This window comes from Mercenaria mercenaria, unplaced genomic scaffold (assembly GCF_021730395.1).
Source record: "Mercenaria mercenaria strain notata unplaced genomic scaffold, MADL_Memer_1 contig_808, whole genome shotgun sequence".
In the NCBI taxonomy this organism is placed as follows: domain Eukaryota; kingdom Metazoa; phylum Mollusca; class Bivalvia; order Venerida; family Veneridae; genus Mercenaria; species Mercenaria mercenaria.
The window spans coordinates 1-68,959 of NW_026463713.1; the positions used below are offsets into that span (position 1 = coordinate 1).

The window sequence follows — 68,959 nt, forward strand, 5'->3', positions numbered from 1 at the left end:
GATCACTTTTTACAACATGGCAACCAAAAGCGGCAGTGGAGCCAAGAGGGTTTAAGCTGATGAAGAGGATGCAGGTATCGGTCATAAATGACAAAAGCTAACTCCAAAGGATAAAGCAACGGAGTTTTATAGTATGGAGAAAATAAATGAAAGGAGAATAGAAAAGTTCAACACAACGGCATCATACTACAATGTTAAAATAAAAGATTTGGAAGTGAGAGATTTACCGAACATACTTAAAACACTAAAGGTAACATTCCAATCTATTGTGACAAGAATAACAGAAAACATTCCAGCCACAGATCTAGTTCGACTTACTATGGACAATCCGGAATTGGACTATCCAGTTGTTTTGCGGTTCATGCCGAGATCTTCTTTGACAGTGGAAAGGATTTTGTCTGAAGTAGAAAGAGTGTTACAGTCATATGAACAGTTTGTCGTGGACGAAACGTTTGGCATAGAACTGGTACATGTTGTTGATGTGAGAGGATCAGGATACAGAATGAAACCATTAGTCGACATTACACAAATGTTGGAAAACAAAAAAAACATTATTCAGATAAAAAATATAGATGACCTTTGTTGTGCAAGAGCTCTAGTCACAGCTATAGCTCGTGTTGACGACCATCCTCAGTGGAACAGCATACGCCAAGGTCGTCAGATACAGCGAGAGTTAGCCGTTGCCCTTCATCGAAAAACCGATGTACCACTGAGAAAGTGTGGTGTAGATGAAATAAAGAAATTCCAGTCATGCCTGCTGAACTACCAGATCCATGTAGTGTCGAAAGCTCATTTCAATGCCATCATCTATCAAGGTCCAGAAGGAGGTGTGCCGACATTTACAACCACAATGACCATTACGACGTTATAACCTCAATGACAGGATTTCTGAACAGAAGTTATTTTTGCAACAAATGCAAAAAAAGCTACCAAACCAAGGAACGCCATGCCTGTAACAACCCCTGTCATTTTTTGCCGTAAGCTTCACACGGATGAATCTGAAGACTGGCAATACCGCGAATTCTGCAATTGTACATTTCTTAACCTTACACTTAACCTTAACGTTTCGCCTTACACAAGAACAAGACAGAAAATGGAAAATCTACTTGTAAATTGTATTACAGATGTAAAGACTGTAATCAATTGATAAATCGTTCACATCACAAGAAGGCACATGTTTGTGGTGAATACTATTGTAGTACTTGCAAGGACTATGTCAACGGCAATCATTTATGCTTCATGCAACCAGTTGAAGAAGATAACACAAATGAAAATAAAACAAAACATGAAAAAAACAAAAACATTTTCTTTGACTTTGAATGTACTCAGGACAAACGTCTTGAATGTACCGCTGGTTATCTTCCTGGTGTGACAAGCGTGTGTGTGAATTGTAAAAAAATCGTGGTGTGGATCAATGGAGCATAGACCGAATGTATGTGTAGCACACAAGGTATGAAGTGGTTGCATGCAAAAGGAAGTCACAGCCTCTTCTACATCTTCAAGTTGTGGTCCCAATGAAAGGGTGTTCTCAGGTCCAGACACATTAGAGTCATTTTGTAAATGGTTATTTACGAATGAAAAAAAGGTGCGACGGTTCTTTGCCATAATTTCAAGGGTTATGATAGTTACCCGATCACGAAATTCTTGTATAACAACGCTATTCTGCTCGAGGTGATCACAACAGGATCGAAATACATGTCCATTGTAGTACCACTTTTCAAAATCAGATTCATCGACTCTCTAAATTTCATTCCCATGGCCCTTGTTGATATGCCAAAAAGCGTTTGGAGAAACAGAACTTGCAAAAAGTCATTTTCTTCATTTATACAACACATTAGAAAATCAATCGTCGGAACTCAACCATTTACCCAGCATGAAGTATTACAGCCCTGATAGTATGAAGTACCATGCACGCAAGACTTTTATTCAATGGTACAACGCAAACTTTTAAAAGCCTTTTGTGCTACAGACAGAACTGTTGCGTTACTGTCGATCTGATGTCGATGTGCTTCGGAAGTGTTGTCTTAAGTTTAGGACACTTTTGATGAACCTCACCAAAACCCAAGATAATGATGGGATAGATCCTTTTGAAAAATGTATCACAATAGGTTCGGCTTGCAACCTAGTGTTCAGGACGCTTTTCCTCGACCATGAAACTATCGGTATCATCCCGTCTCACGGTTACCGACCTGATGCCAAACAGTCTGTATTGGCTTATCAATGGTTGTCCTACCTTGCGTTTGAAAGATACATTTATATTCCGCATGGTCGGAATAAGGGGAAGAAACAGATAGGACCATACAAAGTTGACGGGTACTATGAGACAGAAGACGGTCGGAAAGTTGTTCTAGAGTTTCAGGGTGATTTCTGGCATGGATGTCCAAAATGCTTTTCTAAAAGCACGATCAATCCTGTGAATTGGTTATCCATGTCTGAATTATACATGAATACCCTTGAAAAACAGTTATATCTTGAATCAGAAGGTTATCACTACGAATGTATCTGGGAATGTGATTTCAAGAAGTTGGAATCAAATCCAACAATGAAAGAGTATATTGATTCTTTGGAAATAGCTCTACCCTTACAACCGAGAGATGCTTTCCATGGTGGACGCACTGAAGCATTCAAAATGTATGCAGAGTCCACAGAAGACAAGCATATTCGATACTTCGATGTCACATCCCTCTACCCCTACATTAATAAAACAGGAAAAGTTCCCCTTGGTCATCAACAGATTATCACTGAAAATATTGAGGATATAAACAATTATGAAGGTTTAATAAAATGTAAGATTCTACCACCAAACAAACTGTATATCCCCGTTTTACCAACAAAGTGCAACGGAAAACTTATGTTCAGTCTATGTCGTACTTGCAGTGAAACATATGACAATGACGTGTGCCAACAAAGTGAGAATGATAGAGCCATAACAAGCACTTGAGTCACAGATGAAGTGAAAATGGCTTTATCCCAGGGCTATAGATTACTTAAAGATTACGAAGTTTGGCATTTTGATGAAATGGCCCAATATGATCCCAGCACCAAAACGGGTGGGCTTTTACAGAATATGTGAATACGTTTCTAAAGGTGAAACAAGAAGCCAGTGGTTGGCCAGACTGGTGTAAAACAGGAACAGACAAGCAAATGTATATTCAAGAGTATTTTGAGATGGAAGGTATTTTGCTAGAGTACGATAAGATTGAAGAAAATCCTGGTCTAAGACTGTTAGCCAAAATAATGCTGAACTCGTTCTGGGGGAAATTTGGCCAATGTCCAAACTTGACACAAACAAGCTTTATTGACGACCCGGTTCAGTTCATAGATATGATGAACTCTGATAAGCAAGAAATTAAAAATGTACGTTTCATAAACGAAGAAGAAGTCCAATTAGACTCGGCATATAATAACGATTTTATAGAAGCTTCCTGTAGGACCAATGTAGTTGTGGCCGCTTACACAACTGCTCAAGCCCGATTAAAACTATACAGTTATTTGCAACCATTAGGTGACAGGGTTCTTTATTGTGATACCGATTCTGTTGTGTTCACCTCTGCCCAGGGTGAGTGGGATCCTCCTTTAGGTGACTTCCTTGGGGATTTGACGGATGAAGTCCCATACAATCAAATAACTAAATTTGTGACCGGAGGACCCAAGAACTACGCATTTTGTCTAGCGAGACCAAACAAAAAGGGCCAGTCTTCCATTTGTAAAGTCAGGGGGATTACATTAAATTTCAAAAATTCCCTAGATATCAATTTTGATACATTAAAATAAATGGTTACGGGACAGAAGCAAAACATCTGCCTTAAGGTGGTAGATGAAAATAAGATAACCAGGAATACAGATACATGTAACATTATTACAAAGACTGAAACCAAAGACTATAGAATTGTTTTCGACAAGAGGGTAATTTCTGAAAATTTCAACTCCTTTCCTTATGGTTATTGATAACGAAACATAAAAGCAAATATTGTAGGAAAAGATATATATTGTGTATGATGTGTTTGAGTGCATGTTTGCTGTATAATGTCTATTATTTTTACATTATGTTATTGACTGATTGTATTTACATGATTTACATACAAAGAAACAAAATCAGGAAACTGTAAAGATTGTTCTTTTTTCATAAATCATCTATATACCATTTTAACCGAAAGGTAGAGAACTAGCGCATAATAGAGGCATGCATGTTAAACGGATGTTTTGTTAACTTATGTCGATATCAATAAAAACCAATGTCAGCGCAAATAATGACAAAAGAACCATTGTCCAATTACAGTCTATACTGACTTATAAATACATATTTCTAAAACAAGAATAGTTGTGGGACATTCCCACCCCTTAATATAAACTCGCATTGCACAACAATAATAAGCGGGGGGATCTCGATACGCTTGAATGATTCCGATCTTTCCCTCAAAAATGTGGTCCAGAATCCCCCCCCCCCTCCACCCCACTGACTACTCTTTTAATTTAATGCGAGGGAGAGCAGCCGTGGTGAAAAATTAACTACCGCCTTTATGCGAAGAGTCTCGAAACTTAAAACAAATTAATTGCATTCCATTGAAAAAGAAAGAAAGAAACGGAACAGAAAAGCACAAAAACAAATTAAAGGAAATGACGAATGAAAAGGTACACAAAGGAAAACTCAAAAGAAGGGTAGTGAAACAAAGCAAAAACAATTATCCATTTATAAGAACATATCCCTCTTTGGCATTTTGCAAAATTGTTAAATTTCGAACAGACCATCTATTATAGTGGTTGACACGTGACAAATATCCGATCAAAAGAAGTTCAAAATGCAATACCGCTTTTGCGCCTTTGCGGTGCTTGTGCTCTACTTGCAATCAGAATTGAGTGTGCTATAAATAGCACAGGCACTATAGTATCTTCCATACCGGTATGGGTGATGTAAAGTTTTCTTTTGTTTTCAGGGTTCGATTTTGAAACTTAAAATATAATAAAAGTTCATTTTAGCAAATACTTTTAATACATAATATTTCTTAAGTTAATGACTTTTTGCGGGGGAGGGGGGTGGAATTGGTTTGCAAATTCTGAATGACTACCCCATCCTACCTTAATCTGATCTGATACCCTTTTCATTTTTTATGATCTATAAACTAACATCAGATTAATATCATCTTAAAATGGTGTACAGGAAAGCTCAGTTTATCAATTTAGGGATGTGTCAGTTAAAACAATGACGCCCTTGTACATATACAGTTTAAACGACGGTCGAAGCGAACAACACCTATCCCCACAAGTAAGCTTATATATCACATAAATAAACATAATTTAGCAAATGATATCTATATTAATTTTTCATTTTCAGCATGTAGAACACTTTTAAAGGCGCGAAATCCATATTATGGCTAAAATAATCTTATTTTAAAATTGAAGTTTTGTCATATTGTGAACATTGGTGTAATATGAGTTTTTATTTCTAAACTATCTTAAAAATGCCAAATCAAGAAGAAAGAAACATGACCGAGTCGAGAATCGTACCAAGGCCGCCGCGGCAATTAAAGCTTTCTCGCTGTATTAAAAGCACACACCGGATAAACATGCATTTAACGATCGTTGAATATGCATATTTTTAATTAAAGCCTTTTTATCTCAAGTAAAGGGTTAGAAACGGTTTTCAATTTTCTGTGTAAAATTTAGTAAAAACTACTAATCGCCATGTGTTTCCGTAACAATAGTGTGCCAGTAATTAATCTTCTGGTAACATTAATTTCCTGATACCTTAACATTTTCTTTTGTTGCCATACGATCATCTGGAGGCCGGTGCCTTTAAACACCTCTGTGCGATTACTGTCTATAAAATTATCTTAAAACGAAAATATATGGGAGGGATTTTGTCCACTTACTCAAAATTCAGCTTCTCTTTTATACATAGTTTTGATTTTCGACTTTTTTACTAAAAAGCTACTTTGTTTATGAACACTGTCACTTTAGCGACATGGTATAGAATATAGTGGGAAGAATGTTCAAGTCGTACATCACATGATCAGCATGATTAGGTATGTCAAAGAATGCAGATGCGTACACTAGACCGTGTGGTCGAAACTTTAATCAACAATTTTGGCATCTTGACATCGTCTTTATATTGCGTAATCAGCAATTAATCTATTCTTTTAAATATCAATGTATACATGAGCCACATCATGAGAAAATCCGCAAGTGGTTAGCGACCAGCATGGTTCCAGACCGCGCAGTCTTGTCAGGATCCATGCTGTTCGCTAACGGTTTCTGCAATATGCTTTGAAAGCGAACAACACGGATCCTGCCCAGACTGCGCGTATGCCTAGGCTGGTCTGGATCCATGCTGGTCGCAAAGTCACTATGTTGATTTTCTCATTGCGCGGCTCAAATAGTAATAATGCGACACCATTTTTCTTCTTTAGTGTACTACACTTCAAACTTGTTATATTTAAAATTCTAACACGACCAGCAAATAACCGACATACATGTAGAGCAAAATCTATTTCAGGTATTTCTTCAACAATCGACACGCGTGCAATGAGTTCAACCGATCAAGGTGCGTAGCACGGTCGTATAAAGTTGTTACAATTTTTTCTTACACTGCTGATACTTGTATGTCGTGTTAGAATCGAAAAAACAAGTTTGCAATTGTGATTTATCGTAGAATAACCCGACTCTTTCGTTCTTATGGGAAACCATATATCACTCAGGCATACGATAAACCACGATTGGGAACTTATTATTTTTTAAATATTTATCAACTAAAACAGACTTTTACAAAAATATACTGCATGGAAAGAGTATACACAGCCTTCATTTTCAGGGTGATGGTCAGGGGCGGATCCAATTTCCAGGGACATGACCCACGTAGGTGGTATATAGATGGGCTGCGGGTTTGTTATCTTTAAATAAGGGTATGTCAATTAGTAAAGTAAAGTGTTACGTTTCATGTTGCTCAATATTGAGATAGGATTGGGATGTTCCGACATTTTCTGTTTACATCATAACTTTACACACGGCATGTGGCTTCCAACACACATTTTTAAGTCGTTTATTTTTTTAAATGCTGACACCATGACTGGCGTTGACGAAAAACACACAGTTCATCTGCAGTCACGGTAATGGAGTTATAACGAATCTACATTGAAACTGTTCATTTTGTAAATTTTACATATGGCGAATGTGAATAACAAAATTTTAGATTTCGAAGCAATTTTTTTCCGATGAATTATTTTAAGAAATAGAGATAGGGGTTATTTGGAAAATGACTGGTCTTATTTTGTTGACATAAGCGTCTGAGAGAAAAGAGGAGTAATGAAATAAAACCTTGCTCTGGTAAATTATTCGTTGAAAATTTACAGGAATACGGTTGTATCTTCATTTTGAACTGTTTGCATAGAAATATAATATTACACCAAATTTACTTGCTGTTCGTTACTTTCAAATGATATGGATACTTAGGTCATATATTGCACAATCATATCTAAATGCACTTACCTATCTAAATGCACTTACCTTACAGAACTCCGTGGGAAAAAAAAATTCGCGTGCCAATTTTGTGTACTTGCAAATATCCTAATTAATGGTTATAATCGATAGGTGTGATAATCCAGTCAAACTCAATCACAATTGATCGATGCATGTGTTTCTTAAATTGATCTTAGCTTTTATCTGTTATACAACGCATAGTGAAGACTGTTGTGTGATTTTAAAATTGCATTTATTTTCTTTATATGTTTTACATGATTCATAAGAAAATGATGAAATAAAGTGCAATAATAAATATATATCAGATCATTTCAAATTATGTCCAGCCTTTTCCGATCAGCGTGTTTTATGCGCTGACTCACATTTTTTTTTTTGCATAATTTTTTTTTAAATAATGAAATATGAACAATAGATCAATAATATCGAATAATAAACATGTGACAGACTTATCCCGATAATATTAAGATCTTTCCAGTATCTCGTTATACCAGATGTAAATGATGAGTTAATTTTTCATCATTTCAGAGTAGAAGAAATTGCAGTTTTATTTTGGTGTTGTTTTTTTTTTTTATTATTTTGGTTATCGAACCACTTATCGGGAACGCCTATCTAACTTTTGATTGACTGAACGATTCTCGATTAACGTTTCCCCTTTAGATACCATTTGACTTATTGGGAACGCCCACCAAGCTTTTGATTGGCTGATCGACTCTTGATTAACGCTTATCGTTTAGATATAATTTGATTGGAAGATCAATGAGATAACCGTTAGTTAACGGAAAACGCGAAACGTTTCAGAATAGTTTCAAAAGCGTTTACCAAAGAGATCGCACGGCAATTTATCGCAAGCGCCACTGTAACGTATGCCGACGCGCCGTTAATTCGTCTGCTGCAGGAACGCGCCATAACGGACGCCTAGACTTTCTAACGTTCTCCGGGCCACAAAAAGTTTATATTGCTTAATTGCATGAAAATGTCCTTGATATAACGTTTGGGTTCATCATGTAAAATTAAATTTAATGGATACATCTCCACTATAGTTATTGAAGTCACATGTATTTTTTGTTACGCAACATCACTGCTCGTGTCAGGCCATCATTTCCAGTGATAATTCTAAGCTTCAATTGGTTTCTTAGAACGTTATCCTGAATTTGTACGACATCACCAACTTTGATCGTCTGTTTGATGTAACCTGTCTTCTGATTTTGTTCTCGCAAGCTGGTAATGTATTCGTGACGCCATCTATCCCGGAACTGGCGAATCAGATTCGCTTGTACCTTGGCGCACTTCGTGATTCCTGTTTACAAACCTAAATTAATGTCGGTTTCAACATTTTCCGCAATATCTTGGTATGGAAGGGAACTAATTCTCCGACAGTAAAGTAAAGATGGGCTGGCGTCAGGGGTTGTAGGTCGGTACAATCAGATGAGACATATGTGTGTGGGCTTTCATTCATAATGGTTTCAATTTCTGTAACCAACGTTTGTAGGTGACAAATGAACGGCCTAGAACTTTCTTTATGGTGGTTTTAGTAAGTCCAATAAGCCGTTCCCACCACCCACCGAACCATGGAGCTCGTTTATGGATGACTCTCTACTCAGTTCCTCCGTTGTTGAGTGTTTCACGAACAGTTCTGGGTTGCGTCTGCCCTCTTATATTGCGTGCCGCGCAGCGTTGAACGTCGTGGCGTTGCCTGAAATCATCATGCGTTAGGATTGTGATCCGGCTGGTAAATCGTCTGAATGCCGCCAAGAAGGATTCCTCTGATAGATCATTTACTAATTCAAGGTGGACAGCCCTAGTAGAAGCACACGTAAAAAGACAAACATACACTTTCGACTCACTCTCATCGTACTTTCTTACATACAATGCGCCAGTGAAATCAACTCCTGTGACATTGAATGGCGGAGTATATTCCGCTATATTCTTTGGTAGCGGTGGTGAGTCAGGTGCTGCTTACTGTTTCCATGTTACCTTGCGGCATGTAACTCACTTCCGGATTACGCAATGCATAGTCTGGCGGATCGATGGTATCCAGAATTTCTGAAGTAAGTGGGTGATAGTAGCACTAATTCAAGAATGCAGTTGACTCTCGTGTGCATCTTGAATGAGTAGCCGTGTGAAGGGGTGTTTAGCCGGAAGTAGATAGGGAAATTTGGTCAACATATCGAGTGGTGCATTATGGATTCTCCCACCACTTCGAACAAATCCTTTTTTTTGCTACACGTATAAGAAAGCCTTTTCTATATCTGTGCAAACCGCAAACTTGTTTAGTCAAAATCTGATCAAAATTCCTGTTTTGTCGTTAAACTAAGGTGACTGGAAACAATCGTTCAAACTTGGAGAATCACGTGACTCGTGGCAACTACAATCAAACACAATCCGGATAGGGATCGTTGAGGACTCTCTTTTAACAGGATGATGCGATATGAGTGTACTTGGCTGGTTGACTGGTTCTCGCTAGTCCTTTCAATGAAGCCTCTTTGCTCTTGGTCAGCAATTATTTCTCCATATTTCTGTAAAAGTTTTGGCGTTTCATGAAGACGTCTGATTGTTGTTTTGTGTACGTCTCAAAGTTATATTGTAATGATCCGGAAGAAGTTTTATGGTCCTCTCTCCATGGTAATTTAGCAATGTATACTCCATCTTTGAAGTCAATGTTTTTCTTCTGGTAAGTTTTAAGTATATCGGAAGTAGCATCTGTTTTTTCCTCTACATTTACACCCAGTTATTCAAGCTTCCAGAACCTCCCTTAGTTGTAAAGATCTCGCGGAGCGGTGATTACATTCATGATGTACTGTGTTGATGACTCACTACTACAAAAGTGGACCGAACAGGAGGTATCCTATCTTAGATTTCAAAGCTGTCGGTCCGCAACTTCTGACTTCGTTTTCTACGATGTCCCAGTACTTGTCGGCTCCAGTCAAAAGTGAAATGTCAAATGTAGCATCTTTTGTTACCGGGTGATCCAACTTCAAATGACGTAGATATGGAAGTGAGGACACAGAACGCTGCATATTCTAAAAAGGTGCAGCTATAGTAGGGACTACTGGGACGTTGAATGGTATCTTGCCACTGCATTCTGTGAACAGGTACGCTGTCGCTGTTTCAATATGCCTGACATTCTGTTAGGAAGAATATTACTCAATTTCCGGTACGCTGAAGTTTGAGTTTGTCTGCATGTTCTTCCGTAATGATTGAAATCTGCGCACCCGTCAAACAAGATATTTGCATCGGCGATGCGACTCTCAAAACTAATTTTTGTAATGGTGGTCTTCAGAAGGACATTAGTTTTGTTATGAGTGGTTAAATGTAAAGTAGCTGGCTGCTCTGGTGAACTGGTAATGGGCTGACCGGAAGTGGCAGGTTTGAAGGGGGCTATTTTTGGATCAAGGTTGTTATTTTCACTCGAACTCTGATTACAAAAAATATCAGATCATAAGAAATCAAGAAAAACCAAATGAAAGAACCAATATGTTCGTCTATCTAATTTAGCAAAATTCGCTTTTCTTTCATATACGTGCGAAAATGGCTTCTGTCGCTGTCAGATGTGTCACTTTGCATATTAGCGTGCCGAGATTGTACACCGCTATGGTGATGACATCGTACCCTGTAGTAAATACCGCTAGTTGCCTACCTTTAGAAAATTTATTGGTCCCCAATTGATGTAAATCCGTTACAAATCGCTTTAGTTTCGGTAGGAGCGAACCGCATGTAATTACAAATCATCAGAAAGCACTTAAATGATCGATTTAAGATGTATCTGAGTAAAGAAAAATGCCGAAAAGTGTTCGTGGCTCCTCTTTAATTTGGCAGCTGAATCCCAAGACGGTATTTGATTGTTTTTCCTACTTGTGTGGGTGCGTTTGAAAGCTTGTGAGTCTATAACGGTGCCCTACTGTTTTCTTATGTGTTGCTTGTTCGTTTTCTTATGTTATTCAGTTGATCGTCGTTGTGTTTGTCTTTGGTACATGAGTGTCTGCGCTATTGTGGTTTACGTTGTAGTGCGGCTGTTTTTGGGGGACATGGACGGTACTTGGTTGTTTTTTCCTGCTTGTGTGGGTGCGTTTGTGGGCTTGTGGGTCTGTGGCGGGGCCCTGCTGTTTTCTTGTGTGTTGCTTGTTCGTTTTTCTGCGTTGTTCGGTTGATCGTCGTTGAGTGTTTGTCTCTGGTGCATGGATGTCTGCGCTATAGTGGTTTGCGTTGTAGTGCGACCGTTTTTAAAGAACATGGCATTCCCTTGTATATTTCCCCTTCGGATTCCTCACCCGCCCCCGATCCCATTTCACCCCTTACCATTTCCTTCGCCTTTATCAATATTTAGCTTATATTAATATGTACTTGTTGGATGTTTGAAGCAACCCGTCTGAAATATTTTTCCATTACAATTTCTTTTTGTTCTGGTTCTACTATGTAAATGTGTGGCTCTGGGGCTGTGTTTTTGGTGCTCTGTGCTTCCGAGAAATCTACCCTTACCTATTATCTTTTGAATACAGTCAAATGTGATGAATATTATATTACTGTAAAACGGATCATCCTCTTGATAATAAATGCATTCCGTATGGAAAAAAATGTAGAATTTACTCAATATTAAGACAAAGTGCAAATTTAAGCAAAAAATATATTTTATTAGAAGTTCCCACCCCACAGTCTTAATTTTACACCTCGTTATATTGAAAATATCATTCATGCTATTACGTGAATCTACTCTCAAAATGCAAGCAATGCCACCTGTCTTTTTAAAGCATTTCACGGCGATCATCCGATAGGAAGTTGGCTACGTGTACTATGTGTGGAGAGAACCTTACTTACGGGAGGGCTACATCCATGTAAATATAAATAAAACCTATATAAATTATATGCAAATGAAGGAAAATAACATATTTTATATTCAAAAAAATTTACAAGCGATGAGAACGATTAGTCAATCTTAACTTGTCAGTGTCTGATTTACGTCCGGTGTAAACGAAATTAGAATTGATGCAGATCGCTGCTAAGGGTACGATACATTCATAAGATTTTGAGTATAGCTGAAAATAATGCTACACCTGCGTAAGGGTAGTAAATAAAGAACGAAAATATAGTATTGCATGAAGGGTATTAAAAAGCAGTTTTTAAATAAAATCATTGTTCTTTGTCCAACTGTTAAAAGTTAATAGCAAATTTGATTTTTTTTTCTGAAGAAATCATTTAATAAAAAGACATTTGTCTAGCTTTTAGAATTGACGTTTTTCAGTTTGGACACAGAAAGGCGAACTGATAGTGGAGAGCAATATTTAGAAAATATTGCTTCAACCTTATCAGCCTCGAAGAAATTTCCAACACGCAAAAAGTCTGATAGGAGGTAATACATTGTATTTTTAATCAAATTTTTTTGGTGTGAAATTCCAATTGGACATTTTTCTTAAACTTTTAGAATAACCAAAAAAAAATTCATGAAGTACTTACAATATAAAAAATCAGAAATTGCACTTAAAACTATAATAGCTTTTGGTTGGTCTCCCCCTTTTTTAATGATATTTCTATACATTTTTGTATATTCAAATATCTATATTGATAAGTCATATAAGAATAATAGGTCATTTATTTAAACTAAAACAAAAATATTCTAGTCACTGAGAAAAGTTGGTGAATGTTGCCAAATCTTAATTTTGCTAAGATATCCTGATATCCTGTTAGCAATTATGTGATAGTACAATTAAAATACCTTGGGATACTTTAGTATTATCGCTTCATCAGGCTCAGATTCCAGCAAATCCCACGGAATTCTATAGATATTATAACGCAAAAAACAAAATGCGTTATCACTGCATTAAATCATACCATATGATTAGTCGACTCTGTCATATATCGCATATCCATGTGGATGATGTTATTATTATTATCATTATTATACCAGATATATATAGCGCCCTTTTCATGACAAACACGTTCTAAGGCGCTTTACATATAGCAAACGCAGCCACACAGGGCGCGAAATTCACAGAGCGATCTGACCAGAGGGACAGAGTGAGACAAAGCCCCAAGAACAGATAGAGAGAAATCCTTTTTAGATACAGGCCTGTCCGGATTCGAACCCCGGCCCTCTTGATTGACAGTCAAGCGTGTTACCACTAGACCAACGGCCCACCTGTTGTTATCCCGCGTTTAAAATGTGCACAACATATCCCAAAATGTAGTTACATTCCTTTCAGAGAACCAAACCCCGGGGCTGAAAGAAGATATTTCGATACCAAACCTTTAGTATCTGTATGCATCAATTCACAATCTGACTGTGTAAGTTGAAACTTTTCGTTCCATTTCGACTGTGGAAATGATAATGTTTCTGTTTCTGTTTTATTCTTTTTGAAGCAAAATCGATTTGCTTGATCTAACACCGTTTTATAAAATGAGACTTCATCGTAAAAGTCGTCTCCAATTTGCTCCAGTTTTTTTTCAAACACAGCGGAAAAAAAACCATATATTTCAAAGTCTAGGAAACTGGTGTTTCTGAATTTTGCAGTTTCCATAGCGTTCAAAGCAACACGTTCGTGTTGATGTGTGTTTTTTTCCCTAAATATATTATGTCGATAAATTGCCAATTAAGAAATCTTTTCATCATGATCAGAGATTCATGAAATTTCTCCTTAATTAAAACAAGTGAAAACTGTTTATGCAAATAGTCTAGGTACTTTTTTATTTGAAATTTACTTTTTCGCTGAAAACCTTCAAATCCAAAGTCTCTGCCCATCGAGTTTCTCGTGAAAGAAAAAAAGCTAGGATCATACCTTTCTGAATAATTTACTAGATTATGTATGAAATTGTTTTGAGGTATCTTTTTCAAATAATTCAGACTGTAAACATCACGGTAAAAATAGGCGGCACTAATCATTCTTGCAACAGGTTCACGGACGATTCCGATTTTTGCCGAATCAGCCGGAAGTAGACCATATAACCATTGTTTCTTGTATACAGTATGACATGCAAGGACATCGTAATGCTCACCGGGTTTTAAAGGAACTATATCTGAAAACGATTTGATATAGTTTCCCCATTTTGGGAGAAGAATATTTAAGTTGTGTCTCAATCCAAAAATATAAAACAAATCTTGCAAAGTAGTTGATCCTGCTTTGTGTACTTTAAGAAAAGCTACATGAGTTTTTAATTTTTTGCAAATTCTAGTTACGTTGTCTGTAGTTTGAGTCAAATTTACTTTAGGAATGATTCTTTGAGATCTTTTATTATCAAGTAATGGTTGACTGTAATTCAAGCCAGGCAGGAGAGCTGTTATTTGATAGTCAGGTAGCGGGATGGGGCGTTGGTAGCTTCGAATACCGATAAAGATGCCGATCAAGGAAAAAGCACTGACGAAGAAATGAATCCTGAAATATAACAAAAAAAAAATCATTTATTCGTTAATGACTTTGCCATAATTCCACATACATTTTAGAGGAAGTATATCAGGCATATGTGTATAAATAAGTTGTAAAGCGACCATTTCGTGATTGATGCAAAACAAATGTATAACTATATATAGCCCCACGTTAATACTACAGGGCTAATTTACTTTTATTCATAATGTACACATGATGCATTTCATCGCTTTCCAACCAGTTGACTGAAGTCCTCCAAACAGTTAATATGCATTTAATATTTGAAAATAAATATAAGTTAAGCTTACCAAAAATGATATTTTTCGCAGATTTGAACCTTCTCCCTTCCTGAAATGTATTATGTTTACTATTTTATGACTTGATGGTTTCATACTATTATACTATGGCCCTTTTAAAAGGTATAAATAAACATCTGTTAGAAACGTATTACATTTCTAATTTGAATTTACGTCTTTACCGCCTTTTCTAACGTGCTTTTATGCGACGTCCAAATATTGACGTCGACGTCATCATTTTCTGTTGTTATTGTTTTGAACGTCGCTTCCGTTAGCGCAAACATATATTTCAATTCAGGAACTTGATGTAAAACTTGGTAAAGATCAAAAATCGGTAAGATTTATCGAATTGAAATTGAGTGTTTTGTTTTAAAAGATTGCTTATTAAATATTTGCACTTGAATACTATTTAGCGTATTCAAGAAATTTAATTAGAGATATTTGCGTAAGAAATGTAACTGTCGCTTTGAATATATTGTTGAATATATGTTTTTACCTGTGATTTAAATATACTTTTTATTATATGTATAATTGTTTGTAATTTCAGAGAATCGCTACGCTACGCTACGCTAGAGAATAAAATTGTAAAGTGAATCAGCGCATACTCGTTTTTTACTGTGGTATCCAAGTTCCCGAACAATTCTCGATTTTACGGTGTATGTTGTGTAAACGAAGAAGATGCTACCGGAAATGAATCCATGCCGACGCACAAGGGAGTTGACAGCGCAAAACGTGCGCGCACAGCCCAGTTGTCACAGAAGACGAAATTATACAATGAAATAGAACGACACATGATCTCGCACGACAATGAAGAAACTGTCAAAACTTTATACAGTAAAATATGTGAGCGATTTGAACAATTTAAAGCTGCTCATTTACGGTGTTTGGATGTGTGCTCAGACTCTGAAGTTATATCTAAATTAGAAATGAACTATGAAAGCTGTTATAAGAACTTTGTTGAATTCCGGGAAAGATTTTCACAGTGGATTTCTTCTGAGAAAACGCCTGATGATAATAATGACGCCTGTTCTTCAGTCAGCCATGTTGGTTCATCTTCAACAGTGTCCTCGCGCTCCAGATTAAGAAGCGCGAAAGCTAAACGTTTAATTGCGGAACATAAAATTAAAATGTTAAATAAAAAGCAAGAATTAGAGCGCGCACGCGTAGAACTACAAATGAAACAACAATTACTAGATCAACAGTCTGAACTTGAAGAAGCGCAATTAGAAGAATCAGTATGGCAACAAGCTATACAGGAAGAGAATGGAGTGAACTGAGAAGTCCAGTCTCAGACAACAGTACAACATTCTACTTCCGGTGAAACAACTTCCGTTACTGGAAATGTGACAGGTACAGACAGTGATTGTATTCTTCTGCCTAAAACCCATACGACAGCAAGTACGCCTTCTACCGGAAGGAATATAAACTATAATGATATGTGTAGCAGTGCACGTGATCACGGGCATAATCAAGATGAGGCTAAGAGTGCGCATTCTATAAACAAAATGAACTCCGAGGTTAGTGTTTCTACAATAGACATAGCGTTCCAGAAACTTGCATCTACACTTCAGGAAGGGTCCAATCTTCCGAAACCGGAATTACTGACATTTAGCGGCAAGCCAACTGAATACTGTAAGTTCATCAAAAACTTTGAAACTAATATCGAAAGTAAAGTTACCGATGATAGACTTAGGCTGAGCTATTTAATACAGTACTGTTACGGTGAAGCAAAGTGTTGTATTGAAGATTGTGTTTTGTTGGAACCCAGTGAAGGATACAGGCGCGCACGTGACATCTTGTTCTCACGTTATGGAAGGCCGCACGTGATCGCTAGAACATATATTGAAAAGTTGGTATACGGTCCACAGATAGCAGCATCTGATACAGACGGACTATCAAAATTAGCATTAGAAATGCAAAGGTGTGAAATAACTTTATCGCAACTAGGATATAATTCGGATGTAGATAATTCTGAAAACTTGAGGCGAATTGTGAAACGGTTGCCTATGCATCTGAGAGTAAAATGGGTTGATACAGCACACGTAATTAACGAATCTGGAAGAGAAGTACATTTTACCGACTTAGTGAAATTTGTTGATGAGAAATCACGTGTTGCCAGTTCAATGTATGGAATCGATCTCATTAAAGAAAATCGAACAGCGAAGTCAACTTCCTGTAAACCGCACGGTACAAAGCCTGTAAAAGATGTAACTACATTGACCACACACAGTAATACTGATCAAAGAAGAAATGAAAGAAAGTGCCGTTGTTGCCATGGTAACTGCCTGGATGTATCTGTATGTAGCAAATTTAAATCGATGAGTCTAAATGAGAGAAAAGAACTGGTGCGAAAATTCAAGTTGTGTTACAACTGTTTGAAAGGCAACCATTCATCTAGCAACTGCAGAAAACCAAAGTCATGTACGGTACCCGGTTGCGAACTGAAACATAATATGTTGTTACATAGTTGGAGCAGACCCAATCATGAATCTTCGGCGTCACAAGCTGTGACTTGTGCATCTGTGAAGAACTCAAATGTGAAGAACTGTTTAGGAATTATACCAGTTATTGTGAATGCCAAAAATGGAAATTCCTGTCAAACATACGCTCTGTTAGATGACGGTGCAGATAAAACCTTATGTGATGAGAGGTTGTTACAGTCTTTGAACGTCACAAGTAAACCTGTTACATTCAATATTTCAACGGTAAACTCAACAAGTAGTACCATTCACGGACAGGAAATAGATCTTATTGCATTGGCGGTGGACGAAAACAGAAATGAAGAAGTGCCACTTTCCAAGGTGTGGTCAGTGAAGGAGCTTCCAATCTCAACAAGATCCGCAGCAGTAAATGTTGACTTAAAGAAATTACCCTACTTATCAGATATAGACATACCCCAAATTGACACAAACAATGTTATGCTACTGATCGGTACAGATTCTCCAGCTGCACATATTCCACTCGAAGTGCGTTCAGGAAACATTGATCAACCGTACGCCGTGCGATCACGGTTAGGATGGGCAGTACGTGGTCCAGTTCAAGACACTTGTGCACCTTATACCGTTAATGTCCACTTTGAACAATCCAGAGACGTGTTACTGCAACAGCAACTGGAAAGAATGTGGAATACAGAATTTAATGATAGATCATTGAATGAAAAGTACTCTATGCCTGTTGAAGACAAACATGCTCTGCAGATTATGGAATTATCTCTTACCCATGAAGATGGTCACTACAAAATTGGATTACCATGGAGGAAGGAGAATGCATCCTTGCCGAACAACATAGCTCTTGCCCAAGTACGCCTACAGCAACTGAAACGTAAACTGTCACGTGACCCGGAATTACATAAAATGTATACAACATCCCTGAATGATTATGTTGAGAAAGGATACGCAGAAGAGGTGAAAGATGGCCTTGAAAATATTTCTAGACGTACATGGTACTTACCACACCATCCAGTAACAAATGTGAACAAGCCAGGCAAAGTACGTGTAGTTTTCGATTGTGCTGCTAAGTACCACGGCATTTCACTGAACAGCCAATTACTGCAAGGACCGGACTTAATGAACAGTTTAGTAGGAGTTCTCATACGATTTTGGAAAGAGAAGGTAGCTCTAGCCGCAGATATCGAAGCAATGTTTCACCAGGTGCGTGTTACGGAAGAAGACTGTGATGCTTTAAGATTTCTATGGTGGCCTGGTGGTGACATCACACAGCAGCCAAAGTGCTATCGTATGAAGGTACATTTGTTTGGAGCTACATCATCACCCAGTTGTGCAGCATATGCCTTAAAGCGTACTGCAACCGACAATGCCCGTTTATTTGGAAAGGAAGTGGTTTCTACAGTAGAACGAGATTTTTATGTCGATGATTGTCTGAAGTCTGTAGAAACGGATGATAAAGCTATCAAGCTGGCTACAGATCTTCAAACACTAATGAAGTTAGGCGGATTCCGACTTACGAAGTGGTTAAGTAACAGTAGGGCTGTACTGAACGCTATTCCAGAATCTGAACTCGCACCATCTGTCGTCAATCTGAGCCTAGACGAAACTTTACCATGTAATCGAGCACTTGGTGTGCAATGGAATGTTAACGACGACAGAATCCAGATTAAAGTCAAGCTGTCTGATAAGCCACTCACGAGACGCGGCATTCTGTCAGTTGTAAGTTCAATATACGACCCACTGGGACTCGTCTCGCCCGTAACACTTCAAGCTAAAGCTATAATACAGAGCCTGTGCAGACTGAAGATCGGCTGGGATGACCAGATACCACAGAGCATCAACAATGAATGGCATACCTGGTTATCAACCTTACCTTGTCTGGAGAATGTGTCTGTAAACCGCTGTTTCCGACCAAGTGACTGTGTTAAATCTACGGAACTGCATATATTTAGTGATGGATCCGAAACCGCCTATGGAGCCTGTGCTTACCTTCGATTTGTTGATACCTATGACAATGTAACATGTTCTCTAGTCATAGGAAAATCTCGTTTAGCCCGATCAAACAGATGTCTATACCACGTCTTGAGTTATCCGGAGCTGTTGTCGCTTGCCGTATTTATGCGATGTTGTCCGATGAACTAGATATAAAGATTGATCAAGTTACCTTCTGGACTGATTCCATGATTGTATTAGGATACATAAAGAACGTATCAAAACGGTTCAAGACATTCGTTGACAATAGACTCAGCATTATACGTAATACTACCTCACCAGACCTGTGGCGCCATATTGACACAAAGTCGAATCCCGCAGATATAGCTTCAAGAGGCATACATGCGAATGACACTAAGAATCTACATATTTGGCTAAATGGACCAGATTTTCTAAGAAAAGATCATACTCAGTGGCCACAGAATCAGCTTGCACCGGAAGTAACCGACGATGATACAGAAGTGAAGAGAGAAGTCAAGATAAACATCACAATGACTAATAGAAGTCTAGATGATATCATTGATCGCTACTCAAGTTGGACTAAACTTAGAAGAGAAGTCGCGTGGTTACTTAGATACAAGGTATTTTGCAGACAGAAATACTTAAATCACGAACTTGACATGGAAAAAGGAAACTTAACATTAGCGGAAATCCAGAAAGCAGAACATGAATTATTGATACATATACAACAGGACACATTCGCAAATGAGATGAACAATTTGAAACAATTCAAGCCAGTCAGAACTGATAGCAGCATTGCATCTCTAAACCCCAAACTGTGTGACAAACTAATCCGAGTACGAGGACGTATACAATCTAGAAACCTGAGTAAATGTCCAATTATACTACCAAGCAAGCACACTATAACAAAATTAATAATTCGACATATTCATGAGAATAACGGTCATGCCGGAAAACAACAGGTACTTGCAATCTCGCGTGAGAAGTACTGGATAGTTCAAGGACTGAGTGCTGTAAAAGGTGTAGTGAGAAGTTGCATGGTGTGCAGACGACAACACTCCCCCCTGCTACAACAACTGATGGCGCCTCTTCTTGAAGAGCAGACGACACCAGATGAACCCCCTTTCACTTACGTTGGAATAGATTACTTTGGTCCACTGATTGTTAAAGAAGGTCGCACACATGTGAAAAGATATGGCTGTCTTTTTACCTGTCTTTCAACTAGAGCGGTACACCTGGAGGTCTGTCATAGTTTGACAACTAACTCCTTCGTCGCAGCATTTCAACGCTTTACCTGTCGCAGAGGATATCCAAAGAAGGTGTATAGTGACAATGGCACGAATCTTGTAGGTGGCGATCGTCAGCTGCGACAGTCGATACAAGAATGGAATTCTTCAGCAATAGGGAAATATATGACAGAAAAGGAAATAGAATGGCACTTTAACCCGCCTCAGGCGAGTCATAGAGGAGGAGCCTGGGAAAGGATGATTCGTTCCACACGAACAATTTTAAAAGCGTTGGTCAGGCAACAATTGCTCACAGATGAACAATTAGTTACGCTGATGACAGAAACTGAAAGAATCCTGAACGATAGACCAATAACCAAGGTTAGCGATGATCCTGAAGATATGTCTGCCCTCACACCAAATATGCTACTACTAATGAAGACTAACAGTAGTATTCCAAGGGGAATATATAATAAGAATGACACATATGTAAAACGATGGTGGAAGCAGGTGCAATATCTCTCTAACGTTTTCTGGAGAAGATGGATACGAGAATACTTACCAGCTATACAACAGAGACAAAAATGGCAAAGAAAAACCACAGATTTACGTGTAGGTGATATTGTGCTAGTGTTTGACGAAAGTACCACAAGAGGAAAATGGCCATTTGGAAGAATTGTAAAAACAAACAAAAGCCGTGATGGACATGTACGAAGCTGTATTGTAAAGTATAAAAATACATAAACAGTGAAACCAATTACGAAGTTGTGCCTACTTGAAAGTTCAGCTTAAGCTTAAGAGTACGAATGATCTGTGTATGAACAATCCGGGTAATTTGTAAGTCGAATTTATCAGCTGCCGTTTTTACATGAAGTTAAATAGACACTTTCTCAGAAGTGAGTCAAGTGACGCTGATATCGTGAAAGAAATATACTTGTTAATATTCCAAAGAGGATAAATTACAGCATTTAAATGGAAGTAGTGTGCTTTCAAGGACTGTGCTAGGGTATTTATTCGAAAAGCATAATTATCAAGACTGTTAATGATACTACATTAATTTGTAGCATACATGTTTATGATAAATTTGAATTCTGTTATGAAATCTGGAAATTTCATGGCGAGGACTGTTAGAAACGTATTACATTTCTAATTTGAATTTACGTCTTTACCACCTTTTCTAACGTGCTTTTATGCGACGTCCAAATATTGACTTCGACGTCATCATTTTCTGTTGTTATTGTTTTGAACGTCGCTTCCGTTAGCGCAAACATATATTTCAATTCAGGAACTTGATGTAAAACTTGGTAAAGATCAAAAATCGGTAAGATTTATCGAATTGAAATTGAGTGTTTTGTTTTAAAAGATTGCTTATTAAATATTTGCACTTGAATACTATTTAGCGTATTCAAGAAATTTAATTAGAGATATTTGCGTAAGAAATGTAACTGTCGCTTTGAATATATTGTTGAATATATGTTTTTACCTGTGATTTAAATATACTTTTTATTATATGTATAATTGTTTGTAATTTCAGAGAATCGCTACGCTAGAGAATAAAATTGTAAAGTGAATCAGCGCATACTCGTTTTTTACTGTGGTATCCAAGTTCCCGAACAACATCTTTCAAAGTGACAATCTGTATTCATCGGCGATTGCAGAAAATTAATTTATTTTACGCGATTTTTCGAATTGAGCAAGAGCCTGTAAAAAGTGATAATTTTTTGTTAACATATATAAACCTCTGTAAAGGATAGTTTGCATCCGTTTTACATCCATTTTATTTAAATGACAAAAAAAAACGTAACGCCATAATACTGAATACTTGAATCTTATTTTAAAATTAAGACTTTAGCTTTCTGTATAGTCTAAAATAAATATAGCGTTTATTATAATTAGATTTATCGTAAAGAAACATTAAACATTCAAAAATTGCTCTGATGTACTTGAAATTAGATGGGTAATTTTCATTAGGTAAATATTATTGTTTTCAAATTGCTGTCTTCGTTGAGAGTTAATTATTTGTTAAAATATCAATAATATTCAATATGTGAACTACTAGATGAATGAAATGGAAGAATGGAGTAGTGTAATTCTTGGCAGTCAAAATAAGGGAAGTTCATGCTTTGATGAATGTGGGGGCCTCAGGATTTAGTTTTCATTATACATTTTCTTCCTTTTCTCAGAACAGAAATTCAAAACTTGGTAAAGTGTATGATGTTATTTAATTCCTTTTTATTATGAAGGAAATTGCTTAAAAATGTTGGCATCTGTTTCTGTGTTCTATGAAAGTGCTTCACATATATTTTTCAGGTAAATGAGCCCACTATTGAATAATATCACTTTTAATTCATTGGCGGAAGGAAACAGATACCCGAAAATAATTGGTTTGTCTGTAACTCTTTTTTATTGACCAATTAGGGACTAGTTGTGATCCACTTTGGCAGTTAATGGACCATCCATACTGCACAACAAAATGTTGGCTCATTTAAATTACTGATCGTGAAACTTTAATCTGTTTAGAAAGGACAATTGCATTTCATATATTTTGTAATATAAGAACAATTATGGTAGATACAATTGTATTTAATAAAGACATGGTAGAGTTCAATCTTTAACCTTAACTTTCGTATGATAAACAACTTGTTTAATCTTCTGAAATGTGGAGAAAAATAGTATTGAAGCAGGTCATCCCTCTACTCCTAATTGTGTCCTTAATACAACAGAACAAAAAAATATATAAGAATTCTTGAAATATAGTATACTTACATTCTGTCAAATATATATTAAAATGGTCTTTAAAAGAATCCAAAGATCTTACCTTTTTGCCTCATGATTAAAATTTTTGTCCTTACTATCCAACTTAATGTAGATGAATATCATAATAACTTCGTCACTATTCATATACACTATACATAATTATATGTGTGTTAACTTCAGTTTAAATATATTTGTTTTAACCAATCAGCTACCTTATAAATTCCTTTGGAAATTGACACTACAATGTAAATAAATGTGGACAAACTTTAAGATCTACCTGTCAGTACAAAATTCTTGCTTTTTGTGTATATACTCTGTTTGTCAAACGAGCTAGACCAAACGAGCATTCATCCGTTTATTCAGAATAGCTGAAGGTAAGATGAATTATATCACATAATATCCTCTCATTTCATTTATCGAGAGTGCTAATCAGAATTTATATATTTTTAGATCTGTGAACCGTTTGTAGACAAAGTACCAATTGTTGTTTTGGGTTACTTTCTAAGTGTATTTTAAAGTAATTTGTCGATACAGTCAGTATATACAGCCAACATTAACCAGGGTACAGAGAGAAGCTTTGTTCAGAATATATTTTAAACTACCGTGGACAAGTTATAAGTACACAGGGAATAGCTTCGAAAATGGTCTGAAATAGGTTTCAGTTTTTACAGAATGTTTTTTGTTACATAATTATGTCTGCTAAGGGACCTGCCAATTTAAGCATAAACTTACATAGAGAATGATTCATCACGCAGGTGTCTGTTGTGCTGTTCAGAAAAAGTCTTGGGACACAACATTATAACATTAATTAAAACGTAAATTTTAAAGTGAAATCATGGACTCGTGAACAAAAATTAGAGAAATCGTGAAATCGTAAAATCGTTAATTTCAGAAATCGTTAAATCATAAAATTATGAAATAAGATCGAGGAAATCTTATATCGAAAAATCTTGAAATCGAGGAATCGCGAAGTAAAATCGGAAAAATATAAAATTGAGAATACGTATAATTCTGAGATTATGAAGTATAACCGTGAAATCATGAAATTGTGAAGTAAAAGTTAGAAATCGTGAAATGGAGACATTGTGACATCGTGAAGCATAATCCTGAAATCCGGTTATCGAGAAATCGTGAAAATAAAAATTGTGAATTTGAAATGTCATCTCCGGTTTTTCGTAAAATACACTGGCTGTACATTATTGCGATATGGTCCAGTTCTAACAAAGTATGACTACGAAACCAAGGATCATGCGTTCGAGCTCTTAAACTGATGTTTTGATGTTGAGATTAGAGCCTTATTTACACCTGACACGCTAAAGAACCAGAGCAGTTTTTTGAATCGGAGAGTTTTCTGTATTTTGCACTATCATCAAAATAAAATAACTAATAGTTCCTAGAGTAGTTGCCTATACAAGACTCTGGCGATGAACATAACTATGTCTAAATATAAACAAACCTCTGTTTTTGACCCAGTATCCTTGGAACTGTTAAAATCTTAAATACGCATAAAATAAATAAGTCAAAAATACATTGTGTAAAAGAAAGTAAATTTACTTATAAATCCTCAATATGTTACAACAAAAGTGGTAAACTTATGCTAAAGGTCCAGTGTGCATCCTGTGGCAATATAAAAACAAAGTTTGTGAATTGTACTGGATGTGCAATCGACATCCATAAAGCAATATTACCTTTATTATGTAAGAAAGGGTTAACACTTCCATGATATAACTATTGTGGACCAGGAAATCCTTTGGATAATGTACCTCCTGTTAATAAACTAGACGCAGTATGTATGGACCATGACTTTTGCTAAGAAAGTGGTGGAAAAAGGTAAATGTGACAAACGAATGCTTTCCAATTTCAATAATCAAAATCATTTGGAGAAAAAATTGCTAAACAATTAGTCGTAAAACCAGCAATTAATACGAAATGCAAACTTTGACTCAGACAAAAGTCATAAAACGGGAAAAGGTGGAAAAGTTTAATAAAATTAATGGCTAAATCCCTCAAAATATACTTGAGTGACGAATTAGCAGAAGAATTACATAAAACAGTTAGACGAACATTTTTGAAAGGAAGAGTTATAGTCAATCATATTGATGACACTTGTTCTGCCGGTTAAGTTGACATGGAAGCTTTTCAAAATATAATAGTTTTCTTTTGTCTGAAAATCTCTGGTAATATTTTGACCCCATACTTACATCAAGTGCATGAACATTTACAAAACATAATTACATGTTCAAGAAATACTAGTATGGCATGCAGGTCAAATGACAAACAAAAACACGTGTAAAACACAAAGAAGCATCTGAACATTATATACAACACCTACAATATATATCTTTTTTTGGAATAATTAATTATTATACTTGAATGCCTTAGTAGGTCCTAATACTTATTACACTACTTTATATACATCATGTGCTCTTTCCTAGTATGTTGTCCTATCATGTATTTTAAATACAATGGTAAATTAAATAGAATTATTTTGCATTTGACGAAGAGCGAAACAAAAACTCATATTCTAATATTTATAATGACCAAAATCAATTTGAAAAAAATTGAAAATTTAGCCAAAATCTAGGGGTCTGTGTCTTTAATATGACGCCCTAGTGCATTTTTAAACTTCGGACGAGTCGAAGATGATATTCGAAGAAAATATTAGATATGAAAAATGGCCCTCTCTTAACTTTCTTAAAAAGGTTAAAAAAAAAGAAAACAAGTTATTTGACTGAGGCCTCCGAAATAGTTAAACCGTTTTTACACGCGATTTTAACATTACATGTTCGCCGGATCTGGTGTTCAGCAGACATTTTACTGTTAAAACAATATTTCTAAAATATACACTTTCAGAAAAAAGTCAGCATGACACCACGTCAGGCTCAAATTGCATATCCCCATCAAAGTTTTTGCAATTTTGATCGTACTTTCCATGGAAAGAAACATCAAGAAGATTTAAATGCAACAGTCAAACTGAGTAAAGAGTTACATGATTTACTGGATAATCAATTGTAGATCTAGTTCGACATTATATTCAAGTTAATTTTTTTTTCAGATGGAATGCGCCTAATTGTCACAAACTGACATACGGGACTGATTGTATCTGTAGTTTAAATGCACGTATTGCATTATCTTTTTGTAAATTTTTGAGTTATTGAGGTAACTATCAGATTTTACGCATAAAATACCTCTCACGTTTTTCTGTGTTTCATAACTTAAATTTCCATGCTGTGCTGTGTGACGGAAAGTTGTAAACGTTTCATGCAAACATGCTGAAACAGTACTGTGAAAGGAAGGATGTTTGTTTGTTTGTTTTGGGTTTTTCAACAGTATTTCAGTCATGTAACGGCGGACAGTTAACCTAACCAGTGTTCCTGGGTTCTGTACCAGTACAAACCTGTTCTCCGCAAGTAACTGCCAACTTCCCCACATGAATTATCAGAGGTGGAGGACTAATGATTTCAGACACAATGTCGTTTATCAAATAGTCACGGAGAACATACGCGCCGCCCGAGGATCGAACTCGCGACCCCGCGATCGTAGAAGGATGATAGTAAGTCTATACCAGATAAGGTTAATTAAGTAAGGTTGGTGCAGCTATTGTAGAGGACGATCAGAGAGATTATGACAGATTAGATCCGAATGAAAGTAGTGAGTTTTCAAGTAGAGTAGAAAAGGATATAGTTTTATGTACTATAAAGCAGGGTACAGAAACGTAGAAAGATGTAGAAGTAAATCCAGAGTTACCATTAGACTGTAAGCAGGAAGTAGTAGATTTGCTAGAAAATTTCTCAGACGTACTGAAAGATATTCCTGGGAATACCAATTTAGTTGAACATGATATTCAGTTGTCAACTACAGATCCGATAAGAGTTAAGGGTTATCCTATTCCTTTTCATTCGCAGCCAGTAGTGAAAGAGGAAGTAGACTAAATTTTGGAGTTGGGAGTATTCGAACCATCAAATGCTCCATTTATCTCCCCTATTGTCCTCATAAGGAAAAAAGATAACAGTATCAGGTTCTGTATAGATTTTCGACAGGTCAACAAACTGACAGTTTTCGATGCTGAACCTATGCCAAACACAGGAGATGTTTTCAAAACTATCCAAGTATAGATATTATTCTAAACTAGACTTGAGCAAAGGTTACTGGCAGGTTCCTTTATCTGAAAAGGCAAAACCCATGACTGCTTTTGAAACCCCGAATGGTTTGTTTCAATTCCGTAAGATGTCATTTGGATTAGTTAAAGCACCTGCAACGTTTTGCAGACTGATGCGGAAGGTTTTGAAGGACCTTGGGCACTCGGATAGCTTCATTGATGATATCCTGGTGTATACAATCACATGGCCAGAACATGTAATAGCTCTTACTTCGTTGTTAACCAGACTAAGAGAGGCTAAGTTAACAGCAAAGTCGACTAAGTGTTTTATAGGTTTTCAGAAGTTAGAATGTTTAGGGTATATGATAGGAGATGTCCAGACCCTTGAACCAGTTCCAAATAAGGTAAAGGCCATACAGAATGCCGAGAGACCGAAAACCAAGAAGGCAATACGTTCATTCTTAGGTGTAGTCGGATTTTACAGAAAATTCATCCCTAATTTTGCCGCCATTGCAGTTCCACTCACAGATTTGACGAAAAAGGGTCAGCCAAATCTTGTAGATTGGGATTAAAGTCAAGAAAAGGCTTTCCAGACTTTGAAGGCTAACTTAATGGGTCCGCCTATTTTGAAGTTGCCAGATTTAGATGAGACTTTTATATTGAGAGTAGATGCTTCAGATGTAGGTTTGGGCTCAGTATTGCTTCAGGAAAGTGAAGGAGAGAAATTACCTGTAGCGTATGCTAGTAGGAAATTGCTACCTAGGGAGCAAAATTACTCAGTGATAGAAGAGTGTTTAGCGATAGTATGGGCAGTAGCTAAGTTTCACCGGTATTTGTTCGGTAAAGACTTTCTCTTAGAAACAGACCATCGGCCGCTCACTTATTTGAATAAAGCGAAACTTGGCGGCCGTAAAAAGTCGCCCCGACTTCATCTCAGTGTTGTTATATTTTCTGGTCCTTCGGGATCATTGATTTCAACTCATTTAGATTTGAAGATTGGATACTGATTAAGCCGGTGCTAGGGGGCGTGGGCAGTGTTGCATTTTCCATTACTGCTCATGAACAGACTCAATCAAAACCGAGTCTGCAACTTTCACTGTTTGCTTTGTTCTCGGTGCTTCCGAGGGATCTACTTTTCAGATTTTATTTACCTCGCAACAGCGGGTGTTAAGTGCTGTGTGGCGGCCGTAAAAAATCGCCCCGACTTCATCTCAGTGTTGTTATATTTTCTGGTCCTTCGGGATCATTGATTTCAACTCATTTAGATTTGAAGATTGAATACTGCTTAAGCCGGTGCTAGGGGGCGTGGGCAGTGTTGCATTTTCCAGTACTGCTCATGAACAGACTCAATCAAACCGAGTCTGCAATTTTCACTGTTTGCTTTGTTCTCGGTGCTTCCGAGGGATCTACTTTTCAGATTTTAGCCATTCCAGGTTGATGAGATGGGCATTGGCATTGCAGCAATATGGGATAAGTATTACAGCAATTCCTGGTAGAGAAAATTTAGGCGCAGATTATTTAAGTAGAGTGTAGACAGGTGTTTATATTATATGGTGTACAGATAGTGACAGTGTTGTTTTTTGTTTGTTTATTTTTACAGTATGTCATTTTGTTTTCATGTAAGAAAATATAAAATTTTCTTTTTAAGGGGGGGGCGTGTGTCACAAACTGTCATACGGGCCTCATTGTATCTGTAGTTTAAATGCAGGTATTGCATCATCATTTTGTAAATTAGTTATTGAGGTAACTCTCAGATTTTACGCATAAAATACCTCTCATGTTTTTCTGTGTTTCATAACTTAAATTTCCATGCAAATTTTATTAAATTCGTTTCAGTAATAAAAAAAGTTGGTATTTTATAAACTTCAGTAATTCATGTTTTTGTCCCCAAAACCACTATAACGGGCCTCAAATTGTCAATTTCAATCCACGCCAAAGTAATCAGATTTCCCGGCTATATCGTGATTCCCATTTGAAATACAAATAGTCAGAGTACACGCATTAGCCGTGAGTCCCATGAAATTTAGTATTTCGCGGGACATTACCCTACAAATAGACAGGGCTAGATATGCATACCGCACACTACATTTCGACATTAGACGAATCTACGTCAAATTGTTTTTTTTTCTAGAGATTTATGCTCGATCGAGGTAAGAAGTTTATTTGTTAGATTTTTGTATGATTTTTTGAATTACGATTTTTATTTGGTTTATTTTTTGTTTATTCTTCAGAATTTAGTAAAACGTTTACTTTTCGGCATGTGGTTTTGGCTAGTCTCGGTATGTCAGGATTATTTATTAAATTTTTAAGGCTTTTGTAAATTATTTCGAAACAGGAGTCGAAGCTGTTTCGTTTATATCAGCTGTAAGATTTGTACTGGAATTTGTGTAACATGATAATTATAAAGGTGTTTTTTTCAAAAACATATGTCAAACATTTCGTTGTTTATTATGGAACGCCATTACTGCATTGTATTGTAATGTATAAATCTATATGGCAAGTCTAGTACTGTGTATGTAATATATTTTTGTAATTTGAAATTGTGTGCCAGTCTATAGCATATACATACAATGTCCGTTTAGTTGTATTGCATTAGATATTATATTGATACCAACTATGGTATAACGTTTGGTTTGCATTGAATTTTATTAATTTATAGTTGTAAATAATGGCTGCAGTTTATCATTTCCGTATCTATAATTTTTCATCATAAACTTTTCATATCTTTTTTCATACTTTAATCTTAGACTTTTAAGTTATTAATCTAAAAAAATATGGAAGTAATCAGTGACGTATTTTAATCACGTGACGTATGAACTTAGTAGCACATATATTTTATATAAGTAGCACGTACTATTTATGGGAGCCTACGGAGGTATGGTGTACACAAAGGAGCTGTTTTATGCCCTGACTGATTTGTTTTGCTATGGTGCTTACCATATGTTATATATTTTAGCTTCTTCCGCCAGACGACTTTTACCTGGTGATGATGTCACGACCCCGAAGTACAATACCCGAGGTTCATTTGTCTTCACTCGCCTGGATGTGATTTTCCCAGCGCAGAGCTTTCGTCAAATGGTTGTGCCGTAAAACGCAAAGACTATGATTTTTGTTTTCCTCTGAAGTCAGCTCAGGGATGCAATCACCTACCATCATAGGGAGCTAAAACGGAGTGAACGTATTCACGGTTTAAAGGGACTTTACTTGAAGATATGTTGTATTTTTGTGCTACTTAAAGTTCGAAATTAACGGAAACAACTGTGCCACGTCACGTTAAAACGGAACTGTCAGTGTTAGAACTTTATATCTAGTGATACTGAGCTCAGATTTTCTTTCTTTCTTATAATAAGATTTTTTTCATTTATCATTTATTCATTGTAAATAATCATTTTATGTAAAAAAATTGTAAATTCTGTAAAGGGTGTTGATTTGTTCTGATAGTTATTGTCCCCGGTACGTCCACCCTGTCACACTGACTCGAAGTTATTGTGTTCCGTTTCGTCATTTTGTTTTGTATAAAACTCAGCATATTCCTCTTATAATGTGTATCTTAGTTTTGTCACAAACTGACATACGGGCCTCATTGTCTCTGCAGTTTAAATGCAGGTATTGCATCATCGTTTTGTAAATTTTTGTGTTATTGAGGTAAATGACAGATTTTTCGAATGAAATACCTCTCGTGATTTTCTGTATTTCATAACTTAAATTCCCATGTAAATTTTATTAAATCCGGTTCAGTAATAAGAGAGTTGATATTTTATAAACTTCAATAATTTATGTTTTTATCCCAAAAACCATTATAACGGGCCTCAAATTGTCAATTTCAATCCGCGCCAAAGTAGTCAGATTTCCGGTCTATATCGTGATTCCCGAGAAAATGAAAATAATCTGAGTTCACGGATATGCCGTGAATCCCATGAAATCCAATATTTGTCGGGACATTACACTACAAATAGACTGGACTAGATATGCCTAGTGCACACCATTTTCGACATTAGTCGAATTTACGTCAAATTGATTTTTCTTGGTAGAAATTTATGCTCGATCGAGGTAAGAAGTTTATTTGTTAAATTTTTATATAATTTTTTAATTACGATTTTTATTTAGTAACTTTTTGTTCATTCTACAGGATTTTGCAACATTTACTTTATGGCATGTGATTTTGGCTAGTCTCGGTATGTCATGATAATTTAGTAAATGTTTCAGACTTTTGTAAATTATTTCGAAAGAGGAATCTAACATGTTTAGTTTATATAAGCTGTAAGATTAGTACTGAAATTCGTGTAACACGATGATTGTAAAGTACTCTTTGTCATAAACGTATGTCAAACATTTCGTTGTTAATTATGGAACGCCGATACTGCATTTCATTGTAATGTATAAATCCATGTGGCAAGTTTAGTACCGTGTATGTAATATCTTATCGTATTTTGAATTTGTTGTGTGCCAGTCTATAGCACATCTAAACAGTGTCCGTTTTGTTGAATGGAAATTGATATTATATTGATACCCACTGCGAAAAAAGAGTTAATATACGGGAGTGTACGGGATCCCGTATATCACCCGTATACGGGAAGAAATATGAGAAATCTAAAATACGGGCGTGTACAGGGCTTGTATATTTAAAAGTCCGTATACTAATAAAATACGGATTTCCGTATACTATGAAATACGGAATTCTTAGTATACGATACCCCGTATATTATTGAAATACGGGGAATTCTAAAAAGGGTTATTCTGATCGTATACAACACCGTATATTCCTGTATATGTCTGGTGTACGGGAATACATAAATCCGTATATTACAAAAATACGGGACGTATATTTCCCGTATATGTTTCATATACAACCCCGTATATTTCCGATATCTGGATATACGGGATATGTATAGTTTGTATATTTCGAAATACAGGGATTAAATTTCCCGTAAATTGTTCGTATACAACTCCGTATATTTCCCGTATATGCCGGAAATACGGGATTTAAATAATTTGTATATGTCGAAAAAACGGGACGTATATGTCCCGTATATGCTTGGTATACAACTCCGTATTATTCCCGTATATGCCAGAAATACGGGATTTAAATAATTTGTATATTTTGAAAATACGGGACTTACATTTCCCGTATATTCTTTGTATACAACTCGTATATTTTCCATATATTCTGGATACACGGGATATGTATAGTTTGTATATTTCGAAAATACAGGGATTAAATTTCCCGTATATTCTTCGTATGCAACTCCGTATATTTCCCGTATATGCCGGAAATACGGATTTAAATAATTTGTATATTTCGAAAATACGGGACGTATATGTCCCGTATATGCTTGGTATACAACTCCGTATTATTCCCGTATATGCCAGAAATACGGGATTTAAATAATTTATATATTTTAAAAATACGGGATGCAATCAATATGTGTAGTGAAAACGATATTCTCCGGCCATTTCAAAGGTCAAACGTTTCGCATGTTTTCGAACTTGTACGTGTATGTAGAATGAATGCCAATATTGAAAGAAAGAAATGTTTAATACTAATATGAACTGAAAAAATGCATTCACGGATCAAAACAGGTATAAAATCAAACATGAATGAATCCATTATTTCATGTAGCGCGTTCCCGATTTATTTTAACATTTAATCTAAATAGCCGAATGAGAAAAGGAAAAGATTAATCAATTCATCCCTATTTATTTGTAGTGATAAATACATCCGTGGATCATCGCCATTGTAAAAATCAAATGCAAGCATAAATTAACTCTTTTTCTGCACATTTCCAACGCTTGTGCATACAATGCAAATAAAGAGGAACTAATTCATTTATATTTTGTACTGAAAAAGTATATAAGATATGTATTGATACTTTACTTATGAAAGCAATTCTTATATTTTTACAGACGCAAAATAATCGATAATATGCATCTGCGTCCAAAGATTCGAACAAACGCCTTTTGTTCGATTTAATACAATATCGTCTGCTACCGACCGAGTAAGTCGGTTTTTTTTTGTGTTTTTGTTGGGATTAACGTTGTGCTGACACACTTATAGGTCCTTTAGCGACTTTCCAGTTTTCTTGGTAGAGGAATACCCCAGGAGCCCTAACGTGCATTATTTCATCACGAGCGACCACCTGCTTAATGTCTTCCTCCCATGGAGAATTCAACACTCTGAGTGAGGCTTGAACCCGCATCGGTGATGGGCAACTGGTTTGAAGTCATCGATCTAAACCACTCGGCCACGGAGACCCACTCCGGGTAGGTCGGACCTTTAAACCAACATGTAGATAACATAGCATTTGGTAATAAAGAAAGCACATAATTAACCGAAGTTTAATATAATTCAAAGAGCTATAAAAATATGTATTTTTATACCTTTTTGTTCAATGTTCACTTTCAGCTGTTACTTAATTATAAATTATTAAGCAAAAAATATTGTCATATCCGTTGACTTTTGTTTCGAAATAATTCTGCAGATGTTCTATGTATAGTACGGTGGCATAGCGAGGAAATAGGAAATATTTTATTTCTTCTGTGCGCAGGAGTTAGCTACCACGTGCGTATGTGGTAATTCACACGTGTATGAGTGATAACTATCACGTGCGCAAGTGACAGCTATCACGTTCGCACGTATTACTACCATGTGCGCATGTGATAACTAACACGTGCGCACGTGTTAGCTGATCAATGAAAAAGCGTGAAAGATGTGCACTTTTTCTAAATGGGTGTCTTTCATAAGGAAGTGCTATTTATAGTTAGCTGTAATTTACGAAGTAAGTGTTTCTTGTTTTTTGATAAAAAGGCTGAAGTAGTATGTAGCATGGGGACCTCCGTGGCCGAGTGGTTAAGGTCGCTGACTTCAAATCACTTGCCCCTCATCGATGTGGATTCGAGCCTCACTCGGGACGTTAAATTCTTTATGTGAGGAAACTATCCAGCTGGCTTACGGAAGGTCGGTGGTTTTACCCAGGTGCCTGCTCGTGATGAAATAATGCACGGAGGGGCACCTGGGGTCTTCCTCCACCATCAAAGCTGGAAAGTCGCCATATAACCTATAATTGTGTCGGTGCGACCTTAAATCAAAAAAAAAAAAATACTGTAGCATGTGCAGGTAGCTGAGCGGCAAAGCGTTTAGCTGCCAATATCAGGGTAGTGGGTTCGAGTTTTGGCCATACCTTTTCCCCTAAATTTTATTTGCAAATTTTCCACTTATTTGTCAAACGCACCGTGATATTTATGGTCCATTTATTAAAAGTTATCATATTCACCCGTTGTAAAAAAGTCAATTATTTAAAATATTCAAGACAAAAAGACACATTACCTGTCACAAGCGTACTAGAAAATAAATACTTTAAGAGAAAATAATTAAAATTCATAAAGATAAAACAGGTAGCGATAACATCACATTACTTTACTTTAAAGAAATGATAACCGTGGTAACGTGGATGGTGTGATACTGATTAACTGTATAAAATACAAATACTGCTTAAAATTAACGAAAACGCTCGAAAACTATTGGCAAAGATTAATGAGTGCCTGTCATTAAATCAAATGATATAAGCATTTACACTGATTTACCCATCTCCATGAAAATAAACTGTACATATAATTTCTGCCGAAGAGTTTTACTGCAACATTAATTGATAATAATTGTATGCATATTAACTGAATCAGATAGATAGCCCATGTACCCTAAGCCTTTCTACCTGCAAATTGACAATATCAGAAACTCGATGAATGCCAATTAACACAAGTTAGCGCAAATTAAGTGGGATCTTTAATGCATGATTTCTTCCGTCCAATCAGTGGAGAACACGCTTCGCGCGTTCATTCCCCGAGGCGATAACATCTGGCTCAAGTGACCGCACGCAATAATCTGTATATTGCATATTTCAGAGGGGAAGGAAGTCACGTGTAAGTACTTACTTGATTTAATATGTTTTAATTTTTATTAAACTGAATTTTTTTGTGACAAACCAGACCATATTTCAATTAATCGGAAACACGGGTTGCGTTTTTATTGCTTTAACAAATTCAGAAGCGTCGAAAAGGTCAGTTTAATTTTGTAACTTATATAAATAGAGAATTCAGAATAGCCGTAAATGTCCATTCATTCATTCATTTCATTCGATTGATCATTTCTTTTCACAACTCATCATTTAACTATTATTTCATTCATTCTTTCATCCAATAGTCTACATGATGTCAGTCACCAAAATTTGATGTTGCAAGTGTTTGAAATATAAAAAATATCGTGCAAAAATCATTTGATGAATACCATTGGGGTTAAACGAGATTAAAGTTGCAAGGACAAAAACAACTCCTGATAGAAGTTTTATTTCGTAGAAGCTAGGTAGCTGAATAAGGCGGCACGCACATTCATTCATTCGATCAAAACTGGAATCTCGGAAAAGCATTAATGAAGTTAATAATTACAATCTTTTATATTTAGAAAGTGGGTACCGGTAATCTGACAAAATAACGCTTTTTTCTAGATGGCACTTTTGAAAAAAATTACAACATCTCTTGCCTCTGTCTAGAGAGAAAATGTTTTCTGCGAAAATATCAGTGTCAGTATGAAAAATTTATACTATTACAGATTATTTGATCTCTACAGACTTTGGTTTACTAAACGATGTACTTGAATGAAGTTTAAATTAATATTAAAGTGAAATGCGGAACAAGTCGAATATGTATATAATACTTTATTTATTGTCAAATAAAAGTAATAGTTAGTAATATAAATATGGTATCTAACATATTTAAAAAGCGTTACATATTATACATCTAAAACAAACATTTACTTTCAAGACCATACATGTACAAACAATAAGTAATTGCTGTCTGTTGTTTTTAATCGATTTTTAACGGACCATTTTGATATTTTCACAAATTAAAGTTGACGATATTTCCGATTGACTGGTATTTATTCATTTCTCTGTTTTACTCCATTTTGCAGCTGTAAAATCTTCAAATATGACCACAAACATATTTTTTTCAGCAGGGCGGAAAATGATGTACTTAACAGGTTTTCTAAGTAGCGTTTCTATATACAACAAAAATACGGCAAAAATTGGTTGTGTTAAAATTATCTCTTCGATAATATATAATTTGTCAAGTTTAATTAGACATCATATTGGAGGCAAACGATTTTGAACGCAAAACACTGACGTCGAGTTTCACCCAAAATTTTGTGTAAAGACGCCTGTATTTATTGAAACTGCCCGATTGTTTTTTGAACAATTTTGAAAAAGCGTACATGATTTCATTCACTATCGATTCCAAAAGTAAAAAAAGGAGAAAAATGGAGGGGGGAGGGGGGTCACCATTTAAGAATTCGATCTATTTACCATTGCGCTTACCCTACCCCAGTAAAAATAATGATACCTTAAGTGTTTTCGTGAAATTTGGGCCATGATCTTTACTGTTCGATATTCACTCAGTATATGCAACTCCATTAACATGTCCATTACGATATCTTATTACTGTTAATTCTAAGGCTGGGTAATAGTTTGTACTGGTTCCTCCGTCTGTCATAAGATTTCTGACATGAGTGCAAAAATCATGAAAGCTAAATCCCCGAGAGAAAGAAAAAAGATGATATAAAGACAGAAGAAGGAAAGTGATATGTATATTACAATGTAAAAAGCATAAAACCATAAAAAGTACCTATCACTTGTAGTAAGTGGGTTAACATATTTTTATGACCCAGCTTGAAACAACACTGATCGGATATTTCTTATCCCCAGGCAATATTGTAATACACAATGAAATTTAAAGGGTGATTAAAACATTTGACACAATTAAATTATTTTATTTTTAATGTAACTATACGCAATCTTGGTGCTAAAATAAAATTAAGAAATAACGCAATTTTTAAACGAATACTTAAAAAAGGCATGGCCTCAAGATCGTCCGACAAGAACAAAAAAATTATATAACTGAGCCGTGCCATGAGAAAACCAACATAGTGTGGGTTTTCGACTAGCATGGATCGAGACCAACCTGCGCATCCGCGCAGTCTGCTCAGGATACATGTTGTTCGCTAACAGTTTCTCTAATTCCAATAGGCTTTGAAAGCGAACAGCATGGATCCTGATATGCGGGCTGGTCTCGATCCATGCTGGTCGCAAACCCACTATGTTGGTTTTCTCATGGCACGGCTTTATATTTGTTTTAAGATATATGGAAATTAATGGTGTATATGCTACGTATACTGACAGACTATAATGTTGCGGAAACACATGAGAATTAGATGTTTTAACTAATTTATACGATAAAATTTGTATATTTAACGCGCATTCAACACTAAACCCTTCATTGCTGGTAACGACAGCGGGAAACTTCTTTATTGCCGCTGCGGTCAGGGTTCGATTCCCGGCGCGGCCGTCTTTTTTCTATATATGACATTTTTAAATAGTTTATAGAAACGAAAATTCCTATTTTAAGTTTCATAATGTGACAACTTCAGCTAAAAAGGTATCCTTGATGAACTGATAATTCTGCTTTTTAATCGAACCTCCTTTCAATTTTTTACTCCGTAGATGTCATTTGTAGAATTTTATCATAAAGTATATCCTGTGCATTTAAGGAATATTGATTAAGGAATATTAAAGCCGGTTTGCCTAGGGTCTATATATTTCGAAAAAAAAACAACAACTGTGAGAACAATAAACATCTCGCGGGAAGGTCTATCTTTGCATGTCCACCGTCTTCCTTTACTCTAGCCAGGCCTGTTCACGTGCTTTAATAGACATGCGCACGTGCAAAACCAGTCATTCTGACAACAAAGTGGTCATTTGTTAGGAATGAAATCTAGTATGTCTATAAATTCGATCTTCAAACATTCAATCAAACTAGTACCATTTCTTTCATTTTACCACAGATTAGACATGTATACACTGTTACATAGTTATTATCGAATATTCGGCAACTCTAATATGAAATAATGTAAATTATATTGATACTCTGATATTATTTATTATATTTTAGTTAGGTTAATCTATGAGATTCGGATAATTTTAAATCCAGATTTACAGTAAGTTTTCTATTTTGATACTTTAATACAGGATTGCTGAATTAAAAACCGAGATGCATTACATTTATTTGAACATAAAGAGATGAGACGTTTATGATGAATATTTTACTTGACTAAGAATATATTGACCACGAAATTGGAAATTCTGGAAACTTTTCAGATTGTTTAACCAAAAATTAAAACGTTTAGAGGCAAATATATCGTTCAGAACTTGTTCAGTCACGAAGTTTAAAGAGATGTTTGAAAAATTAAATTTAAAAAATCTGAACAACGCGACTGTTATGTCACTCTGATATATTTTATCAAAACTGTACAAAAGATTTATTGTGCATTTTGAATAAGTTCTAACACGGAGGATTGCGTAATGGCGGACAGGTTAAGGAACACTAATTTAGCATAGTTTACGTTAACGTTTAAATTATACCGTGGCTGTAGTTTTGACATTTTGGTAGGAATAAAATGGGGAGGTGTTATTTAGATCCCATTACCGCACTTTATGTGCTTTTGAAGTTTTGTGACAGGTAAAATCTCTTTTGAAAAAAGTCTCTCCCGTACTTATGTTATTACTGTATGTCAGTTTGAAGACAATCCATCAAAATGAGGTGAGGATTGGCCTGACAACGTGTGACGGCACTATGAACACCATAAGTAACGTATTTTAAACACGTGACGTCTAAACTTAGTGGCACATATATTTTGTATAAAAAGCACGAAACATTTACCCCCCGGTACGTCCACCCCGGGCACAAAGGGGTTTGTCAGAATGGGTGGTCGCCCAGACACACAGCTATTCAAACCCTTTTTTAAACATTCTTTAAAAACTGCAGAAATTTAATTTTGAAAAAGGTTTTCCTCTTGTTTTGTTCTATTTGTTGTTACCCCATTTCCCCTATTTTTAAATTCTTTTTCCCCCAGCGTGCCGATTTTTAACCTCAGATAAACCAAAATAGTTTAAAAAGCTTCGGGAACCACTTTGGGGGGTCACAAAACTGATAAAACATTGGGATACGAAATTTGGGAACCCCCGGGGGGTTTTTTTCTTTCCTTTTTTTTTTCCCTTTTGGGTTTTTTTTTGGGGTTGCCCACTCAAAGTTTAAAAGAAAACCATATACTGTGCTGAGGTCCCGGGGCCCTTGAAAAGGGAATTTAAATCCACTCTTTCTCAACCCTTAAATTTGGGGCGTCGCCCTACTTCTCCAAGTGTTTCCTTTTAAATGTACAGTGTACTGTAACATATTTAGATACGGGATTTTTTTTTTGTGTGCGTTAGCAAGCTTGTTTCCCCCTTGAAATATATTTTTAAAAACCTCATTTTGTTTTAAAGCAACCAGTTGTGTTATTCCTACCTTTTTCAAGGGTTAAACACTTGGGGTTTTTTTTTTTGGTTTTAAATTTGTTACAAAAAAGGGTTTTTAAACCTATTTAAACAGTTGATCATTATTTTGGAAAGGGCTGGGAATATTGATAAACTAATGCCTTTTAATTTTTTGGTTTGTTCCCCAAAGCAACTTGTTTAAACCCAAAAGTACTTTGCGCAACTTTGGAAATTATTTTTTTTAGTGGGGACTTTTGGGTTTAGTATATACTAGAGTATAATTTTTTTGTTTTGGCTTCAGTGGTAACTGTAGACCCTTAGTGTAAACTAGTGAAATCAAAGTTTTCCCCTCACAATTTTTTTTAACATGCTCAGGTTGTTATAGTAGCTTTTACTAGGTTGTATAGTGTTAATATATGTAAAACAAAATTTTAAAAATTCCAAATGTAGTAGAGTTAATAAAATTGGCAGGGGTTTTGGTTATTAAAAGGAAAAAGGGGTTACGCAACAGTTTTTAAGGAAAAACCGGCTAGGGGAAAGTGAGGAAAGACATAGTAGATTGAAAACAGAGAAAAATAGATTAAAGCAGAGAAAATTACGAGTAAAAGCAAAGGAAAAATAGGTTAAAAAAAGAAGCTAGGGTTTCAAAGGAAAAAATAGAGGGTTGAAGGAAGGGGGGGGGGGGGGGGGGGAAATTAGAAAAATTTTGAATACAATGTAAGTTGAACAGATAATTAGAAAAAGGAAAAGGAAATTAAAGTTAACTAGGGGGTTAGGAAAAAGAGAAGGGGGGAAACGAAAGAAAGGAAAATTTGAAAAAAGAGCATAAATTTTAAAAAACTTAGAAATGATGAGTAAGAAAAAGGGAAAGGTTTAAAAAGTCTCCCCTTTTGAGAAAAAATTTATTCATGGAAACGTAAATTTAATGTGTAAAAGGAAAGTACGCTGTTGCAAAAGGATTGGGGTAAAGAGATAATTAAGGGCACAAAATTACCATTCCCCTTTTGAAAGGGACGGGAAGGGGGGTTTTTTATATTCTTTTCCCTTTGAAGACCGGAAAAGGAAAATTTAAAAAAAACCCGAAGGCTGCCTTTTTACGGGCAGTTTTGAACCCCACTGAAGATGGCTAAAAAAAAAGTTTGAAAGAAAGGGCCCCGGATAATAGAAACCCTTTTTGGGCTTTTTAAACCAGAATAAGTAGGGATTTAGATGGTTTTTTTTAGGTTTTAGGGAAGGGAGAGAAAACTTTCGAAGTTTGTTAGACTTGGGTGCTTTTGGGGGCCCAAAAAATTCCCCCAGATTTTGTAACAAGAACTGTATCAGAAATTTTAGTAGTAAAGAGGTTATTTAAATTAGGGATGTAGTAGAAGATGCCGATTTGTTTTTCAAAGACCCCTGGAGCCCCAAAGGGGAAAGTCGTGAATCGAACCAATTAGGACGGGAAACCACAAACCCCGGGGGTAAATCTCAGAGACGTTTCCTAGTAATCGTAATGCAGGCAATAGTAATGAAGTATTTTAATGGGGGGCAAATAGAGGTAGGAAGGGAGATTTTTTTAACCCCTTTGGGGGTAAAAAAAGAGGGACTAATTGTGTCGTTAAAGGGGATAGCTCATATTTCTATAGGAAATTTGGGAAAATACGGTAATAAATGCAATGCAGCCGCAGAGGCTGAGGGAGACAGAACAGGGAAAGTAGTAAAGGGGGGAAAAAAGAGAGTAAGGAAAATAGAAATAGAGGTAGAGGTGTGACCCAACTAGGGGTACGGGAAAAGGGGAAAAATGAAAATTTGAGATAGGGTTAAATCAAATATTTTGGGGGAGTGGGAAAAAATATTATAAACACAGTGATTTGAGGAGTTAGGGATTGTAAGCGTAATAAAATGTCCTACAAAAAACCCCGGGTTTGTAATGGTAGGGATATAACGCTGGGGGGGGATACAGGTTTACATTTTTGATAGGAAACGGGGCTTTGTAGAAGCAATCATTTGCAGAGAAAACCCTAGATGTAAGTATATAATGGGGGAACACAGGGTAATGTTTGCAGAGTAAATTTTGATTTTCCGTATTTTAAAGGGGGACAGTAGAAGGGGGTTGGTTTAGATAACCCCACCAAAAAGTTATAAATTGGGGAATTTTAAAAAGGGGGGTGTAAACCCTTTGTTTTTGTAGCTTAGGGGTCCCCATAAAAACTAGGGGGCAAGCCAAAGTTAAAAAGGGGCAAGTAAAGCTTAAAAATTTCCCTCTCAATTTTTAAAATATATTTAGAAGGGAAATTTTTAGAAAATTAACCGAAAGATTGCATTTGGGTTTGAGCAAAGGAAAAGGGTGGGATGGGACGTTTTAAAACAGTTAGAGGAAGGGTTCATGCAGGTTTGAGATTAGAAATAAGTTGTTGCATAGAGAGTATACCGCCCAGAATTTAGACAAAAGTAGCCAGTTGGTTGTACCTAAATGTCGTAGAGAAAATGTCCTGAAAGTTGCACATGATTCGTAACTGTCAAGTCATTTAGGAGTAAGGAAAACTAGTGATAGGGTATTAGGTAAATTTTACTGGCCAGGAGTAATGGCAGAGTTTAGGAGGCACTGTCAGTCATGTAGTTTTTGTCAACGTACTATAGCTAAGGGTAGAGTAAGCAAAGTTCTGTTAGGAAAATGTCTTTGATTGATACTCCGTTTAAGAGAGTTGCTGTCGACATTGTTGGTCCGATCGAACCTATGACTGATAGGAAAAACAGAAATATTTTCACTATGGTAGATTATGCTACTAGATATCCGGAAGCCATAGCACTACCTAGTATTGAAACTGAGAGAGTAGCAGAGGCATTAGTAGATATGTATAGTAGATTAGGAGTTCCAGATGAAATGCTTACAGACTGTGAATCGCAGTTTACGTCAGACCTTATGGCAGAAGTTAGTAGGTTATTATCATTAAGGCAGTTAACTACAACACCGTATCACCCTATTTGTAACGGTTTAGTAGAGAAGTTTAACGGTAGTTTAAAGCAAATGTTGAAGCGTATGTGTAGCGAAAGACCTAAAGATTGGGATAGATATTTGAATGCTATGTTGTTTGCTTACCGTGAAGTTTCGCAAGAAAGTTTGGGATTTTCTCCCTTTGAGTTACTTTACGGCAGAACAATCCGTGGACCGATTACTGTGCTAAGAGAGTTATGGGCTGGTAAGACGGAGAATGATGAGGTTCAAACCACTTACCAGTATGTTATGAATTTGCAAGAAAAGTTGGAGGATACGTGTAAGATAGCTCAGCAACAGTTAGAGAAAAGTAGTGCTAGATACAAGAAGTATTACAATAGGAAGGCTAGAGATAGGAAGATTAAGGCAGATAGTAAGGAACTTGTATTGTTACCTACGAAACATAATAAGTTGTTGTTACATTAGAAGGGTACTAACGTAGTAGTAGAGATAGTAAATAGACAGATTACAGGGTAGATGTAGACGGAAAGTTGGAAACTTTTCATGCAAACGTGCTGAAACAGTACTATGAAAGGAAGGATGATAGTAATTCTATACCAGATAAGCGTATATTAAGTAAGGTTGGAGCAGCTATTGTAGAGGAGGATCAGAGAGATTATGACAGATTAGATCCGAATGAAAGTAGTGATGAGTTTTCGAGTAGAGTAGAAAATGATATAGTTTTATGTCCTATAAAACAGGGTACAGAAACTTGCAAAGATGTAGAGGTAAATCCAGAGTTACCAGTAGAATGTAAGCAAGAAGTAGTAGATTTGTTAGAAAGTTTCTCAGATGTACAGATATTCCTGGGAATACCAACTTAGTCGAACATGATATTCAGTTGTCAACTACGGATCCGGTAAGAGTAAAGGGTTATCCTATTCCTTTTCATTCGCAGCCAGTCGTGAAAGAGGAAATAGATAAAATTTGTAGTTGGAAGTAATCGAACCATCAAATGCTCCATTTTCCTCCCCTATTGTCCTCATTAGGAAAGAAAGATAACAGTATCAGGTTTTGTATAGATTTTCGCCAAGACAACAAACTGACGGTTTTCGATGCTGAACCTATGCCAAACATGGAGGAGATGTTCTCAAAACTATCTAAGTATAGATATTTTTCTAAACTAGACTTGAGCAAAGGCTGCTGGCAGGTTCCTTTGTCTGAAAAGGCAAAACCCATGACTGCTTTTGAAACCCCGAAAGGTTTGTTTCAATTCCGTAAGATGCCCTTTGGATTTGTTCACGCACCTGCAACGTTTTGCAGACTGATGCGGAAGGTTTTGAAGGACTTTGGGCACTCAGATAGCTTCATTGATTATATCCTGGTGTATACAATCACATGGCCAGAACATGTAATAGCTCTTACTGAGTTGTTAAAAAGACTAAGAGAGGCTAAGTTAACAGCAAAACCGACTAAATGTTCTATAGGTTTTCAGAAGTTAGAATGTTTAGGGCATATGATAGGAGATATCCAGAACCTTGAACCAGTTCCAAATAAGGTACAGGCCATACAGAATGCCGAGAGACAGAAAACCAAGAAGGCAATACGTTCAGTCTTAGATGTAGTCGGATTTTACAGAAAGTTTATCCCAAACAGTGCCGCCATTGCAGTTCCACTCACAGATTTGACGCAAAAGGGTTAGCCAAATCTTGTAGAGTGGGGTGAAAGTCAAGAAAAGGCTTTCCAGACTTTGAAGGCTAGCTTAATGGGTCTGCCTATCTTGAAGTTGCCAGATTTAGATAAGACTTTTATATTGAGAGTAGATGCTTCAGATGTAGGTTTGGGCTCAGTACTGCTTCAGGAAAGTGATGTAGTGAAATTACCTGTAGCGTATGCTAGTAGGTAATTGCTACCTAGGGAGCAAAATTGATCAGTCATAGAGGAGCGTTTAGCGATAGTATGGGCAGTAGCTAAGTTTCACCGGTATTTGTTCGGTAAAGACTTTGTCTTGGAGACAGATCGTCAGCCGTTCACTTAGAAACTTAGCAATTCCAGGTTGATGAGATGGGCATTGGCATTGCAGCCATATAGGATCAGTATTAGAGCAATTCCTGGTAGAGAAAATGTAGGTGCAGATTGTTTGAGTAGAGTGTAGACGGGTGGCTATATTATATGGTGTACAGATAGTGAAAGTGTATTTTTTTTTTGTTCTTTACAGTATGTCATTTTGTTTTCATTTAAGAAAATAATAAATTTTCTTTTTAAGGGGGACGTGTGTCACACATTGACATACGGGCCTCCTTGTATCTGTAGTTTAAATGCAGGTATTGCATCATCTTTTTGTAATTTTTTGAGTTATAGAGGTAAATGTCAGATTTATTTGTTTATTTGTTAGATCTTTGTATGATTTTTGAATTACGATTTTTATTTGGTAAATTTTTGTTCATTCTTCAGAATTTTGTAACACGTTTATTTTTCGGCATGTGATTTTGGCTAGTTTCGGTATGTCAGGATTATTTATTAAATTTTTAAGACTTTTGTAAATTATTTCGAAACAGGAGTCGAAGCTGTTTCGTTTACATAAGCTGTAAGATTTGTACTGGAATTTGTGTAACATGATAATTGTAAAGTATTTTGTTTTTTTCAAAAACATATGTGAAAAATTTCGTTGTTAATTATGGAACGCCATTACTGCATTGTAATGTATAAATCTATATGGCAAGTCTAGTACTGTGTATGTAATATGTTATTGTAATTTGAAACTGTGTGCCAGTCTATAGCATATACATACAATGTCCCTTTTGTTGTATGGCATTAGATATTATATTGATACCAACTATGGTATAACGTTTGGTTTGCATTGAATTTTGTTAATTTATAGTTGTAAATAATAGCTGCAGTTTATCATTTCCGTATCTATAATTATTCATCATAAACTTTTCATATCTTTTCCATACTTTAATCTTAGACTTTTAAGTTATTATTTTAAAAAGTAATGGAAGTAAATAGTGACGTATTTTAATCACGTGACGTATGAACTTAGTAGCACATATATTTTGTATAAATAGCACGTATTATTTGTGGGAGCCTACGGAGGTATGGTGTATCAAAAGGAGCAGTTGTATGCCCTGACTTATTATACGCCCGAAGGGACGTATTATGTTATGACGCTGGTGTCCGTCTGCCCGTCTGTCCGTCCGTCTGTCCGTCTGTACGTTAGCAATTTCGTGTCCGCTCTGTAACTCTTGAACCCCTTGAAGGATTTCAAGGAAACTTTACACAAATGTTCACCACACCGAGAAGATGTGAAGAGCGCATAGTTTGGATGTCTCGCTTCAAGGTCAAGGTCACACTTAGAGTCAAAGTTCATATCAGTTTGTTTCGTGTCCGCTCTGTAACTCTTGAACCCCTTGAAGGATTTCAACGAAACTTGACACAAATGTTCACCACATCAAGACGACGTGCAGAGCGCATGTTCCGGATGAATTGCTTCAAGGTCAAGGCCACACTTAGGGGTCAAAATTCATACCAGTTTGTTTCGTTTCCGCTCTGTTACTCTTGAACTGCTGGAAGGATTTCAAAGAAACTTGGCAGAAATGTTCATCACATTGTAACGATGTGCAGAGCTTATGTTCCGGATGACTCGCTTCAAGGTCAAGGTCACACTTAAGTGTCAAAGGTCATATATGACTTTGCTTTGTGTATATTGCTCTGCAATGCAGTGCTCTTGTTTTTATTTGGCAGATCTCTTTTTTGTACTTACAATAATTTTTTTTTAAATTACTTCCTTTTTATGTTACTTTAAATAGCTTATTTTGAAACTTTTTTTATTATTGGCCGTAGGGAAAAGCCGAGACCACTTTTCTGTGGTACAACATTGATGGTACCTCCAATTTTAAGGTGTATTTTTACATACCTGTACCTGATAAGGATTTTTTTGTAGACTTTGAATATTTTTCTTGTGGACTAAGATTTGTTTTTTGAAGTTTTCCTTTTGTTGTTCCAGTCCTTTGGGGCTACAACAGTCAAGTTCTTAAAATTTTGCTCCCATCCTATGATGTAAGCCTTCGGGCGTATATTGCCCCGCTTGGTGGCGCTCTTGTTTGTTTTGCTATGGTGCTTACCATATGCTATATATTTTAGCTTCTTCCGCCAGACGACTTTTACCTGGTGATGATGTCACGACCCGGAAGTACAATACCCGAGGTTCATTTGTCTTCACTCGCCTGGATATGATTTTCCGAGCGCAGAGCTTTCGTCCAATGGTTGTGCCCTAAAACGCAAGGACTATGATTTTTGTTATCCTCTGAAGTCAGCTCAGGGATGCAATCACCTACCATCATAGGGAGCTAAAACGGAGTGAACGTATTCACGGTTTAAAGGGACTTTACTTGAAGATATGTTGTATTTTTGTGCTACTTAAAGTTCGAAATTAACGGAAACAACTGTGCCACGTCACGCTAAAACGGAACTGTCAGTGTTAGAACTTTATATCTAGAGATACTGAGCTCAGATTTTCTTTCTTTCTTTTTTATAATAAGATTTTTTTCATTTATCATTTATTCATTGTAAATAATCATTTTATGTAAATAAATTTGTAAATACTGTAAAGGGTGCTGATTTGTTCTGACAGTTATTGTCCCCGGTACGTCCATCCTGTCACACTTATTCGAAGTTATTGTGTTCCATTTCGTGATTTTGTTTTGTATAAAAGTCAACATATTCCTCAGATAATGTCTATTTTAGTTTTGTCACAAACTGACATACGGGCCTCATTGTCTCTGTAGTTTAAATGCAGGTATTGCATCATCGGTTTGTAAATTTTTCAGTTATTGAGGTAAATGACAGATGTTTCGAATGAAATACCTCTCGTGTCTTTCTGTATTTCATAACTTAAATTTCCATGTAAATTTTATTAAATTCGGTTCAGTAATAAGAAAGTTGATATTTTATCAACTTCAATAATTTATGCTTTTATCCCCAAAACCATTATAACGGGCCTTAAATTGTCAATTTCAATCCGCGCCAAAGTAGTCAGATTGCCCGTTTATATCGTGATTCCCGAGAAAATGAAAATAATTTGAGTTCACGCATATGCCGTGAGTCCCATGAAATGCAATATTTGTCGGGACATTACCCTACAAATAGGCTGGACTAGATATGACTAGTGCACACCATTTTCGACATTAGACGAATTTACGTCAAATTGATTTATGCTCGATTGAGGTAAGAAGTTTATTTGTTAAATTTTTGTATTATTTTTGAATTACGATTTTTATTTAGTAAATTTTTGTTCATTCTACAGGATTTTGCAACATTTACTTTATGGCATGTGATTATGGCTAGTCTCGGTATGTCATGATGATTTAGTAAATGTTTCAGACTTTTGTAAATTATTTCGAAAGAGGAATCTAACATGTTTCGTTTATATAAGCTGTAAGATTTGTACTGAAATTCGTGTAACATGATAATTGTAAAGTACTCTTTGTCATAGACATATGTCAAACATTTCGTTGTTAATTATGGAACGCCGATACTGCATTTCATTGTAATGTATAAATCTATGTGGCAAGTCTAGTACCGTGTATGTCATATGTTATCGTATTTTTCTTTTGGGTTTATTTTGTGTCACTATATGAGTAAGCCACCATATCCCTGTGCTGAGAGTGGCCGCCCTTGACAAGGAGAGTTATCCTACTCCTTCCCACTCTTAACTTGTGCATCGCCCTACTTCTCCATGTGATCCTATTATGTACTAGTGTACTGTATACATACTACATACAGTATTTGTATCTGTGTGTGTTAGCAAGCTTGTTTACTTGCATATACTTTTAACCTACACTTATGTTTTAAAGCTACGCAGTTATGTTATACCTACACGTTTTATAGGATAAAGCACTTCGGTTTATTTTTGTTTTATTTGTTACACTAAAGTGTTAGCACTAGTTACAGTTGATCATTACTTGGTAAGGCTAGGATATTGATATAGCCTTATGTCACTGTACATTGTTGATTGTTGCCTATGCAACGTTGATTGACACATAGTACTGTTGCGCAACTTAGTGTATTATTATTTTAGTGAGGACGTTTTGTGTAGTATATACGTAGAGTATAATATTTTATTTTGGCTTCAGTGGTAACTGTAGAGCCTTAGTGCAAACTAGTGTAGTCTAGTATTCCCTCACGATTGTTTAACTAGTGTCTCAGGTTGTTATAGTAGCTGTTGTACTGTAGTGTTGTATAGTGTTAATATATTGTAATCATTTAAACATGACTAGTGTAGTAGAGTTAACAAATGTTGGACAGGAGTTTGGTTATGAAGGAGAGGAGTTACGTAACTGTGTTAAGGAAGAACAGGCTAGGGAACAACGTGAGGAAAGACATAGTAGATTAGAAGCAGAGAAAGATAGATTAGAAGCAGAGAAATTACGAGTGGAAGCAAAGAAAGATAAGTTACAATTAGAAGCTAGGTTGCATAAGGAAAAGATAGAGTTTGAAGGTAAGTTAGAATTAGATAAGTAAGAATACAAATGTAAGTTAGAACAGGATAATGTAGAAATGGAAAAGGATAAGTTAATGTCAGCTAGGAAGTTAGAATCAGAGAAGGGGGAAGCAGAAAGTAGGAAATAAGAAACAGAGCATATTATTAAGTTTAAGAGAGATTTAGAAATGAAGAGTAAGAAAAAGGTAAAGGTGAGGACGTTTTGTGTAGTATATACGTAGAGTATAATATTTTATTTTGGCTTCAGTGGTAACTGTAGAGCCTTAGTGCAAACTAGTGTAGTCTAGTATTCCCTCACGATTGTTTAACTAATGTCTCAGGTTGTTATAGTAGCTGTTGTACTGTAGTGTTGTATAGTGTTAATATAGTGTAATCATTTAAACATGACTAGTGTAGTAGAGTTAACAAAGGTTGGACAGGAGTTAGGTTATGAAGGAGAGGAGTTACGTAACTGTGTTAAGGAAGAACAGGCTAGGGAACAACGTGAGGAAAGACATAGTAGATTAGAAGCAGAGAAAGATAGATTTGAAGCAGAGAAATTACGAGTGGAAGCAAAGAAAGATAAGTTACAATTAGAAGCTAGGTTGCACAAGGAAAAGATAGAGTTTGAAGGTAAGTTAGAATTAGATAAGTAAGAATACGAATGTAAGTTAGAACAGGATAAGTTAGAAATGGAAAAGGAGAAGTTAATGTCAGCTAGGAAGTTAGAAACAGAGAAGGGGGAAGCAGAAAGTAGGAAATTAGAAACAGAGCATAAGTTTAAGAGAGACTTAGAAATGAAGAGTAAGAAAAAGGTAAAGGTTAATTATAAGATGTCTCCCTTTGATGAGAAAATTGATTCATGGATGCGTACTTGAATGTGTACGAAACGTACGCTGTTGCGCAGGACTGGGATAAAGAGATAATTATGGTCACTAAACTTATCATTCCCTCTGAAAGGTACGGCAAGAGAGGTTTTTGATAGGCTTCCACTAGAAGACCGGAAGGACTAAGAGAAACTGAAGGCTGCCTTGTTACGTCAGTTTGAACTCACTGACAATGGCTATAAGAAAAAGCTTAGAACTGAAAGGCCCCGTGATAATGAGACCTTTGTGATCTTTTTAGCCAGAATAAGTACGTATTTAGATGGTTGGCTTAGGTTGAGTAAGGCAGAGAAAACTTACGAAGGGTTGTTAGATTTTATGCTTAGGGACCAATTCCTAGATGTTTGTAACAGAGAACTGTATCAGAATTTGAGTAGTAACAGGTTAGTTAAAGCTAGGGATGTAGTAGAAGATGCAGATTTGTTTGTAAAGACCCGTGAAGGTCCCAAGTATGTCGTGAATCGAACCAATAAGGACCGAAGTCATAAACCGTATGAAATATCTCAGAGACAGTTTCCTAGTAATCGTAATGCAGGCAATAGTAATAGAAGTAGTAGTAATGGTGCAAATAGAGGTAGGAGGTAGAGGTTATCAACCCTTTGGTGTACTGAAGAGTACTAATTGTGGTCGTATAGGGCATAGCTCATATTACTGTACGATTGGAAAGTACGGTAATAGTGCTAATGCAGCAGCAGAGGTCGAGGTAGAGCAGGAACAGGAAAGTTGTAAAGGGGAGAATAGAGAGAGTAAGGAAAATAGAAATAGCGGTAGAGGTCGTGACCGAACTAGGAGTAGAGGTAGAGGAAGAAAAAGAGATAGAGATAGGAGTAAGTCAAATAGTTTGGAGAGTGGAAAAAGTATTATAGAACACAGTGATGTTGAGGAGTTAGGTATGCTAAGCGTACGTACATGTCCTACAAAACCCGGTATTTGTAATGGTAGGGATATAATCGCTGTGCGAGATACAGGTTGTACATTTGTGATAGTGAAACGGGACTTAGTAGAAGCAAGTCAGTTTGCAGAGAAAACCCGTAGATGTAATTACATAGATGGGATTGAACACAGGCTAGATGTAGCTAGAGTAAATATTGATTGTCCGTATTTTAAGGGTACAGTAGAGGCGTTGGTTGTAGATAATCCTACCAATGATGTTATAATTGGTAATGTAGAGGGAGATGTAGAACCTCAGTTTAGTAGCTTAGCGTCAGCAGTAGAAACTAGGGCGCAAGCCAAAGTTAAGAAGCAAGTAAAGCTTAAAGTTCCGTCTCAGATTTATCTAGAGAGGAATTCTTAGAAAAGGAACAGAAAGATAGCACTTTGGATTTGTGTAGAAGGAAGGCTGAGGAAGGTACGATTAAGCAGTGTAGATGTAAGGGTTCAGTTAGGTTTGAGATTAGAAATAAGTTGTTGTATAGAGAGTATACCGCCCAGAATTTAGACAAAAGTAGACAGTTGGTTGTACCTAAATGTCGTAGAGAAACTGTCCTGAAAGTTGCACATGATTCGTTACTGTCAAGTCATTTAGGAGTAAGGAAAACTAGTGATAGGGTATTAGGTGAATTTTACTGGCCAGGAGTACTGGCAGAGTTAAGGAGGCACTGTCAGTCATGTGGTATTTGTCAACGTACTATAGCTAAGGGTAGAGTAAGCAACGTTCTGTTAGGAAAAATGCCTTTGATTGATACTCCGTTTTAGAGAGTTGCTGTCGACATTGTTGGTCCGATCGGACCTCAGACTGATAGGAAAAACAGATATATTTTGATTATGGTAGATTATGCTACTAGATATCCGGAAGCCATAGCACTACCTAGTATTGAAACTGAGAGAGTAGCAGAGGCATTAGTAGATATGTATAGTAGATTAGGAGTTCCAGAGGAAATGCTTATAAACTGTGAATCGCAGTTTACGTCAGACCTTATGGCAGAAGTTAGTAGGTTATTGTCATTAAGGCAGTTAACTACAACACCGTATCACCCAATGTGTAACGGTTTAGTAGAGAAGTTTAAGGGTAGTTTAAAGCAAATGTTGAAGCGTATGTGTAGCGAAATACATTGAGATTGGGATAAATATTTGAATGCTATGTTGTTTGCTTACTGTGAAGTTTCGCAAGAAAGTTTGGGATTTTCTCCCTTTGAGTTACTTTACGGCAGAACAATCCGTGGACCGATTACTGTGCTAAGAGAGTTATGGGCTGGTAATACGGAAAATGATGAGGTTCAAACCACTTACCAGTATGTTACGAATTCGCAAGTTTAGTTGGAGGATACGTGTAAGATAGCTCAGCAACAGTTAGTGAAAAGTAGTGCAAGATACAAGAAGTATTACAATAGGAAGGCTAGAGATAGGAAGTTTAAGGCCGGTAGTAAGGAACTTGTATTGTTACCTACGAAACATAATAAGTTGTTGTTACATTAGAAGGGTCCTTACGTAGTAGTAGAGATAGTAAATAGACAGATTACAGGGTAGATGTAGACGGAAAGTTAGAAACTTTTCACGCAAACATGCTGAAACAGCACTGTGAAAGGAAGGATGACAGTAAGTCTATACCAGATAAGGGTATATTAAGTAAGGTTGGAGCAGCTATTGTAGAGGAGGATCAGAGAGATTATGACAGATTAGATCCGAATGAAAGTAGTGATGAGTTTTCGAGTAGAGTAGAAAATGATATAGTTTTATGTCCTATAAAACAGGGTACAGAAACTTGCAAAGATGTAGAGGTAAATCCAGAGTTACCAGTAGAATGTAAGCAGGAAGTAGTAGATTTGTTAGAAAGTTTCTCAGATGTACTGACAGATATTCCTGGGAATACCAACTTAGTTGAACATGATATTCAGTTGTCAACTACAGATCCGATAAGAGTAAAGGGTTATCTTATTCCTTTTCATTCGCAGCCAGTCGTGATTGAGGAAGTAGATGAAATTTGGAGTTGGGAGTAATCGAACCATCAAATGCTCTCTTTTCCTACCCTATTGTCCTCATTAGGGAATAAGATAACAGTATCAGGTTCTGTATAGATTTTCGCCAGGTCAAGAAACTGACGGTTTTCGATGCTGAACCCATGGAGGAGATGTTCTCAAAACTATCTAAGTATAGATATTTTTCTAAACTAGACTTGAGCAAAGGCTACTGGCAGGTTCCTTTGTCTGAAAAGGCAAAACCCATGACTGCTTTTGAAACCCCGAAAGGTTTGTTTCAATTCCGTAAGATGCCCTTTGGATTTGTTCACGCACCTGCAACGTTTTGCAGACTGATGCGGAAGGTTTTGAATGACCTTGGGCACTCAGATATCTTCATTGATGATATTCTGGTGTATACAATCATATGGCCAGGACCTGTAATAGCTCTTACTGAGTTGTTAAACAGACTAAGAGAGGCTAAGTTAACAGCAAAACCGACTAAGTGTTTTATAGGTTTTCAGAAGTTAGAATGTTTAGGGCACATGATAGGAGATATCCAGACCCTTGAACCAGTTCCAAATAAGGTACAGGCCATACAGAATGCCGAGAGACCGAAAACCAAGAAGGCAATACGTTCAGTCATAGGTGTAGTCGGATTTTACAGAAAGTTTATCCCAAATTTTGCCGCCGTTGCAGTTCCACTCACAGACTTGACGAAAACGGGTCAGTCATATCTTGTAGAGTGGGGTGAAAGTCAAGAAAAGGCTTTCCAGACTTTGAAGGCTATCTTAATGGGTCCGCCAATTTTAGGGTTGCCATATTTAGATAACACTTTTATATTGAGAGTAGATGCTTCAGATGTAGGTTTGGGTTCAGTATTGCTTCAGGAAAGTGATGGAGAGAAATTACCTGTAGCGTATGCTAGTAGGAAATTGCTACCTAGGGAGCAAACTTACTCAGTCATAGAGGAGAGTTTAGCGATAGTATGGGCAGTAGCTAAGTTTCACCGGTATTTGTTCGGTAAAGACTTTGTCTTAGAGACAGATCGTCAGCTGCCCACTTAGAACTCTAGCAATTCCAGGTTGATGAGATGGGCATTGGCATTGCAGCCATACAGGATCAGTATTAGAGCAATTCCTGGTAGAGAAAATGTAGGTGCAGATTATTTGAGTAGAGTGTAGACGGACGGCTATATTATATGGTGTACAGATAGTGAAAGTCTATTTTTTTTGTTCTTTACAGTATGTCATTTTGTTTTCATGTAAGAAAATTATAAATTTTCTTTTTAAGGGGGGACGTGTGTCACACATTAACATACGGGCCTCCTTGTATATGTAGTTTAAATGCAGGTATTACTTAAGTAATAAGTGACGTACTTTAAACACGTGACGTCTGAACTTAGTAGCAAATATATTTTGTATAAGTAGCACGTATTATTTATGGGAGCCTACAGAGGTATGGTGTACCCAAAGGAGCAGTTTTTTTGCCCTTACTTATTTGTTTTGCTATGGTGCTACCATGTGTTATATATTTTAGCTTCTTCCACCAGATGACTTTAACCTGGTGATGATGTCACGGCCCGAAAGTACAATACCCGCGGTTCACTTGTCTTCATTCGCCTGGATGTGATTTTTCCCAGCGCAGAGCTTTCGTCCCACGGTTGTGCCGTAACCGCAAAGACGATGATTTTTGTGATCAACTGAAGTCAGCTCAGGGATACAATCACCTACCATCATAGGGAGCCCAAACGGAGTCAACGTTTTAACAGTTTAGAGGGACTTGACTTGAAGATATGCTGTTAAGTTTTTGTGCTATTTAAAATTCATAGTTAACGGAAGCATCCGTGTTACGGAACTGTCAGTGTTAGGACTTTACACTTCTTAAAAAGAGTGACTGAGCTCAGATTTTTTTTCTGTCTTTCTTACAATCAGTTTTTTTCCCACTTTTCATTTATTCATTGTAAATAATCATTTTCTGTAAATAAATTTGTAAATATTGTAATGGGTGTTGATTTGTTCTGATAGTTATTGTCCCCAGTACGTCCATCCTGTCACAAATTTTTACATATTGTAACTTTTTACTTTGAAAATCTTCCAAAATGACCATTGGTATCATTTTTTGATGAACAGTAATTTCAGATCCATCAAGTGGTTTTCGTAAATCGTTCTTTTCATTCTACAAGAATCGATTTGCTTGATACTCATTATTTTTTCAATTAAAATGTCTTTTGAAGTGGTGTATAATTTATCGAGATCATTTTAAAGTTAAAGGTGATGTCTAAATTAAAGTGATGTCAGAGTAACAAATATGACGTTTGAAAAAAAGGTCTGTTTTAATCTTGTCTCATGTAATACTCGAACACTACAATTTGAGAGAAAAAAACTAACATGATGATTAGTAAAATTACATTATGATTTCCCCACAAAATAATTGCGATTGGGTATTTTTCCATCTTTCATTTCGATAAATCTTCTACTTTATCTTTCTTAGTATAATTAAATAAACGTGCCCTTTAAAACTCTGCTTACTTCGGCGCAATCATATTCAAAGTAGAATTTAGGTATTAATCTTTAGATTATATTCAATTTAAGGCTTATGCTATTTTGAAATTCTGAATTAGGTTGGTGGAGTACATGATATTATTTCTGAGGAATGTCAACGTTACTGTAAAACAAATTTTATTCCAGTGTGACAATACATTAAAACCATGCAGTGCTAAACTCTAACTTTAATTAAAAGACTAAAGTGGGAAAAGTTATCAGTATGTTAGGGTCACAATTTTCGGGGTAAGTATTCTATATCATCAAGCATAAATGCGAAAAGGTATAACATACATGATAAAGCTGAACTATTCGTGTAAATGAGCTGAGAGCTATTTTTCTATTTCCATTTATTACTTTTCTAAAAAAAAAAAACATTTTAAAAATAACCAGGTGTCCGTAAATTTTGTCATTTTTGTGCACATGCCTTTACACATTAAAGAAGTTTGAACTATAGGTATGGTGTGCGAGAAGGGCCTGAGCGCTTACGTAGTGCGCATTTACGGGAATGTACTGCTCAGATTAATATATATATCTAACTGTATCAGAAGTCCGCAAGGTGCACCAAAAGAAATAGCATTATTAATTTTGTAATAATATAATTTATTTACAAGTGTATGTCTGACAAATGGCATCGAGAATTCTAACTGGCCTTTAAGAAAGCTGCATTTTCAAGTTCCTGGTAGTTTCCACTTTGGTTAAAAAAGCATTTTTACAATACATTTGTGTAGATAATGACTGACAACAGAAGGAATATCATGGTAATAGAAGGAATATCACGGTAATAAAAATACGCTAGACCTAGAGAATGCTACAACCTACTAAACTTCAAAGTGTAAGTTTAAAATTATATTAAAGACTTTTGCTTTAAAGGGAAAGGCAACGTTGTTCTAATGTTAATTTTGTCAGCTGTGATTTCTTAGTAAAGCATTTAAAGAAATGAAAGAAATTTCAAAATCGGAGTAAAAATGATCAAGTTATGAGCATTTAAATGTTTGGTCATTGGTGGCCATTTTGTTTCCATGGCAACAAAAAACAAAATGGCGGATTTATTAGAGTTTTAGATACAGATTTGAACAGCATTTACTTATTACTGTAAAATCATTTCTCTACTTTTTCCAGCTATAATGAAAGAAAATATCATGTTTTTACACCTTATACACAAGAGAAATAAGAAAATGAGCCTTTTTTAAAGGTTATTTGCTAAATTAATTATCAGCTGTGTGTAAATGACATCATAAACACACTTAAATCTCTGCCTCCATTAACAGCCATTTTCTTAAATTTCAAACTGCCATATCTTTTTCAATAGTTGTCCGATTTTAAAAATTCTTTCGTAATGAAAGGCTTGATGATGACTTTCATATAAAATTAACTTATTTTCAAGGTCTCCTTACCCCTTAATTAAAGGCCTAGATTCACTACTATATAAGTGTACCCCCCCCCCCCCCCCCCCCAAATCCAATATACAACTCCCATCTTATCTGCTGCTTATCAGCGATTATGTAATAGCAGCTGATTAGAGGGCAATTAGCACAGCAGGGACCCCAACTAGACCATGAAAATGTGTGCAGTGGAGTTGAAACAAATTAATTTTTCTTCAGTAAATGTGGAATGATAATAATAATAATTATTATTTTGATATTATGTAGATGATAATAACTATTACTTTAATGTTATAATAATGATAATAATAATAATAGAAATAATCATAATCATAATTAATATTATTATTATTATCATTAGTATATCATTATCATTATTATTATTATTATATTACATATAGGATGATAAAAGATACAGTAATAATATTAAAAATAATAATGATAATAAAACACAAGTATAGTGAAAACTTCCTGAGCTCTTTGTGCTGACAAACAATAATTTTCGATTTGGAAATTGATTTTCATGTATTCATGTAATCAACATCATTTGAATATAAAATTATTGTGTTCCATCTATACTCAATTTTCATTTTCAGTATGTTGCCAAAAGGGACTTTTTTCATGCATTGCTTTGTAACTTTGAAATTCACATTCTGTCTTCAATTTAGACAAATGTTATTTACAGTATCCTGCAAGCTTTAGATGAGTGAAAGTCACATTTTTCAGAAATATATCACAATTCTCCAGACAGAATTTGAAAAAATAAAAATTTGCATGTTTCTTTAAGTAAGTTTCTCATTATTTCATTATAGCGAAAATAAGTTTCTGATTATCTTATTATTGTGTTTGATCAACAATTTTTTTTTTTACATAGAAATGCAAAAAAAAAACTAGTATCACTTTAAAAGTTATCAATTATTCATTAATTTAAAATAAATTACATAGTTTCCCCTTCTCACTAATAGATAAACTTGTAAGGTAGACTGACTCTCAAATATACAATGTCCCTTGTTTATTGGAGCCATACTGTGATGGTCATTAGCCCCCAACTGTGCTGGCGGAGACAAAAATCCCTTGGCCCACTGCCAAAATCTAGGCCTTTAAAGGTGAAAAATAAACTAGAACGCTACGATAAAAATCGAATAGATCGTTTCGGAAATGTTAGAGAGTGAGAAAGCAAACCTACCGTGCGTAGTATTCAGCATGGAAAATTTTGCACTGGGATCATGGGACTCGTTTCGAAAAGCCCGGTTCGTCAGCCGCGAGCTAGTGAAATGAATGGTTAAAAACTTCTATCCGCATGGCGCCTGGCATAGTGATAGGAGTTGGGAGATAATTGACAAGCACAATAAAGGTGTCTCATCAGCCAAATTGGCTACCCTTTCAATAGGGGTGACACTATAATAAACAAGACCTTTACCTTTATACAGAAGGGATATGTTTCTTTTACATGTAACATCAAAGCATTAACCCCTCGTGAAAATATTATGTATGTGGCGTTCACTGTTGATGTATAATTATAACAATTATTTTTTACTTAACACTGAAACAAACACATATCCTTTTGAATATTCATTTATATAAAAATATAAACAAACAAACAAATAAACAAACAAACAAAAACGGGAATAATGTTTATCTATTGTATTTTGTTGGGTATAAAGTAACATCGAAACGACACAATTAACTTTTCCCAGGTGCCCGTCCGTACATTTTTTTTCGGGTTCAGGCGAGTACCTAGATAGAGACACCAACCTTCGATAAGTCAGCTGGTGGCTTCCTTACGTGAAGAATTTTACACCTCAAGTAAGGTTTCGATCCCACGTGGGTTGCAAGGAATTCGAACTAAGCGACCTTGGCCATCCGGTCATTAAGGCATCTACAGAAGTAACGTTTGAAATATTTACCATTATGAAATATTTACGCTGATTTTCATATCATGTGAATTGAACAATTGTATCCACGTTTTTCTTTTGCAATATTAAACTTATATATTCATTTACATTTCGTTAACATAATGATACTCTCAATGGTATTTACCGTCGGAAATAACAAATGGTTTGTCGAATACACCATACTTTTAATTCCAAAGTTTACACACCATGAGGGCCGGAAAGCACGAAATTTACGTTCTTGAACGTATATATGAATCGCAATGTTTGAAATGTAAATTAAGGGATAAAAGTAAATGTTTCCATGATCGTGGAAAAGATCGAACTGTGATTGTCAATGTTCCCGATATGGAATATGTATGAATGTATAAACAAGATCCGTTTCATCTTATGGGACTTACAGGAGCACAGTAAGCGATTGTTTATTTTATTGTATTTATGTTCTAGTAACCTTTGACACTGATTTCGAGGACAAGCCGGATCTGTGACACAAACATGTATGTTGTTGGGCTGGAAAAAGATAGGTCCAAAATTTAAACTAAAAGCTTAAAATTGCATAACTTCTTCGTTATTTCTGTGCATACAATTCGGTTGCTTAAACGTTAGAATATCAGAAAATTACTGGAAATATAACATATCCTTGAAAAAGTCCCGATCTTTCATCATTTGTTTGGTTGGCGCATGTTTACAAATTTCATGTTAGTAGGCCGTGATCATCATGAAGCCGTGTAAAGTGATAAGTTTGATAACACATTGGTTTTTTTTTTGTAATTGGGTGTGATCGTTAAGTGATCAGAAAGATCGGACAGTGGGATGTTATAAAAAAGTGATGCTTTATTTAGATTAGAGTGTGAATCGCACTATACAATAAGGAATTCTAAGGTAAAATACTCCTTTCATTTCGTTCGCTGGAGAAAACATGGCGGACATACTTTTGTAAAAAAAAATCGGTGCACGTGTGATTTGTGTAACACAGTTTAACGACGTTTTCTCAGTAAACTAACGCTCAGCTCATTTACACTGACATATCCTTGATTGATTAATATATATGTATATTGTATACATATGAGAGACTAATCAAAGGAGTCCTTTACAACTTTGCAATGATTTCACTCGATGTTAAGATTAAAATTATTTATCTCGCAAGCTAAAATACATGAACAGTCATAAATCGATGCACCTACAAAAACTAATAAGATAACGACACGATATAATTAAATCTCCTTATTTGAATTATTGCAACTTTTTTTTTACCAATCACGTATACAAAATACCATCACACGCCACTATTCCCGTTACGTATTAGCCGTATTAGCTGTGCGTAAAAATGGTTACATAAAGAACTTAAATTTTATGCATTTCAAAGAGGCAAAAATATACTACAACTTCGAAAACATTAAAAAGCCCTTAAGTTATTAAATCTTCATGTTCGAATAAATTAGATACCCATCTAACATCACAAATACGGGTAAACATTCTTCTAAAACTGTTAAATATTCTATGGAATGAAATGAGTATGTTTGTTTTGGGCTTAGCGTTGTTTTTCGTTACGGTGTGCAGTTAACCTAGCCAGTGTTCCTGGACTCAGTATCCTCAACAAGTAATTCCCACTTCACCATATAAATCAGAGGTTGAGGACGAAACATTTCGGACTCGTGCTTCCATCAAGTCGCTATGGGGATCAAACTCGCGATTTATAGATCGGCGCTTCTTCTACTGAGCTCAGATCGTGGGGTAAAAGAAAGAAAGGAAACAACAGTTGTGACTGATACTCGCTGTAATTAAACAGCGTTTGAATGTTAGACTTGTAAAATTCTAAACGGCTATGTTGCCATAATCTATATGTGCGATTCAAGTATCGTACCTTTGTACGGACATGCGGCTCAGACTTTTAACTCACTGTTACGTACTTCTGAAATTATAGAAGTTGTGTTTTATTTCAAATAGCGCCTGTGGCATAATCTAAAACAAGAGTGCCAGAATGTCACAATATACGCCCGTCACAGCAAATTTCTTTACTCTACCAACTGTATTTGCAAATGGAATTTTAATTTTGTGGTTGTTTAGTAATCATTGTAAGTAATTTGTTTTTCTAAGTCCATAAAAAAACTCCTTACCAGGTAGAGATACATTAAAATACACCTAAAATTTGAAAGTAACATCTATGTTGTACCACAGAAAAGTGGTCTTGTTTTTTCCCTACGGTCAATTATAAAAAAGTTACAATATAAGTTATTTATAGTAACAACTAAGGGAAGATAATCCCTCCATGCATGAAGAAGATATGCTCCGGGCAAACTTTTCTTTCTTGTATCCTTTGACCTCTAAGTGTGACCTTGACCTTAGACCTAGGGACCTGGTTCTTGCGCATGACACTCCGTCTCATCATGATGAACAATTGTGCCAACTTTCATCAAAATCCCTCCATGCATGAAGAAGATATGCTCCGGACAAAGTCATTCTTGAATTTGACCTTTGACCTCTAAGTGTGACCTTGACCTTAGACCTAGGGACCTGGTTTTTGCGCCTGACACTCCGTCTCATGATGGTGAAAAACTGTGCCAAGTTTCATCAAAATCCCTTCATGCATGTAGAAGATATGCTCCGGACAAAGTCTGTGGACGCCGCCCGCCCGCCCGCCCGCCAGGGGCGTTCCCATAATACGTCCCGTTTTTCAAACGGGCGTATAAAAAAAGAAGAAAAAAAAAGAAAACTGACCTGTAAAACCGAATACCGCCGTCAGTATATGTGGACATTTGAGTGGAGCAGTTAATTAATCGGGCAAGCCCATGGCTATTATGGTCAAATGTTACTAGGCTGGAGAAGTAAAAAACGAAATAGCAAAAATGTATGACCTCGGGATGTGATAGCGGGCGGGCGTGCGAGCGTGCTTATTTAGGCTGAGGTATAAAAACAAGACAAAACAATTCAAGCAACATTTGCTGCTAAGTCAAAGGCTATACTTCTGAAATCACAAACTTTAAAAAATGTCAATTTTTTGTATAATATTGAACAACGATATTTAAAAATAATGAGGTTCCAAGTGTGAATACTCCAAAGTAAATATACACATGCACTGGCATACAGTCTTCTTTTTAGCAGTGTTTTTCAACTGAAAACTTGATTTTTTGGCATTTTGATCAAGAAAAGATGATAAAAGTGATAATAGTAACAAGAAAAATATATTAAAAGTAAATTTCAAAAATCACATAATTAATATTTTACGCAAAGTTTGTAAAACATTCTACATTGAAAGCATTACGCACTGAAGTCGCCAATTTTTACAGTTATAAAAACCTTTTATGAAAAGAAACCCCCTATTTCACTGCATTTGACATACAATGTTTACGACATTATTGTTCTTGTACTGGCTAATTACCGTTGAAAAAAGTTATACGAATTGGGAAGCAAATTGTAGACAAAGATCGATATTTGAGACTTAAATCTTCAGGATATAACTTTATAAAACTTGTGGATTGATCGTGCTGCAAAGTCTTTTGGAATAGCAAGAAAATGCATGCTCTGTAGAAACGATGATACAATATCTATGCCTGCACGGCGGGCAAAAGGATGTTTACATGAAGCAGCTACAAAAAGGAAAACCATTATATTGCGGTAGCCTATGTGACAGTAAGTTTATAAATAATGTAACAACGTAAATTCATATTGGAAGCGAAGTAAGGTCAGACGAATTTACTGCATATCACTTGGAACTGATAATATTATGCTACATCATCTACTGCGTAACAACTGCAAAAGTATCCACAGGTAATAAACACCTAAATAGCTGCTCTACTTTTTGATAAGAAATTGAGGAACTTCCAGTGCCTGCAGCAAGCGCAAGGTAAGACACATACCGGTATTCATTTAAAATGTATGTGACTTACTTTTTCTTGAGAAATATGGTCAGTTCCTATAATGAAATCTGTAAAAAGATCTTTTGGAAGCACAAAATGCAACCAAGAAGATTAAAAACAGACTCGGTTTGATTAAGTTTGTTCATGAGAGGTAATGAAATGTGCACAACCTCTCACGCTCCCTAGCATCGGCTTAAGCAGAACTATATTACACATATATTGAATGGACTCCATGATCCCAAACGACCAGAGAATATAACAATACCTAATCCATTGAAAGAAAAGTGGGATAATGTTTCAGTCAATTAACGCGAGCTTAAAAGAGACAATGCATTGCGGTAGTGTTGTATGACTTAAGGCGTGCACGGCAGCTTGCACTTCCACTACTGTCGATGAACAGACTTAATCAAACCGAGTCTGGAACGTACTGGGCGAACTGTGGTTTTCCACTTTTTTATTTTAGTTTTCATGACACGTTCTGCAATGCAATTATTTCACGACTAGAATGCTTCCAAAACGTTAAGGACCATCTGTTAAAAGATTTCAGACAAAACTACATAGAAAGTAAGGAACTTAGTGAGAACTGTTTAATCCGCTATGTTCTACCATTTTCTCGCGCCATTTTCCTATCTAATATCTGTATACCTACTGAGGACTGATGTTTTGGAAATTGTGCACGTAACAAACAAACATTTTTCTACAATGCATAATTTTATCGAACCAAATTTTTTCAATGTGTAATTGAAACCGAGGGAAATTAAAAGATAACATCGTGTGCTTGATTTAATGTTAGACCGATTTAACCTTATCTTTTTTGTAGATTCTTGAAACTATATCGACATATATCCTTTCGGCTACCGCTATCGTACACCGACGCACTACCTGAGACGCCAAATGCAGACTATATTTTTGGGGTTCTCCATTACCGCTACTGTTTTGCAGGCGGGCTACCGCAGACGACTAATACGTACCAGAAATATTGGGGTGCTCATTTCCATAGCGTATAATGCAGTATTTCGGTAAAAATTGTATATTTTCGCAATTGAAAATAGAAGGAATTAACAAAAATATACTACATTTTTATGCTGCGGTAATTTTTATGTAAAATGGTTGCTACACTATGGTAGTTATGTCCATTGTGTGGTTATTGGTATAACTACACTGTGGCACAACTTATTGTTTCTTGTTTCCTGCAATAGTCTACTATGGTATTTATATGCAGATAAAACAAACAGTTAATGTTATTTATTAAAAGTCACATATTTTAACGACCACTGCATCACTGTGGCAGTACATGCTATTTTGTGTGAATATGTATTAATACGCTGCGGCACTATCTTTGGTTTCGCATGCCCTGCATTAAACTACAGTGGTAATCGGGGGAATAAATAATGCCTACAGGATAAGTTTTGATTACTAGTATAATCCTTTCGCAGGGTAACTTTCTCAGCACTGTGGAAGTGCACTTAATTTCATTTAATATGTATAACTACACTATTGCACTGCCTTAAAATTCAAGTTTCTCACAAAAGTCTACTATAGTTCTTAGTAACAGGACGAGTAAAACTACACTGCGGTACTACATTGAAATTCGTTCTTTCTGCAAACGTCTACTGTGGTAATTATTTGCAGAGTGGTTTGGTTGCTGTACCACTTCCTCCCTATGTCAGCCCCTCCCCCTCCCCAATCCCGTCTAACAAGACATATGCATCCCCACTCCTATACCTACATCCTCACTCCCTGTAATTACTATAAGTACTCTTTTTTCCGAGGCACCATAGTGCTTTGGAATTCCCTTCCAGTACAACTTGTGCAAGCCCCAACCCTGAACCAGTTTAGGCAGGGTGTAACCAAACTTGCACACAAAGCTTAACATGATAGACCTGTTTCTTTAAACTGCTTTTATCTGTAAATCCTTCTTGTTTTTAACACTATCAACTGTATTCATGCTTGCAACACACATCGTGTATTACTTTTATTCTCCTGTCCATTCTACTTTTAAAATTCTTGTACAGGCGCGCAGCTGCACGTAATACTCGTAAAGAGGAGTGATGCAGTATAAAAAGATAAATAAATAAACATTTAGTTAATAGTATGTATTAAAGAGAGGCTTTAAAATATTCGTTTTAGCAGATGCAGTTTCTGCATATCTTTGGAAGTTTAAAGTTTATATTAGAGGAAAAAAAAGAAGTAGAACTAACGAGGAAGGTTGTTGAACATCTGGTTGAACCGTATAGTGCTTCTAGACACATCCCTTTGGCACAGGCGTTCAACCCATCTTTGTGGGTCTTTTAATAAGGGCGAAAATTCTTGCCATATGATTTGAAACCACAGAAATTAGTCCGACAGAAGAATGTTTCGGCAGGAATAATGTAATACATGTAATACATTATAATTCCTGGTTTCGGTTAGTACAATGAACAAAGGACAGCATATGACACGTCAATCAAGATGGAAACATGGTAGCTAGAGTATGGAAGGTTACCGTTCAGGAATTAGGAAACCCAAACACAACGCAGGTAGTTGATACCATTGACCGAGAGTTTGCAGACTCACATGAAATTATCTCAATGTCAGGGCGAACGAATGCTTGTCAGTTTTGCAGTATGAAGAAACTAAAGACCGCCGGTGGTCTCCGAACACCAACGTCATCATTTGGTTGTAAGCAGTGTAAAGACAATTTACACAGGTATAACAATACTCTTCTTATCAAAAAGTTATATTGATCTAATGAGTAGTTTTAAAGATTTCATGGTATTATTGAGTCATTGCTATGTTACGTGAACGTACTTTCTTTTACTCCATGTATATGAATTGGGTCTGAGTCAACAAGTTGCTCAAATCCAAAAATGTACTCAAATTATCGCTCTGGGTCAAATTTCTCGAAATAGTTAAGCATGTCAGAAGAGGAATAGTCTGTTATTGCATTATATATTCGACTGCTCTTAACAGGTTATTCTTCTTAGTACATGATAAAATGTTTCGAGAAATCCAGCCCTTAAGTACAAAAGCCAGTTCCAGAGAAGTTGTGCTATGATTGTAGTTGAAAATCAAAATATCTTGCTCACATAAAAATATTTGTCATCTATTTTCAGGGTTAATCCCCGTGATCTTTTAAATAATACTTTCAGGGAATGCTTTCTTTCGTATCATGCGTCCAGAACTGGGATTGGCTAACTAAAGGACAAGTCCATACAGACCTCCAATCTGAAAACGTCAGTAAAACTTATGGCAACAAGACCAAAATTGGAAACTCCAGAAAGTCGATTTTAGTATATATAATCATTGCAAATCACTTAATGTTATAATTTGATACGTTTTATTATAGCGCATTATTACTACATTTTAATAAGAAATCCCTACCCTCAATTTAGCTACATAACGGTTGCAAAAAATCACCCAGGAAGGTACATATTAAAATAGAAACACCCCGTAAAATGCCAACAAAATTATCTTGGAAATCGGCGAAGAAGAAATGACTGTCTGACTAGCGGACACTAAGCACAAACTGGAGAAAGAAACAGACAGTGTCTAGGATTAGTGACAACATTACATGGTGTACACATTTTTACTATGTGTCGTGTGTATATGTACGTTATGTTTTAGTACGAATGAGAAAGTTTGATTGATTCATCTTTTGATAATTAATTTTCACATGCAATATACTTTTCTAATATGAGCTGTCTCAAGGGAAAAGGTGTTTAGAGTTAAAGTTTTGAAATGCAAGAAAAACATGTTTCAAATAGTTTGGCTTCTTGTGAATTTTGATACATTGTAATATCGTATAGAAATAATAATCATACAACCGGGCATATTAAATATAGACACATAACTAACTTATTAAACAGTTCTACCGATGACATGTTTATCACAGTGAATTTTGGACATTTTATCTTTCTATGCATCATTAACAATGCTAATTACCCTACCCCCACCCCCTTGCCTTTAGACGGATATTCAAAAAATACATGTATATATAGATTAACGGTTATTGTCGTAAGTTGTTGACAAAATTGTTTCATTTTTACTCAGTTTAAACAGACTACAGTACAAATTCAACAAAAAACAGGAATTATTTCATGACTTTCAGTGAACTTTTTGTGTAACATTACATATGCTCTATGTTACCTTTTGCGATGATTTGTAAGTAATGAATGATCCTCATCTGTTATAGCTTTCACAACTTGCTTTCGTTTAAATATATTCTTTTTATTTTCTGTCAAATGTTTTTGTTTGCTTTTAATGTTTTACTTTTAGTCTCCTACCCGTTTCTCCGGATCGGACTATAAGTAGAGTGTCCATTATGAAATTTAGTCCAAAATACGTTGTTCAGGTTGTGTAGCATTTGATATATGATTCTTCTTACTCATACCCGTTCATAGGAGATTGCCTGTACTGTAGTGTTTTCAATCAGTTGTTAATTTTATTATTTTATCTTATTATTTTCTGTTATAAAAATGTTTTTGTTGCATTTTACTTTTGGTCACCTACCAGTTATGTCAGCGGATCGGACCATGTAAACGCGTCAACTATACGTTATTAAGGTATTAGATCACTAATAGAGAACCTCCTTTTTGAAGAGTATTCAATTACTTCCGGGCAGTACTAAAGTATTAGATATTGTCAACTAACATAAATTCAAAAACAGCACATTTCATTTAAGAGACATCCCTTGAAACAGTATATTTCCAACAGTTATCTCCATAAGACTAAACAGCAACTAAACTAAACTACCAAATATGGCATTGATACAAAATCTGTACATACAGCTTTTAAAGGAAGTGATAATAGGTTACAGAAACTGTGTTACACACATAGTTAGGCCTATATTAAAACTGCTGTGTGTGACAGATTACTGAGCATTACATAAAAATGTCAGGGTTTTTTAGAAACAGTTCAAATGGTAAAGCCCTCTCATTATGCAGGGTTTCTATCCTTCTACGATCACCGTCAAAGAACCCCGAACACCTCAGGCATTTCTTGAATTTCCTGTCTTTTCTAAATAATCAATTACTATGTACGCGTCTGATTTCCTTTATTGTTTTTACATCTTTAACGAACTGGAGTTTGCATTTGTTACTATTTTTCCCTGCTTCTGTAAGGAAATTAATCAGAAATTTATCTCGAGCCATGTCATCATACAACGCAGCCATTCAGCCGTTCCTTTCTCGCACACAGATTCTGTGATTTGTTAGCAAAAATCGAATTTGCATTTTTCGGTTACTTTCCTGATATCAGTGCGTTTGTCTTCCATTCTCTGAACAATTCCAACTCACTTTATAGTGTTAATAAACGTTTCCTTACTAACATTTTCTGTCTTTTAGTTTGCCACATCAATGCCACGGACGTTCAACATTCGACAGTTTCTATCACTGCGAAAAAAGGGTTAATATACAGGAGTATACGGTCCCATATATTTTGAAAATACGGGAGTATACGGGGTGTATATTACAAATATACGGACCTAATATACGATCCCGTATTCGGAACAACTAGTATACGGGAAGTATATGTGGCATGCATATACGGGATCCCGTATACGCCGAACATATACATATACATATATGTATATTTCCCGAATATATGAAATATACGAACTTTAAAAAAAATCCATAGAAATGGTGTTTATTCGTGTCCTGCTTTAACATCGGTTTTATTTTTATGTATTTGAAGGATCTTGAGACCTCTTTCCCGTATACTTTCGTATTTTAGAATATACGGAACACATATACGAGCCCGTCATATTTTTGTCATATACGGACTTTGATTGCATCTCATATACGGGGCATATACGGACCTGTATTTTCTAATATACGGGCTTCGGATTTTTTCTGTATATGCATCATATACTTAGTACACGGACCCCGTACTTTTGTCATATACGGGGAATATACGAAACTGTATTTTTTTGATATACGGGCTACGGACTTGTCTCATATAGACATGGTATACGCAATATACGGATCCCGTACTTGTGTCATATACGGAATGTATTTGCATCTAATATACGGGGATATACGGACCTGTAGTTTTTTATATACTGGCCAGTTTTTTCCAGTTTATGCAAGATATACATAGTATACAGATACCATATTTGCGTATTCGGGAAATCCACGGACCAGTATTTTTAAAAAAAACTTACCGATTTTC

At 36.0% G+C, this 68,959-nt stretch overlaps 4 protein-coding genes across 4 annotated transcripts; all 4 read left to right on the forward strand.

Annotated features, from left to right (window-relative positions):
* Positions 1-2,044: 2,044 nt before the first annotated feature.
* Positions 2,045-2,941, forward strand: LOC128554858 (uncharacterized). Its single transcript, XM_053536171.1, has one exon. It carries the CDS (start codon positions 2,045-2,047, stop codon positions 2,939-2,941), a length of 897 nt encoding a protein of 298 aa, XP_053392146.1.
* A 203-nt stretch (positions 2,942-3,144) lies between these two features.
* On the forward strand, positions 3,145-15,714 carry LOC128554859 (uncharacterized). Its single transcript, XM_053536172.1, has 4 exons — positions 3,145-3,711; positions 5,959-6,023; positions 12,710-12,817; positions 15,669-15,714. Exons 1-4 carry the CDS (start codon positions 3,145-3,147, stop codon positions 15,712-15,714), a joined length of 786 nt encoding a protein of 261 aa, XP_053392147.1.
* Positions 15,715-16,557: 843 nt separating this feature from the next.
* Positions 16,558-19,710, forward strand: LOC128554860 (uncharacterized). Its single transcript, XM_053536173.1, has one exon. It carries the CDS (start codon positions 16,558-16,560, stop codon positions 19,708-19,710), a length of 3,153 nt encoding a protein of 1,050 aa, XP_053392148.1.
* Positions 19,711-19,748: 38 nt separating this feature from the next.
* LOC128554861 (uncharacterized) lies at positions 19,749-21,491 on the forward strand. Its single transcript, XM_053536174.1, has one exon. It carries the CDS (start codon positions 19,749-19,751, stop codon positions 21,489-21,491), a length of 1,743 nt encoding a protein of 580 aa, XP_053392149.1.
* The last annotated feature ends 47,468 nt before the right edge of the window (positions 21,492-68,959 follow it).

Bases quoted from the DNA above. Each gene is read 5' to 3' on its own strand.
- LOC128554858 (XM_053536171.1), top strand. From the start codon at position 2,045: ATGAACCTCACCAAAACCCAAGATAATGATGGGATAGATCCTTTTGAA.
- LOC128554859 (XM_053536172.1), top strand. From the start codon at position 3,145: ATGTATATTCAAGAGTATTTTGAGATGGAAGGTATTTTGCTAGAGTAC. The intron at 3,712-5,958 runs GTCAGGGGGATT...CTGTCACTTTAG, and splicing joins GCCAGTCTTCCATTTGTAAA to CGACATGGTATAGAATATAG. The intron at 12,818-15,668 runs GTAATACATTGT...TTGTAATTTCAG, and splicing joins CGCAAAAAGTCTGATAGGAG to AGAATCGCTACGCTACGCTA.
- LOC128554860 (XM_053536173.1), top strand. From the start codon at position 16,558: ATGTGTAGCAGTGCACGTGATCACGGGCATAATCAAGATGAGGCTAAG.
- LOC128554861 (XM_053536174.1), top strand. From the start codon at position 19,749: ATGATTGTATTAGGATACATAAAGAACGTATCAAAACGGTTCAAGACA.